At 43.1% G+C, this 72,089-nt stretch overlaps 6 gene segments (V, D, J or C); all 6 read left to right on the top strand.

Moving 5' to 3' along the window:
- Window positions 1-17,319: 17,319 nt before the first annotated feature.
- On the top strand, window positions 17,320-17,856 carry LOC115644977. The segment is given in 2 exon segments: window positions 17,320-17,374; window positions 17,486-17,856. Coding segments are annotated over 2 exon segments (414 nt in total).
- Window positions 17,857-22,771: 4,915 nt separating this feature from the next.
- LOC115645990 lies at window positions 22,772-33,672 on the top strand. The segment is given in 2 exon segments: window positions 22,772-24,436; window positions 33,212-33,672. Coding segments are annotated over 2 exon segments (492 nt in total).
- Window positions 33,673-40,638: 6,966 nt separating this feature from the next.
- LOC115644976 lies at window positions 40,639-41,485 on the top strand. The segment is given in 2 exon segments: window positions 40,639-40,934; window positions 41,043-41,485. Coding segments are annotated over 2 exon segments (486 nt in total).
- Window positions 41,486-46,584: 5,099 nt separating this feature from the next.
- Window positions 46,585-47,300, top strand: LOC115644975. The segment is given in 2 exon segments: window positions 46,585-46,630; window positions 46,750-47,300. Coding segments are annotated over 2 exon segments (597 nt in total).
- A 7,896-nt stretch (window positions 47,301-55,196) lies between these two features.
- LOC115645989 lies at window positions 55,197-56,458 on the top strand. The segment is given in 2 exon segments: window positions 55,197-55,460; window positions 55,926-56,458. Coding segments are annotated over 2 exon segments (510 nt in total).
- A 2,666-nt stretch (window positions 56,459-59,124) lies between these two features.
- On the top strand, window positions 59,125-60,500 carry LOC115645991. The segment is given in 2 exon segments: window positions 59,125-59,326; window positions 59,840-60,500. Coding segments are annotated over 2 exon segments (459 nt in total).
- Window positions 60,501-72,089: the final 11,589 nt, after the last annotated feature.

Here is a 72,089-nt window from a genome sequence, read left to right as displayed (position 1 = left end):
GAATGTGCCGCACCTGCCATCAGTGATGGGCAACACCAAGAGACCTCAGCCACCCCACCCCTCAACCATTGCTAATGGCCTTGGCTCTTCAAGGCAAGGAATGGAAACTTTCTCTTGCTTGTTCTGCCCAGTAGCCTCTCTCTCTTGTTGACCTTGCAATCTTTAAATAGCATCGGGCTTTGCATGCAGCTAGGCTTGCATTGTGAGAGATACACACCTGACCAGACAAAGAGAGAGAAGCATCCCCTCTCCCCTGCCCGAACAGAATCTGGCCAAGGTTTGTCACCGCCTGGTGACCTGCTTTGAAACTTCAAGGCTTTAATTTCCAGTATAGATACATGACTTCTTAAGCATTATCCGTACATGCACACACATTTCACTAAGCTGACCAGTGCATTACTGGCTGCTAGTAGAGCCCTCACATGTCACCCTTTGGTGCATTGTTATGTGGACATCATACCCAGGGGATTCCTATAACCCCCTGTGCTCTCTGCCAGGTAGCATCAAGAGGTTCCTGGGTCAAGCAGGATGTCACCAAGAGTTGTTTAAAGTCTCTGGTCTGATATTCAAATCCCTGCATGGGATTTACTTTGCCTACTTCAGAACTTGCCTCTCTTTCTGCAAAAGTGACCCGTCATGATAGCTGCATTCCACCAGAACAAGAGGAGGCTTGTACGAGATAAAGACATTTCACAGGAGCTGGACCTAGACTTTGGGACTCACTACGGCAAGAGTAAAGGATGACCAGAGGTCTTACTGTGCTTAGAACTAATTGCAAAAAACTCTTGATGTCCCTTTCACACATTAAACGCTCCCAACCTCTCTCACTTCCACATGCCCAAAAAACCACCCACCAACACAGCAGATCAGGGAGTCACAGGCCTGGTCTACATGACATGTTTATACCAAATTTAGCAGCATTAAACCGAATTAACCCTGCACCTGTCCACTCAACGAAGCCCTTTATTTCGATATAAAGGGCTCTTAATACCGATATCTGTACTCCTCCCCGACGAGGGGAGTAGCGCTGAAATCGGTATTGCCATGTCGGATTAGGGTTAGTGTGGCCGCAATCTGACGGAATTGGCCTCTGGGCGCTATCCCACAGTGCACCATTGTGACTGCTCTGGACAGCAATCTGAACTCGGATGCACTGGCTAGGTAGACAGGAAAAGCCCCGCGAACTTTTGAATTTCATTTCCTGTTTGCCCAGCGTGGAGCACTGATCAGCATGGACTGTACAGGAGATACTGGATCTGACCACTTTATGGGGAGACAAATCTGTTCTAGGAGAGCTCCATTCCAGAAGACGAAATGCCAAAGCATTTGAAAAAATCTCCAGAGGCCACAGCAGGGACTCAGCACAGTGCTGCGTGACAAGCATAATGAAAAGGCAAAGAATCAAATGGATGCTCATGGAGGGAGGCAGAGGGGACTGAGGACTCCAGCTATCCTACAGTCCCCGCAGTCTCCGAAAAGCATTTGCATTCTTGGCTGAGCTCCCAATGCCTGAAGGGTCAAAAACATTATCCCAGATGGTTCAGGATATATGTCGTCAATTTACCCCCCCTCCTCCCCGTGAAAGAAAAGGGAAAAAAATCGTTTCTCACCTTTTTTCAATGTCACTGTATGTCTACTGCATGCTGATGGTAGACGCAGTGCTGCGGCGCTGAACAGCAGCATCCCCTCCCCTTCCTTTCCTGATGGCAGACAGCACAAAATGGTTGAAAATCATCCTCATCATCCCGTGAGTGCTCCTGGCTGGCCTCAGTGAGGTCGGCCGGGGGCGCCTGGGCAAAAATGGGAATGACTTCCGATCATTCCCTTCTTTATGCCTCTCCAGGAGAAGCTGACGGTACAAAAGGCTTGGTAACTGTCCTCATCATAGCAGCTGGAGGCTGAGCTCCTCTCCCCCTGCTTTCATGTCTAATGAAGATTCTGTACTTCCTGGACTATCATAGCAGCTGGAAGCTGCCTCCCCCTCATTTTATCTCACTAAAACATCAGTGTTTCTTATTCCTGCATTCTTTATTACTTCATCACACAAATGGAGGGACACTGCCATGGTAGCTCAGGAGGGGTGTGAGAGGAGGGAAGCAATGGGTGGGGTTGTTGCAGGGGCACCCCCTAGAATGGCATGGAGCTCATCATTTCTGCAGGATATCTGGGGTTCTGACCCGGACCGGCTGTGCTCTCTGTTGTCTAGTAGACTTGCGCCATATTCTAGGCAGGACTGACTATTTTTAGACAAAAAACTTAAAGAAGGGAATGACCCGGGGAGTCATTCCCATTTTTGTCCATGCGCCCCCAGTCGACCTCAGTGAGGCCAGCCAGGAGCACCCATGACAGCAGCAGATGGCACAAAAGGACTGGTAACCATCATTGCCAATTTCTAGCAGCAGATGGTACAAAAGGACTGGTAACCGTCTCTGCTACCTTAAAAAGGCAAATGAATGCTGCTGTGTAGCACTGCTGTACCGCATCTGTCAGCAGCATCCAGTACACATACGGTGACAGTGACAAAAGGCAAAATGGGCTCCATGGTTGCCATGCTATGTCATCTGCCAAGGCAATCCAGGGAAAAAAGGTACTAAATCGTTGTCTGCCGTTGCTTTCATGGAGGAAGGATTGAGTGACGACATTTACCCAGAATCACCCGTGACACTGTTTTTGCCCCATCGTGCATTGGGATGTCAACCCAGAATTCCAATGGGTGGAGGAGACTGTGGGAACTATGGGATAGCTACCCACAGTGCAACACTCTGGAAATCGACATTAGCCTCAGTACATGGACACACGCCACCGAATTAATGTGCTTAGTGTGGCCGCGTGCACTCGACTTTATACAATCTGTTTTAAAAAACGATTTCTGTAAAATCGGAATAATCCCGTAGTGTAGACTACCCACAGGAGCAGTTCCACTCTTCCGCCAGAGCTCCACTGCTATCCCAGTATTTGAGTAAGAAGAGGATTCCTTGACCCTCACAGTGCCACAGCGCACAGCCCAGCTATTTACACAATGCACTTTGAGAAGGATTTGCTTTTCACTGGTTAAAATCATCAAAAGCTCAAGAAATCAAATCATTTGCATTTAAAAACACCAGTATCAATTTGGATTATCCAGCAATACTTGCCTGGAACAATCAAATCAATGAAGGATGACAATAAGTGGTTTCTTAAAAATTAAAGCCACATTGCTGCATGGAATAGAAAAAAACCCACAACAAACAGACCCAGGTGATTATGAGAACTGAATACAACTAAAGTTATGTTTTTCAGTCAGGCATTGACAAGATTATAACCAGCACCATTCACTGTGCAAGCTCCGCTATGCACTCTGCTGGTCACATGGGCAACCAGTTTAGCTGCTTATGGAAGTCAAAGTGATTGGAATGGACTTGATGCAAATAAGCAAGCAGCAGTGTATTATACAAAGAAAAAAACACCCCTTAGTCTATGCTCTTGCAACATACATGGTTTTGCTTTAGTTACATGGAACACTGAATTTTAAAAATCAAACTTCATTTAAAACAAAGCAGCAGGGACAGGAATTCTAGGCTGTAACAAATTCTCAACCCAAGTTCAAATGAACACAGTAAGGGTCTTCTGGGTATTTGGACTCTGTCTTCCCCAAAGTACAGATCTTGAATAGTTACCCATATCCAGACCCCATGCAAACACACCCTGTATTCTTGCTGTGTGCACCGGCTGGTCAGCAGCATTTAAAATAAGCCAGTCTCTTTTCAGTTTGTCAAGAAGCCAACAATCACTGAAAGGGAAGAATGGGTCTCTCATCTCACACACACACGCACGATCTCTCTCTCTAAGATTTTCTGTGATTAACGGGGACACAGTTCCAATGAATGCAAATTCTACAAAGCTGAAGTCATTCTGGAAGGAAATACTGTATGTCTGGATTCTCAGCATGAGAAATCCTGATAAAACATGGTTCCCAGGCAGTTCTAACAGCACCGAACTGAAACTGTGTGTATTTCTACCTGTTAACCCTTTCATCCACAAACACCAAGAACTAGCGATGCAGAGAACTACTGAGGGTTTGGAGACCATGGACAGTGGAACCTTCAGAGGTTGGAGAGAGCCATATTGCCCAGGTGGAAATGAATAATTCTGTCACAGAGGAGTGAGGCTCTGAGGGCCGATGAGGTCATTAGAGCTGTGGCACCAGCTCTGCTCCCCCAGCCCCTGAAATACATTGAGTTTGCCTGAAAAATAGTAATAATGCTGGGCCAGCAATCCCCAGCTGTTGGAAGATCCCTGGGGGATATGGAAGAGTGGGCCAAATTCTGCTCAACATTACACCATTTTCTTGAACATGTGTTGTAATGAAGGGCAGAATCTGGCCTAGAGAATCATGTCAGCTACAGGAATATCACTGTTGGATGTATAGTAGAATCACCAGCTTGTTAGAATTATGCCGAATTCTGACACCAGTTACATACAGGCAATGCCAGAGCCAGCAGTGGTCTCGCACCTCTGTAAATGCAATCAGCATATAGCCTATAGTGGTCTGTGCATATTTCACAATGGGATCTCCTCTATCCTGGTACAGCACTTTCACAGACAGGGTGTATATAGCAATATAATTCAAAAACAGCTTATGGAACTCCTTATGAAACAATAGCAAACTATTAATTTAGGTGAAAACAGAGTTAATCCTTGAGGCAACTCTGAGTTTGGATGACACAAGAGCCAGATTTTAGCGAAAGGAAAATGTGTTCTAAGAGATTTTTTTTTTCCTTGACAACAATTCTATCAGATCTAGAAAGTTGATGGGACTCCAAGTTAAGACAGAATGAAAAAATCCTGAATAAGTTCTCCCTAGGAAGTGGGGTTTAGTCCAAAGCTCATTGAAATCAATTGTAGAACTTCCTATTTACTTTACATCAGACTCTTAGCCCTGGTCTACACACAAGATTAGGTCAAATTTAGCCACGTTAGGTCGATTTTATAATTAATGCATCTACACAAGCAGCCCCATTCTCTCAACCTAAAGGGCTCTTAAAATAGACTGTATTCCTTGCCAACAAGAGGAATAGTGCTAAAAATTGACCTGAGTCAAAATCGGAGTAGTGCGGATGCAAATCAATGTTATTGGCCTCCAGGAGCTATCCCAGAGTACTCCACTGTGACCGCTCTGGACAGCACTTTGAACTCCTATGCACTAGCCAGGTACACAGGAAAAGCCCCAGGAACTTTTGAATTTCATTTCCTGTTTGGTCAGCATGGCGAACTCAGAAGCACAGGTGACCATGCAGTCCCCCCAGAATTGTAGAGTGTAGAATGTTTCTATGCTCCCTGTATCATCTCCGTCCCTGAGGTTATCGCAGATTAGAAGGTGAAAAAAAACGCATTCATGATGACATGTTTTCCAAACTCATGCAGTCCTCCCACACCTATAGGGCACAGCTTAATGTGTGGAGGCATTCAGTGGCAGAGGCCAGGAAAGAATTAAGTGAGCACAAAGAGCGGAGGCAGGACACGATGCTGAGGCTAATGGGGGAGCAAATGGACATGATGAAGTGTCTGTTGGGGGAGCAAATGGACATGAAGAGTCTGTTGGAGCTGCAGGAAAGCCAGCAAAAGCACATCCTGCTGCATCCCATCTGAGCTAACTTGTCCATTATCTCTTTTTTTAAAATGATGAAATAATGCATGGTTTCAAAATAATAGTTACTTTATTTCGAAGGGGGAAGGTGGTTGTCTTATGAGGAATTAATCAGCAAAGGAGGCAGGTTTGCAAAGTCCCTGCCCCACAGAGCTGATACCCTAAACTGAGAGGAGTTACTAGAGAAATACATATTAAATCTTGGATGGATAACGAAGGAAGGAAAACAAGGAATACAGTGAGGTGACATGCATCTGGACACATCTTCAGACTCACACTTTTTTTAATGTAGTTACTTCTTTTCTACTCTCTGACATATGGTCAGGTGCGCAACACACATACACACACACTCTGCAAGAGGAATTAGGTTTTGAAGGCCCCTGGGACGAATGTATTTTGACCACAATTTGAAGGAGGGGAGATGGTAAAAGCATGACAGTCTGGATCAGGGTCTAACGGTATAAATGTAAACTAATAGTGAAGAACGTTAAAAGCAATTGTCGTATGCTTTATTGAACTGGAGGCTGTTTAGGTGTGTGCGTGTGTTAATGCACATGAACCTCTAGTGAATGGTTCCAGATTTGCTCAACTATGTGACATTTATCTGTATAGGGCCTATGTGTGGGATTATGCTGATTTATTCTGTGTTTAACAGAGAAATGAGTTGTCTGTTTATAAAAAAAGGCTCTCGAAATATACAGAACATCACCTTCTTGGTGGCTTTTTGATCAGAAAAGGAGAGCGAAACAGAGTTCTTCTTTAGTGCAAGTAGATGGAGTTCTCTGCACTGGATTAGTCCCCACTGAAAGTTAACAAAAACTAATAATGAAAAATTAATGAAGTTGCTTGTAAATTAAGAGTTGGGGTAAAACTAAGGTCTTGTCTGCATTTACTGAGATGCAGTGGCACAGCTGCACTACTGTAGCGCTTTCTGAAGACACTATCTATGTTAACAAGAAAGCTTCTTCTGTCAGCGTAGGTACTCCACCTTCCCAAGAGATGGTAGCTATCTCAATGGGAGAAGCCTCTCCTCCCTCGCACTCAATCAACATAGTGCTGTCTACACTAGGAGTTAGGTCAGTATAACTGTTGCTCAGGATCATGGATTTTTTACACCTGAGTGCTGTAGTTATTCTACCATAAGTTTGTACTGTAGACCAGGGCTAACTGTACATAAGCAGGCCATCCCATTTGAAGAGGACATTAGCACAAAGATATTAGCTCTGTTATGAGCAATGAGATGTGAAACAGCCACACTATCACAATTAACTGGGGAGTGTGACAGGTTCGGTCACAGAGATCACCTTGGGACTGTCACCTGATGTGCTGAAATCACCTCTGAGCAAATTTTCCACTGCCAACTTGGGACTTCAGAAACCTGCCTTGTTGATCCAGACACACTAGTCTGCTGCAACACAGGCCCCGGTCTGGTCCATGCCCAAAGTTGCAGACTTTAACCAAAAACTGCTCAGCAAGTCACCTATCTCCAGCACCCAGTTCCCAATGGGATCCAAACCCCAAATAAATCTGTTTTACTCTGTATAAACTTTTACAAGGTAAACTCATAAATTGTCCACCCTCCATAACACTGATAGAGAGATACGCACAGCTGTTTGCTCCCACAGGTATTAATCACTAACTCTGGGTTAACAAATAAACACAAGTATAAAAAGTAGGATTTAAATGGTTTCAAGTAGTAACAGACAGAACAAAGTAAGTTATCAAGCAAAATAAAACAAAATATGCAAGCCTAAGCCTAATACATTAGTAGACTCAATACAGGTAAACCTCACTCTCAGAGATGTCCCAATAAGCTTCTTTCACAGACTAGACTAGTCTGGGCACAATTCTTTCCCCTGGTACAGTTCTTGTTAGTTGCAGCTCAGGTGGTAACTAGGGGATTTCTCATGATTGGCCGCCTCCTTTGTTCTATTCCACCTCCTTTTAGAGCTTTGGCACAAGGTGGGAATATTTTCTCTCTCTGGGTCCCCACCCCTCCTTCTAAATGGAAAAGCACTAGGTTTAAGATGGATTCCAGCACCAGGTGACCTGTGAGACCCCATTCTTTCCAGCCTGACTCACAGGAACACAGGAAGACTTGCAAATAAACAGAGCCATTTACAACCAATTGTCCTAGTTAATGGGAGCCATCAGAATTCCAAGCCACCATTAATGGCCCACACTTTGCATAATTACAACAGGACTTCAGAGTAATACTTCATATTTCTAGCTTCAGACGCAAGAATAATATTTGTATGAATGTAAGATGAACACATTCAGTAGATTATAAGATTTGTAATACCAACTTACAAGAGACCTTTTGCATAAAGCATATTCCAGTTACATTATATTCACACTCAAACATATGGAGTATAACATCACAAGGAGAAACACTGAAGAATCTAAAACTGAAAAATACACTACAGCTCAATTCTGCCAGATGCTCAGTGTCTCCGGAAATATTGTGAATACTATCAACTTCCACTGGCATCCGTGGGATCTGAGGTATCTCTCTTTTTGTGGTGGCTCAGCAGCTTCCCAGGGAAAGCAATGAGTGAATGACTTAAAGACAACAGTTTTAACTGCACCATCAACAGCATTTCCATCTCCCTACTCTTTTTCCAAACTGTCCACTCTGGTCAACTATCTATCTAGCCAGTTCTCCAACAAATGAAATCATGTTTTCTTCCATGCCATCACATACACATAGACTAGCCCCTGACTGGTTTCATACGGAACACCATTATCTTGCAGAGGAGAAAGTTTCTAGTCCACAGAGCGTACAAGAAATCTGCTAACACACAATGACTGAGCTTTGAGAATGAGCGAGGAGAAAACAAAAACCAATATATTTGTGCATAAACAAGGACATGGGGGGAAAAAGTTGTTTGTTTTGACTTTTCCCTTTCCCCACAAGCTTGGAAGGTCACTCCTTTTTTTAGGCTGTCAGCAATCTGAGGCAGAACTTTGCCTCTTTGTTTTCACCCCAGGCCCCAGATCCTGCGTAGTACCTCAGGGTGTAATAAACAACAGAAAAACCCAAAGATCCAAAGCCCAAGATTTGGTGGTGATGGGGGACTTCAACTATCCAGATATATGTTGGGAAAATAACACCGCGAGGCACAGACTATCCAATAAGTTCCTGGACTGCATTGCAGACAACTTTTTATTTCAGAAAGTTGAAAAAGCTACTAGGGGGGAAGCTGTTCTAGACTTGATTTTAACAAATAGGGAGCAACTTGTTGAGAATTTGAAAGTAGAAGGAAGCTTGGGTGAAAATGATCATGAAATCATAGAGTTTGCAATTCTAAGGAAGGGTAGAAGGGAGTACAGCAGAATAGAGACAATGGATTTCAGGAAGGCGGATTTTGGTAAGCTCAGAGAGCTGATAGGCAAGGTCCCATGGGAATCAAGACTGAGGGGAAAAACAACTGAGGAGAGTTGGCAGTTTTTCAAAGGGACACTATTAAGGGCCCAAAAGCAAGCTATTCCGATGGTTAGGAAAGATAGAAAATGTGGCAAAAGACCACCTTGGCTTAACCATGAGATCTTGCGTGACCTACAAAATAAAAAGGCGTCATATAAAAAATGGAAACTAGGTCAGATTACAAAGGACGAATATAGGCAAATAACGCAGGAATGCAGAGGCAAGATTAGAAAGGCAAAGGCACAAAATGAACTTAAACTACATATGGGAATAAAGGGAAACAAGAAGACTTTATCAATACATTAGAAGCAAGAGGAAGACCAAGGACAGGGTAGGTCCACTGCTCAATAAGGAGGGGGAAACAGTAACGGGAGACTTGGAAATGGCAGAGATGCTTAATGACTTCTTTGTTTCGGTCTTCACTGAGAAGTCTGAAGGAATGTCTAATATAGTGAATGCTTACGGGAAAAGGGCAGGTTTAGAAGAGAAAATAAGAAAAGAGCAAGTAAAAAATCACTTAGAAAAGTTAGATAACTGCCAGTCACCAGGGCCTGATGAAATGCATCCTAGAATACTCAAGGAGTTAATAGAAGAGGTATCTGAGCCTCTAGCTATTATCTTTGGGAAATCATGGCAGACAGGAGAGATTCCAGGAGACTGGAAGGGGGCAAATATAGTGCCCAGCTATAAAAAGGGAAATAAAAATAACCCAGGAAACTACAGACCAGTTAATTTAACTTCTGTGCCAGGGAAGATAATGGAGCAGGTAATCAAAGAAATCATCTGCAAACACTTGGAAGGTGGTAAGGTGATAGGGAATAGCCAGCATGGATTTGTAAAGAACAAATTGTGTCAAACTAATCTGATAGCATTCTTTGATAGGATAACGAGCCTTGTGGATAAGGGAGAAGCGGTGGATGTGATATACCTAGACTTTAGTAAGGCATTTGATACGGTCTCGCATGATATTCTTATAGATAAACTAGGAAAGTACAATTTAGATGGGGCTACTATAAGGTGGGTGCGTAACTGGCTGGATAGCCATACTCAGAGAGTAGTTGTTAATGGCTCCCAATCCTGCTGGAAAGGTATAACAAGTGGGGTTCCACAGGTGTCTGTTTTGGGACCGGTTCTGTTCAATATCTTCATCAACGATTTAGATGTAGGCATAGAAAGTACACTTAAGTTTGCGGACGATACCAAACTGGGAGGGATTGCAACTGCTCTGGAGGACAGGGTCAAAATTCAAAATGATCTGGACAAATTGGAGAAATGGTCTGAGGTAAACAGGATGAAGTTCAATAAAGATAAATGCAAAGTGCTCCACTTAGGAAGGAACAATCAGTTTCACACATACAGAATGGGAAGAGACTGTCTAGGAAGGAGTATGGCAGAAAGAGATCTAGGGGTCATAGTGGACCACAAGCTTAATATGAGTCAACAGTGTGATACTGTTGCAAAAAAAGCAAACGTGATTCTGGGATGCATTAACAGGTGTGTTGTAAACAAGACACGAGAAGTCATTCTTCCGCTTTACTCTGCGCTGGTCAGGCCTCAGCTGGAGTATTGTGTCCAGTTCTGGGCACCGCATTTCAAGAAAGATGTGGAGAAATTGGAGAGGGTCCAGAGAAGAGCAACAAGAATGATTAAAGGTCTTGAGAACATGACCTATGAAGGAAGGCTGAAGGAATTGGGTTTGTTTAGTTTGGAAAAGAGAAGACTGAGAGGGGACATGATAGCAGTTTTCAGGTATCTAAAAGGGTGTCATCAGGAGGAGGGAGAAAGCTTGTTCACCTTAGCCTCCAATGATAGAACAAGAAGCAATGGGCTTAAACTGCAGCAAGGGAGATTTAGGTTGGACATTAGGAAAAAGTTCCTAACTGTCAGGGTAGTTAAACACTGGAATAGATTGCCTAGGGAAGTTGTGAAATCTCCATCTCTGGAGATATTTAAGAGTAGGTTAGATAAATGTCTATTAGGGATGGTCTAGACAGTATTTGGTCCTGCCATGAGGGCAGGGGACTGGACTCGATGACCTCTCAAGGTCCCTTACAGTCCTGGAGTCTATGTGTCTATGAGAAATAATCATCAACACTGATCCTTCATTATTCATTAAAAGATCATGAAACACACCCGAGGAATCTGTTTCATGCCAGTGCTACGGTTGAAACTCATCCAAGGTCAAAGTTATTATACTGAGCAGCAGTAACTCTACTCACTTTGAAATAAAACTTCTGTAGCCGGTACCACTTAGCTGGAGGTTACCTAAATGGGTCACTTCCTCTCCCCACCTACCACGTCTGTCTCCATTCAAAATCATCATTTTCATTGTCTGGCTGGAGTCTAAGAAGAGCAGCAAAAATGTTGCTGCTGAAGACTTTTGTTCTGGCTACAGTTTGCTTCTGTGTGTTGCTCAGACTGCTCTCCTCATATGTAGACCCATAACATAAGCAGCTGCAGAGCCTTCACATTATTTCAGTTTTATGTTGATTTTTTTCATTTCCCGCCCTCCCCACAGATGGCTTCTCACAAGTGCGTCTGACTCAACCTCAACCGTCCATTACCAGGGAAGAAAGTAACGCCATACGAATTGACTGCCGTGTTTCTGTATCTGGGGATTTTGACAAGGCTTATATATTGTCATAAACAGACAGTCCAAGGTTGATTCCTTTTTTACCTGTAAAGGGTTAAAAAGCTCACATAGCCTAGCTGACACCTGACCAGAGGAACCAATGGGGGGACAAGATGTTTTCAAAGAGGGAGGAAGGAAATCAGTCTTTGGTCTGTTCAGAAAAGTTTGTGCTGGAGTGAAGGATCCAGGAATCAGCCACCTAACATTTCTTAAAAGTAGTTAGTATTTAGAGAGGAATGTATTAGATTATTTTTATTTTCTTTTGTGACTTCTTTTGCATAAGAGGGAGAATCAAATTGGGTTTCTTTTGTGTAACTTTAAGGTTTTGCCCAGAGGAACATCCTCTGTGTTTTGAATCTGTTGTTTGTGAGAGTAGCTTGCATGCTAATCAAACAGAGGTATTCCTTTCACCCTTTTTCCTTTAATTAAAAATCTTCTTTTAAGAACCTGATTGATTTTCCTTGTTTTAAGATCCAAGGGTTTTTTGGATCTGGGCTCACCAGGAATTGGTGGGAGGTGCATCCGTCTCAATCCTGCCAGAAAAAGGGGGCTATAGACTGGGGAATATTTTTTTGGGGGGAAAGGCAGAGTTTCCAAATGACTCTCCCGTAAACATTTGTTTAAACTATTTGGTGGTGGCAGCTACTAGATCTAAGCTAGCAAATAAGCTTAGGGGTTATCTCATGCAGATCCCCACATCTGTACCCTAAAGTTCAGAGTGGGGGGGTGACACCTTGACATATACACTGGTATATACAGAGACCCAGTACAGCTCCAGAGTGGATTCTGTTCATCAACACAATCTATCCTTGACAGAGACTCAGATAAAGGAAAATTTCATAATGAAAGGACTGTCCAGTCTACCAGTACCCCGACCAGAAATAAAATAAAATCCATTGACATTGCTACTTATTATTGTGCCTATTGGGGGGGGTCCTGCAGCATTAGTAAATTGTAGACAGTCTATACAAAAACCCACTCTGCATTCTGAGCCACAGTCTTTTGAATGTAAATAACACTTCCAAATTTACTTTCTTCAAACCAGTCGTGTTCTTTAGACCTCTATTATATCCCACGTTAGTTGTCTCTTTTCCAAGCTGAAAAGTTCCAGTGTTATTAATTGTTCCTCATATGGAAGCTGTTCTATACCCCTAATCATTTTTGTTGCCCTTTTCTGTACCTTTTCCAATTCCAACATATATTTTTTGTTATGGGGTAATCATATCTGCAAACAGTATTCAAGAGGTGGGCATACAATGGATTTCTATGGAGGCAATGATATTTTCCATCTATTATCTATCCCTTTCCTAATGATTCCCAACATTTGTTAGCCTTTTTTGCCTGCTGCTACACATTGAGTGGATGTTTTCAAAGAACTATCCATAATGACTCCCAGATCTCTCTCTCAAGTGGTAACTGCTAATTCAGAGTCCATGGTTTTACATGTATAGTTGGGATTGTGTTTTCCAATGTGCATTACTTTTCATTTATTTATCAAAATTGAATTTCATCTCATGTTGTTGCTCAGTCATCCAGTTTTGTGAGATCCCTTAGTAACTCTTTGCAGTCTGCTTTGGATTTTACTATCTTGAATACTTTTGCATTGTCTGCAAATTTTGCCATGTCACTGTTTACCTCTTTTTCAGATCATTTATGAATAGGGCTGGTCCCAATACAGAACCCTGAGAGACACCACTACTTACCTCTCTCTATTCTGAAAACTGACCAATTATTCCTACTCTTGGTTTCCTATCTTTTAGCCAATTACCGATTCATGAGAGGACCTTCCCTCTTATCCCATGACAGCCTACTTCGTTTAAGAACCTTTGGTGAAGGACCTTGTCAAAGGCTTTCTGAACATCTAAATACATGATATCCACAGGATCACCCTTGTTTACATGCTTGTTGCCCCCGCCCCTTGCTTCAAAGATTCTAGTAGATTGGCAAGGCATGATTTCCCTTTACAAAAAACATGTTGACTCTTCCCCCAACAAATCTTGTTCGTCTAGCTGTCTGATAATTCTGTTCTTTACTATAGTTTCAACCAGTTTGCCTGGTACTGAAGTTAGGCTTACCGGCCTGTAATTGCCAGGATTGCCTCTGAAGCCTTTTTAAGAAAATTGGCGTCACATTAGCTATCCTCCAGTTATCTGATACAGAAGCGGATGTAAATGATAGGTTACATACCACAGTTAAATATAAAATTGCAGAACTACCGAGTTCCTTTAGAACTCTTCAGTGAATACCATCTGTTCCTGGTGACCTACTGTTTGTCTAGTTTATCAATATGTTCCAAAACCTCCTCTCATGACTCCTCAATCTGGGACAGTTCCTCAGATTTGTCATCTAAAAAGAAGAGCTCAGACTGGGGAATCTCCCTAACATCCTCAGCCAAGAAGACTGATGCAAAGAATTCATTTAGTTTCTCTGCAATGGCTTTATCTTCCTTGAGTTCTACTTTAGCACCTCGATTGTCCAGTAGTCCTACTGGTTGATTAGCAGATCCTGTTTCTGATGTACTTAGAGGCTTTTGCTGTTACTTTGAGTTTTTGGCTAGCTGTTCTTCAAATTCTTTTGTCCTTCCTAATTATATTTTTTATACTTCACTTGCCAGAGTTTATGCTCCTTTCTATTTTTCTCTCAACAGGATTTAACATCCATTTTTTAAAGGATGCCTTTTTGCCTCTGCTTCCTTGACTTTGTTGTTTAGCTATGGTGGCACTTCTTTGGTCTTATTATGTTTTTTAATTTGGGGTATTCATTTAAATTGAGCTTCTATGATGATGTTCTTACAAACTTTCCATGCAGCTTACAGGGATTTCACTTTTGGCATGATACTTTTTAACTTCCTCGTTTTTGTGTAATACTCCTTCCTGAAATTAAATACTATCTTGGTGGGCTGCTTTGGTGTTTTCCCCTGCACAGGGATGTTAAATTTCATTTTGGTATGGTCACTGTTACCAAGCAGTCCAGGTATATTCATCTTTTGGACAAGATCCTCTGCACCGTTTAGGACTAAATCAGGAATTGCCTCTCCTCTTGTGGGTTCCAGAACTACCTGCTCCAAGAAGCAGTCATTTAAGGTGTCAAGAAACTATCTCTGCATCCTGTCCTGAGGTGACATGTGCCCAGTCAATATGGGGATAGCTGAAATCCCCAATTATTATTATTATTATTGAGTTTTTTATTTTTATAGCCACTCTAATCTCCTGGATCATTTCAGTCAGTATCACCATCCTGGTCAGTAGAATATCCCTAGTGTTATATCCTTATTATTGAAGCATGGAATTACTATCCATAGAGATTCTAGGGTACAGAGTCTATGGTTTATTTAAGATTTTTACTTCATTTGACTCTACACTTGCTTTCACATATCCTGCCACTCCCCCACCAGCATGACCTATTCTGTCCTTCCAATACATTTTGTACCCTAATATTACTGTGTCGTATTGATGATCCTCATTCCACCAGGTTTCTATGATGCCCATTATATCAATATCCTTATTTAATATGAGGCACTGGGGTATACCAACCTTAGTATTTAGACTTCTAACATTTGTATACAAGTACTTTTTAAAATTGTCACTTTTTAGCTGTCTTCCATTATGTGATGTAATTGAATTAGACTTTCATTTGGCTATTTCTCATCAGATCCTCCCTGTTTTTATCATCTTCAATCCTCTCCTCCTTACTAAGATAGAGAATCTCGATTAACAGATCCTCCCCTAAGACAGTTTGATGCCAGTTCAGAAAAAAAAAATACAAAACCACAATGTGACAGCAGATTACACTCTGCTTGAACTGATATTATGCTGTATATTTTCAATCTTAGCATGAAGGTCAAGGGAACATCAAAGAATAAGAGATCAAGTTTGTGTCAGTGTTACATAGGTTAACCTGAGACGCTAGAGCAATGAGAATAAATGGAGTCAGATTCTTAGTACCCGTGGTAAAAGAATGTGATTGCAGGTAACTGAAAGAAGGGCAGAGACAGAAGTACTGCTTATTGAATAAAGCTAGAAAGATAGAAGAAAATGAATGGAGCTACAATATACAAAAGACATCACGGATTGGATTAGCTCTGATCACAAGGAAACAAAGAAGTGTTTAAGAACAAATGAGGTTACTCGTAAATTAATTCAACATCTTAGTGTACAATTGGCCCTTTTTCAGAACTAGGACAAAACTGACTGCAAATATACAAGAGCAGGTCCATCCTATCTCAGTAGAGTTCATTAACACACAGATACATTAGCCACTTTACAAGACTCAATTAATGTAACAGAGGTAAAGTATCACACTGAAGAAGGAAGACATATTCCACTACTTCATATCTGGGAAATTCAGCAAGAGCAGGATCCTGTGAAGATATTAAGCACTTCCCAGGAAAATGAGTGCTGTGCTGGCCAGGTGTCCCAATTTTATAGGGACAGTCCTGATAGTCAGAGCTCTCTGTTATATTGGTGATTATTACCCTTGACCTGTCCTGACTTTTCACACTTGCAATCTGGTCACCCTAACTGGCAACAGCACCACTCAGGGCAGCACCTCCTACATTAAATAGGTAAAGAAAATAACTCCCAAGAAAATTAGTCTTCATTGTGCCATCACCATGGCTCTGCCTGTCCCTTCATCTTTGTATTAGTTACAGTCATAGCTAGGAATTCCAGTCCCAGATCTGGTCCACACTGCAAAGGGCACTGTACAAACTAGCAAAAAGACTGCACCCCGACCACAAACAGCTTGGTACTTTCTTCCACCATGTGGTGAATGCCCCACCTCCTACACACACCTAAACCACTAGCCTCTTCTCTTTCAAATCCCTCTCAAGACCCACTCCTGCTGCAACTCCTACAAGAAATCTGCCAGGAAATGATGACTGTGGCTGAGGAGGGAAGAGGGAAATAGTTTATATTTGAACATTAAGTACCAAATTCTCTGCTGGTGCAAATGGTTGAAACCCCATTAAAATCAATGGAGTTTGTGCCAGTTGATACCACCAGAGAAACTGGCTTTGAACATTGTATATGCAGTGGATATGTTAGTGTTTCTTTTTCCCCAACCCAATGAGTATGTCTACAGTGTAACCGGTAGAGACTCCGAGCTCTGGGTAGACAGACTTGTGCAACTGGAGCTTAAGCCAGCATGCTAAAAATAGCAGCATGGATGTTATGACTCCAATGGAGACTCAGCTAGCCACCGAGCTCAGACCAAACACCTCTATTTTCAGTGTTCAAGCTCGAGCCCAGCTGCAGTGTAGGCATCCCTGTTTAGAGTGAAGATCTTTGGGACAGTCACTTCGTATATTTCTATGTATATGTAACTCACACAAAGAGGACACCATCCATACAGAGGCCTATGGGAACCACTGTGCTATAAACAAGAAAAAAAAATGTACGATACAATCTAGGCTGGTCTAAAGACAGCCGAAGAATTTTCTTCTTGCCAGATTATGCTCTGTGATAAAAGTAAAGTCTGGTGAATTTCAGCCATAACTCTACCTTACTTTAAGTTAGCATATGCAGCTAACAAAACCTCATCACATGTTAATTAAATGAGTCACTTCCAGTCCCCAAATGCAACTCTCCTTCCACCTCAGCACAAGTCACATTTCTCATAGATGCAGGTCCAAGCAAAACCTGTAAAATGTTGCTGCTCCACCTCATTATTCTGGCTTTGGTTTTGTCTTGTAAGTTTATTTTTTAATCCTTTTCTACACCATTGTATATTACTGAGTAACAAATCACCATGCTCCAGATTCATGTTAATTTCATGTTTTCTTTTCTTGCTCTCTTCCTAGATGGATGTGCACAAATATATCTGAGACAAGCTCAGTTGTCCATTACCAGGGCAAAAGATAAAACAGCACATACAGTCTGTGAGGCTTCTGGCATTCAGAACTTCGGGAGTGCTGTTATACACTGGTATCGACACAGACCTGGTGAAGCTCTGGAGCAGATTCTGTACATCTCTTCCGCACAACCTGTCTTTGACAAAGACTCCGATAAGAAGAAGTTTGATTGTGAAAAGAAGCCTGGCCAGCCCATCTCTACCCTAAGAGTAAATGGATTAAACCCCAACGACAGCGCAATCTATTATTATGCTTATTGGGACAGCACAGTGTTAGAAAGCCATAGACAGCCTGTACAAAAACCTCACTCTGTATTCTGAGCCACAGACTTTCACAAGTGTATAAAAATTACAGCTGTCTCCTGGCCTCAGCTCAGCGGCAAGATTAAAAAGTAGATTCTCCTTTCTGTTTTCTTTCAGCTAGACATAAAAACCATCAGCTATTGTATGCGGTGGTCTTAAGTGTGTAGTAAAAGCAGACTTTTATATATACAATGCAGCATGTGACTGACCATGTCCTGCAGAAATGTATAGTATAATTCAGATATCCAGTTCCTCCTTTATTTCTGGTTAATAATCTTTGGAAAGTCATACCTATCAAATCTGTCCTGGAATGTGGTTTTATATGCTTGTTACCTTTTGTTGGGCCTCTTACCAATATTGGTTTCAGCACTATTACTGGCAGATACAACCGTTGGAGGATGTCAGTTTGCTGGAGACGACTGAATAGAAGAGGAAGCAAATTTTCCAGGCCTATGGCAGAAGATCAGTTTATCAGCGAGAAGACATTTTGTCCATGGCTGCCTGAACAGCACATCAAATGAATGGAGAGAGCTAAGATACAGAGCTGGAAGATTTCCCTGCCAGTAATATCATTCACTGTCTTCATTTTCTCCCCTATGAAAAATTCTTAAGCATCACTAGCTAGAAGTGTGAAAAAATTCTAATGAACATTATCAGGATTCTGAAGTAGGATGCAGAAACCTGATGATGACAAAACTGCCTCCATGTTCCCACCCCCCAGATATTGTGTCATGCATGGACAACATAAGAATGCCATTGTCACTGAGGGACTTTCACGTGGTACAGCACTGGATTTATAATGAAGTCTTCCTGCCACAGTGCTGTAATACTAGGACTGGAATAACTGTACTACAGTGTGACAGGTATAGGAAGAGAAGAAACATGTACTTAAGCTTCCTAAGCCTGTACTATGAGATCAGATTCCCTCTGACCATCCATGCAACAGTTGGTAGAACAAATCAATAGTTGCACACTTAAATCCTCCCCCCCTCCTTGGATCCCTTGGATCACACATGGTGGGGAGGATGGGGGAGCAGGGAACTGGTATAGCTTCGACCCACAACTGAAGCTAAGGCCACCCTATAGCACATAAATATCCTCCATAACAATGATATAATGATAACAGTGATGGGCAGCACCCAGGGACTTCAGCCACCCTACCCCCCAACCAGTGCTTTTGGCCTTGGCTCTTCAAGGGAAGGGATGCTGGGCATAAATGGGGAGCACTGCCTTTTGGGAAGAGGGGTGGCATCTGCCCTCAGGGTGCAGCACTGAAGGGCCAGGATTGGTAGAAGAGAGGAAAGATGGCTCCTTCTTGGTACATAGAGTTTATATGTATGTAATTAAAGTTAATAATTTTCCTCAAGAAATATTAATATAGTGGGCCACCCTGCAAATTGCAGTTGCACACGTCGGCCACAGGGAAAACAGTTTGGGAATCCCAGTGTTAGAAGACCTGCACACTGCTTCTTGTGTGGTACTGATGGCTTAGTACCAGGCTCAGATGGAGCCTCAGCTGAACCCCTTGAGGGACATGAGGTCTCCTTAGAATGGGATTTTTGGGGCCATTTACCTCTCCTTCTAGGCTCTCTGGAAGGAGAAAGTGGTTTCCAAGCCTCTGAAGGTGCTGCTGCCACTGTGGCAGGCTGGGACGTTGAGGCTGGTGTCTGGGGCTGGGGGAAGTAGACTCCATTAGAAGGCACATCAGTCTAGGCTCTGCCTTTCCCCAACCTGCCTTTAAATCCTGTACAGACCTTACCACTCTGATAGGACATGGGCGTCTTCAAGGCAACAAAGACAGCTTGAATGCCCATCACTACAGGGAGGAGACCTCTGGTAGGGCTTAAAGCCTGCAGTCTTCAGCATAACCCAGCGAGTGTTAGTGGACATGAGGGGCACACACCCCATCTCTCTAAATAAAACTGTATGAAACTAAAAAATAAAGACAAATAATTAAGAGGAAAATTAAGAAAGGCGAGAGACTGAGAATCAGATATGCCATTGCTCTGTCTCAAGCTGCAGGCAGCTGAAAAGGAACCATATGGCAGCATATCTTGCACATCTTTCTACGGCCTCCAAATCAGGATAATTTGCTTCCACTGGACACTCGCAGAATTCACAGATCTGCTACTGCCAAAGGAATAGCACAGTTATTGTCAGTTACACCTCAGGATCATCACTCTGCTCAACACACAGCTCTGAGATATAAACTTTTTGTTCTTCTTCTAGCTAGAAGAAAGAACCGGAGATTGAGAAGTAAGTAGAATGAATGGAAACCAATAATTCCATACAAAATAAAATCATAAACACACATTCTAGGAGTTATTGTCATGAGTAAAAAGAGGATTCCTTGGCCTCACACTACCACAGTGCACAACCCAGCTATTTACACCATGCACTTTGAGATGGGTTTGCTTTTTACTGGTTAAATTCATCAAATGCTCAAGAACCATATCATTTGTATTTAACACCAGTATCAATTTTGACTGCTCAGAGCAAATATTGTTTGATAATTCAATCAATCAAGGATGACAATAAATTGTTGCTTAATAAATAAAGCAATATTGTTGAATGGAATAGAAAAAAAAATGACACAACAAACAGACCCATGTGATTATGAGAATTGAATACAACTAAAGTTATGTTCGTCAAATCAGTATAAACAAGATTACAACCAGCACCATTCACTATGCAAGCTCCGCTATGCACTCTGCTGGTCACATGGGCAACCAGTTTAGCTGCTTATGGAAGTCAAAGTGATTGGAATGGACTTGATGCAAAAAAGCAAGCAGCAGTGTATTATACAAAATGAACACCTCTTAGTCCGTGTTCTTGCAAAATATGAAGTTTTGCTTTAGTTACATAGAACACTGATTTTTAAAAATCAAACTTCATTTAAAATGAAGCAGCAGGGACAGGAATTGTACGCTGTAACAAATTCTGAACCCAGATTCAAATGAACACAGTAAAGGTCTTCTGGGTATTTGGACTCTGTCTTCCCAAAAGTACAGATCTTGAATAGTTACCCATAACCAAACAAACCAGTTACCCATATCGAGACCCATGCAAACACACCCTGTATTCTTGCTGTGTGCACCAGTTGGTCAGCAGCATTTAAAATAAGCCAGTCTCTCCTCAGTTTGTCAAGAAGCCAACATTTTAAATCACTGAAAGGGAAGAATGAGTGAGAAAAGCACACACACACACACACACACTGTATGGAAGATTTTCTGTGATTAAAGGGGATGCAGTTCCAATGAATGCAAATTGTACAAAGCTGAAGTCATTCCAGAAGGAAATACTGTATGTTTGGATTCTCAGCATGAGAAATCCTGGTGAAACAAAGTTCCCAGGCAGTTCTAACAGCACCGATGAAAGGGTTAACCGATAGAAGTACACACGGTTTCAGTCCATCTACAAACACCAAGAACTAGTGATGCAGAGAACTACAGAGGGGTTTGGAGACCATGGAAAGTGGAACCTTCAGAGGTTGGAGAGAGCCGTATTGCCCAGGTGGAAATGAATAATTCTGTCACAGAGGAGTGAGGCTCTGAGGGCTGGTGAGGTAGTTAGAGCTCGGCACCGGTTTTGCTTCCCCCTACTCCTGAAATACATTGAGTTTGCTTGAAAATAGTAATAATGTGAAAAATCTGCTGTTTCTTCAAAGCAGAGCTGTGATCCCTGAATAAGGCGACAGTCTTGCCTTGGCTTCACAGCTCACAGGAGCATTGACTACAAAAGCTGATGATCAGCAATTCCACACACAAGAGGACCCACTGCATCACTTCACACCATTCGGGTGCCATAGCTGGCTGTGAGGATTCCCCTTGTGTAAGAACTACCCCTGGGTTGCAAAGCGCCGCGCTGCTACCACCACCTCCTCCCCACTTTGGCTGACGAGGAAGCTCCTGGGAGAAAGTAGGCATGGCAGGAGCACCCTGGGCCCAGCAATCCCCAGAGCTGGAAGTCCCCTGGGGGCTATGGAACAGTGGGCCAAATTCTGCTCAACATTACATCAGTCTCTTGAACATGTGGTGTAATGAAGGGCAGAATCTGGCCTAGAGAGTAAATGTCAGCTACAGGAATATCACTGTATATATCACTGGATGTATAGTAGAATCACCAGCTCATTAGAATTATGCCAAATTCTGACACCGGTTACATACAGGCAATGCCTGTGCCAGCAAAGGCCTGGCACCTCTGTAAATGTGATCAGCATATGGCCTATAGTGTCCTGTGCATATTTCACAATAGGATCTCTTCTATCCTGGTACAGCACTTTCACAACACTGGAATTACAAACTTCATTCTTTGTGTACTTTCCTGGCATCAACTGTGCACTAAAAAAAAACAAACAAACCCTCCCCCTTTTAAAAAAAAAGCACGTAACACATTGAAGAGACTGATTGATACAATGTAATGTCACAGAAAATTGTCAGCTACAGTTTGAGAAACCACCATTCTTCATATTTCAGTACTAGCCTATTCAAAGTGATACCCAAGAGTTTTAAGAACAGGAGTACTTTTGGCATCTTAGACTAACAAATTTATTTGAGCATAAACTTTCATGGGCTACAGCCCACTTCATTAGATGCATAGAGTGGAATATATAGTGAGGAGATTGAGTGTGTGTGTGTGTGTGTGTGTGTGTGTGTGTGAGAGAAAAGGTGGGAGTTGCCCTACTAACTCTAACAGGCTAATTAATTAAGATGAGCTATTGTCAGCAGGAGGAAAAAAAACTTTTGTAGTGATAATCAAGATGGCTCATTTCAGACAGTTTGACAAGAGGTGTGAGGATACTTAAGATGGGGAAATAGATTCAAAGTGTGTAATGGCTCAGCCATTCCCAGTCTCTATTCAAGCCTAAATTGATGGTATCTGCTTTGCATATTAATTCAAGTTCAGCCATTTCTCCTTGGAGTCTGTTTTTGAAGCTTTTCTGTTGCAAAATTGCCACATTTAAGTCTGTCACTGAGTGACCAGAGAGGTTAAAGTGATCTTCTCCTGGTTTTTGAATTTTATGATTCCTGATGTCAGGTTTGTGTCCATTTATTCTTTTGCATAGAGACTCTCCTGTTTGGCCACAAGGGGGTACCAGAAGCTTGAATTTGTATTTAGCTAACCTGAGCTGTTACTTTGTTCAGTCTTCAAGCAGGAATTGGGTTCAATGTTTAGCATGGAGGAAGGGGTCATCTATGCAGATACACAGAGCAAATTAAGTGAAATGATAGAAGCAAAACCAGTGTTGCATGTACAGTAATTGGCTATTGAGACCTGCAGACAAATATAAAGTAGATTACTCAATGCACAGTGTCACACATTATAGCAAACGACCTTGGAAAACAAACATGCATGTTAATACATACGATAGAAATCAAATCATACTCTCTCCCCTTAGCAGTTCTACAATGAATAGCTACGAGCATACAGCAGATTTGGTTTAAAAGAGGAACTGTCAGGGTAAAATAATAATAATAATAATAATAATAATAATAATAAAAAAAATCCTGCTTATTTTTGACTGTTTCAAATAAATCCCTCAAATCATAATTTTATAATAATGATAGAAATGTTTATATCCACAGCCTGATTCATTGTGCTGCTTAGAGTGCTTCACACTACTTTGGCAATGCATAACAGCCAGAAACCCACTTCATGCTCCCAGTCTTTCACTTTCAGGTTTTCACGCCCTGACCCAAAGCTGCAACGTTTGAGATGCAAGCACTACAAAAGATTGTTTTTAATCCCCAAAATGGATAACGTACAAGAAAGCAGGTGTCTCGGTGAAATGTAATGAGCCTACACAACAGCCTGGAGAGGAAGCAAGGATTACAACATATCCAACTGAAACTCCAGGGGCAAGTTTAGGTGAGAGGAATGGAAGTACTCAAATTGGAATCTGACAAGGGCACTAGGGCCCACATCTTCCAGGTTTATGGGTGTCTAACATCAATGGAAATTATTGGAGTTAGGCACAGAAATACTTTCAGCATGGGGCATAGGTTCCTATTCTTATAAAAGGTTCCATGGGATCTTTAATGATAGGAAGTTAACATGACCTATGTCTTACATTTCATTACAAAAAGGAAGGAGGAAGCATGTGAGCAGGCAGTGATCTTCCCAAGAAGGGATGAGTTTGTGTTTTATTTCCAATGACTGCACCTCCTGCCTGTTGCGATTGAGGGCTCTGGTATGGAATTTTTGAGAGTCAGACATGGTTTGAACTGACTAAATTATTTAGTTTGTATGTTTCAACTAATCAAGACGTATGACTGTGTAGCTCTCTAGTGCAGGATGAAGAGAATGCAGTGAGCAGTTTGGTTTCGGTTAGTGGCTCACACACTGGGCTAACACGTGTCCCCTCTCACATTCTTAAATAAAATTGGAAACTCTTTGACACAGTGAGCACAACAGCACTTCATCTCTTCTGCTCCGGACTGGGAGCCTGCTCCCACCTTTTTCTTTCAGCATTTGAGTATTTGTCACTCAAGACTGAGCAGCATTGACTTCTTGTGCTTTTATTTCTCCTCAGGAGCCAGAGCAATTCCAAGAGACATGGTAGCATTTCTGGAATTTCTCTTCACTTGCCTCTTGCCACGTAAGTTTGTTGAACTCAGTTCTGTTTGTTATTTGTGGTTATTTATGCAGCATTGTGGGCTTGGATCCCCAGAATTACAACAGTTTTATTCCAGGGCAACACTAGTGAAAGCAATGGAGTAAGACTGGAGTCTCAGCACCCTGAGTATGTATGGAGCTTTACAGATAATCCACAGACAATGGGCCAAATTCTCCACTACTCTTCCCCTTGTGCAGTCATTGACATCTGTGCCTGGAAGAGAACAAACCCTGAGATCAGAATTGTCCTCTCACTCTCACCCATGGCAGAAATTACACACTTCTCCCTCACTATGCACACTTCTAAATGAACATGCGAGGTGAAAGGCAGCAGAAAAGCAACCCCAGTGTCCCTTCAGTCTAAGCAGCATGGACTCTGCATAGAGCAACATGGCTGCTAGAAATAATCCATCTACATGGAGCAGTAATTTCCTCATTGCTCCTTATCCTCCTTTTGCCTTCCAGCTGTGTTGTGGGCCATTCACCTGGACCAGGTCCCAATCTCCATCACAAAGGAGCCATATGAGGAGAGCACTGCTGAATTCACCTGCAAATTGTCTGGTGGGTCGGACTCTACCTATATCCATTGGTACCGAGCCCCAGCTGGAGGGGCACTGCAGAGGCTGCTCTACCTTTCTTACTACAAGCCTGACCCCAGCTGGGACGCCGGCTTGTCCAGCAAGAAACTCACCGCCCATTTTCAAGGCCGTAGCATCTGCAAACTGTTGTTGCACAAGCTGGAGAAGGCAGACAGCGGCCACTATTACTGTGCTGCATGGGATTATACACAGTGCCACAAACTTCCTGCAGCCCTGCACAAAAAAACCCTCAACAACAACAAAACCACACACAGCACAGCCTGGGGGGCTGGGCTCAGCTCTCACTTTATGGCAGCAATTCGGCGGCAGGTCCTTCCCTCTGAGAGGGACTGAGGGACCGGCCACCGAATTGCTGCCAAAGAGCCGGACGTGCCACCCCTTTCCGTTGGCCACCCCAAGCACCTGCTTTCTGCGCTGGTGCCTGGAGCCAGCCCTGACCACATTGTTTAACCCTATTCAAACCATGTCTAAATTATGCAATTTAAAAACACCTGCATCCACTGTGCTCCTGCTATCAATTCCTGCTTCCAAAACCCCACTCAGGGACATGGCATTACACTAACACTGACAAGGCCTTAGAACCAGTTTTGCCCCAGTTTCACACTCAGCAAATGCAGCAAAGAATCCTGTGGCACCTTATAGACTAACAGACGTTTTGGAGCATGAGCTTTCGTGGGTGAATACCCACTTCCTCAAATACCCACTTCTTTCACACTCAGCAAATGGTGGATGCACTAGTAGGATGCAGGAATTCTGTGGCCATGACAGCAGCAGTTGAGGGTAGACAACAAAACAAAGCTAACTTCACTGTATATTTTAAACACCCAGAGAAGCCATCAATGGATTAATGCAAGAGAAGCAGTACAATTCCTGACAACTTTCAAGCTCTTCAAAACAAATGAGAGAAAGACATGTGGAGCTTCCTTGCTACTTATCAAATCCTTAATGAGCAGGTTGGCTGCACATCCATTTTATGTTACATTGGTAATTCACTGATCTTATTCTATTCTCTATATTGTAGCTATTTTTGATCTAATCTATGTAAGTAGCAAACTGCCCGAGTAAGGCATTCCTAAAATGTCCATCACCAGGGTATCTGAGCACTGAACACAGTAATGTGGACTCTGACAGCACTAAGAGGACATTAAAGTTGGTTCTGCTTTTTGCATCTCCCAGTTTCTATGAAGCTTTATTTGCTTCTCTCTCCTCACTGTTGTCTCCAACTCAACCCAATTTTAAATCATATGCAAGTTTTCAAGTGTATTTATTGTTCACATCATCCTTTGCATCAGTAATGAAGATGTTCTCCATCTTTTTTCTTGCATTAAAGATTGATTAAAGCACTTACAAATCTCCAAATGAAAGGTGCTCTATCCCGCAAGATACTGAGCTATTTCTAAGAGATAGGGGGTGCGCTCATCATCATCTGTAGGCACTAGTGAGAGGTGAGATACCTCAGCACTTCCAGGGTCACTTAGTGCTTTACAGGATAAGCTCTGAATGAGCTAGAGTGCTCAGTTTATTTTTAATAGTTCTGACTTAGGTACAGAATTCAATCATGTCATGAGAAGATTCGATACTTGAGTTGGGTGACTATTTTCCTTCTAGTCTCTTGATCATTACAGGTCTTTTGCATCTTAGATGCATTTAACATGTGCAATTTCAGCTTTACGCAGTTGGCAAAAAAACAAAAAACAAAAAAAAGAGAAAAACCAATTTTAATATTGTACCTGTAGTGCGGGCGATTCCGCCTGCCATTACACTCAGTGTCATTTTGACTATACGCGATTTTTGCTTTATGCGCTGACTGTGGAACGTAACCCCAGCGTAAGATGCAACAGACCTGTACTGGCAATTATATAATGTATATTTAAAAAAGTTATGACCCAGTCCTCAATGCAAACCTATCCTTCTGTGTTCCTCAAAAAAAAGAAAAACAGAATTTTCAAAGGGTTGAAGCAAGATCTGGAACATGGACCTGGGCATTAACAACTGAGATGTCTCAAGTCTACCCTTTTCAGAATGTACTGCTTTCTGTAACATGGAAGAAATGGTGAAGAGAGAAAATGACACAAAATTTTTAATTGAATTAATATTGAACTATTAACATGTTATTTTGTGAAGCTACAAGATGTCTTGAGAATAAAAAGTATATACAGCAAATTTCCACCACTTCCTCCCTCCCCATACCACAAACATCCTTTTAACAAAACAGGATGTGTCGCTTTTCAGCTGCTTCATCATCAAGACAGGAAACCAACAAATTGCTGTTTAAACATATAGCAGGTTTGGACTCCAATTACTTCACTATTATTGTAATGAGTTTTTCCGTAAACAACAACAAAAAACAAAAGAAACCACCCTAAGTACACTCTAAAGCAGCTTTCCCCACATTTTAGTATTAGGAGTGGGATTTTCATTTTACTGTTAGTGGGATTTAAAGCCATAAGGCCCTGACCTTGTGAGTTCCTGTTGCCTGTAAAGGGAGATGAAGGTGCTCAGCACCTTACAGGATAGGCCTTTTCAAGTTTCATCCAGAGCCCAGTGAAGTCAGGGGAAGAACTCCCAGTCACTTCAATGAGCTTTGGATCTGGCCTCCAGACATCCACAACATACCCGCTGTAGACTTTCACGCACCCTTTTGCAGTGGAACTACTGAACTACTACTTCTGTAAAGGGTATCTCTTCAGATGCCAAGAAGAGGGCTGATATTGATTCTTCAGAGGCGAGATTGTTTGGTTGGAAATATTGTATATTTACAGCATTCATTACAGTGTTTCCATCCTACAACTGCATGTTTCTATATAAACTGAACTGTAAAAATAAAAATCAGAGAACCCTATTGATTTTTATCATGAAGACCATTTAACAGGATATAAATGTGCATGAAAATAAGTGCACAGCAAATGAATTACTATAATTGAATTTTCTAGTTTCAATATAACTGAGCTAGAGGAAGACTGAGTATTATCAGACTACCTGAGGAGTCAATTTTGAAGACAACCGTTTATCCTGAATAAATTCATTTCAGGCAATGAGATTATTGTGAGTCAATTTACTCAAGAGGTTCCTCTCCTTTGTACATCCCCATAAGAGTCACAGGTAAGTTAGCGCTTAATTAACGAGGCAGGGCTCAGACAATTCATCATCATCATCATCAAGAATTCCACAAGGAGACTCTCAGTCTTATTTAAACATCTGCACTCATCCAAGTCCAGTACAATCCTCTTTGCGAAATCATTCCTGGTCTCATGATTAGAAAATGGCTGCCTATGTACACAATATGATTTCTAAGTTTCACCAGGTGACTAAGTTCTGGCTCCTAAATTCATTTAGGGATCTGGCCCTAACTCCCTTTCCCCAGCTATCTCTGTTCAAAGAAAGGTTATAAGAAGTTTGTGTTGATTGAAAAAAGTCTATTCACAGCCCGACACACACACAAAAAACAGGGACAATGCAGGTAGCACTCCACCTATATATTTAATCATTATGCTTTTGAAATATGGTATATTTTTTGCTATGTTTCTTTGGATAGCGTGCAAAGTATATTCACAATGTTACAGATTTTAAGGAGTTCTCAGAATAGTTTATTGTAAAGTTTAACGGATTAAATCCAGCCCTTTGTAGAGGGGCAAGGACGAGGCTTATGTTGTACTTACTTCTTTCTCACTTAAACCCGCAAAATAGGGTTAAAACAGAGTAAGGACCTTGTTCTGGCTCTGCACAGAGATGAAGGTCACCCGATAAAAGTTACATGCTCTTGTGGAGTGTGGGGAATAGACACTAACAGATACCCAAAGAGAAACTCACAGACAGGGTGTAGATAACAACAGAATTCATGAACAGCATATGAAACCCCTTATGAAACAATGGGAATCTATTGATGTAGGTGAAAACAAATAGGTCACCTTTGAGTCAACTCTGAGTTTGCATGACACGAGAGCCAGATTTTAGTGCAAGGAAAATGTGTTTTAAGAGATTACTGATTTGTTTTCCTTGACAACAGTTCTAGCCGATCTATAAACTTGGTGGGACTCTGAATTAAGACAGGATGAAAAATTCCTGAAATAGTTCTCCCTAGAAATTGGGGCCTATTCCAAAGCTCATTGAAATCAATTGAAGAACTTCCCATTGACTTCAATGGATTTGGCATCAGACCCTTAGTGATCTGTTTTCATCACTGCTTGAAAAAGCATGAAAAAGCCAACTAATAAACTGAGAACATTGTTCCTTGATCAAATCTGCTGATGTTTATGTTGAGGGGAAAAAAGAAGAGTGCAGAGAACCTCAATAATTGTAACTATAGTTATAAAAAAGACTCATACTCTTTCTGAAAAAGTTCTAAACAAGGGAGCAGTCAGAAGAGTTGCTGGATAGCATGAGGGAAGGTTAGTAGATGTTCAGATCTCAAGGTTTAGCCTTATGAACTTTTATGTAAGGCAAACACAAATCTCTATTGCCTTGAAATAGCTAATCTGCAGATGAGAAATATCCACTGTTGATTTGTCTATCAGTCACTTACTCTACTCAAGTGACTCCATCCTGTTTCTGAGATCAGAATTCACATTCCTTTCTTTCTCAGTAGCAGGTTCATCATAACCTAGTGAGAATGTTACTATTGCAAGTTTTTCTTGTTGCTTCAGTAGTTTGGTCTTAAAGTTGATTTTTTTCCACCCTAGTTTCTACACACAGGCACATTTCTGAGCAATAGGTGGAGATTCTCCATGTTCATTCAATTTCAGATTAAATGGTATTTGTCCCTTTTTTCTGTAGATAGAGGCAAAAGTATGGTACAATCTCAACTATCCATCACCAAAGCAGAAGATAGAACTGTACGAATTGACTGTCATGTTTCCGGCATAACCCTGAGTAGTGCTTATATACACTGGTATCGACAGACACCTGATGCGGCTCTGGAACAGATTCTCTATTTTTCCATCAGGATTCTGAGAAGGGAAAGATTGAGGCAGAGAAGCAGCTCTCCAAGTCGATCTGTGCACTGACAGTAAAAAACAAAACAAAACAAAACAACAAAAAAAACCAAGAGTGATGTGGCTACCTATCATGTTCCACTTGGGATCATACAGTATTACTAAACCACTCACTTTCTGTAAAATAAACCTACTTTGTATTCTCAACAACAATCTTTCAAATGTATGAAACTGCAGCTACCTTCTAATCCTGCCCCTCAAGATGGAACCAGAGATAAAAGCAACAGAATTGTTGCTCTCACAAGTTTTGCAAACAGTAAGAGCTCACCTGTCTCTGCCAAACAACAAGACCAAGTAGTTGCACAGGGCAGCTAAATTTTCAGTTGCTCTCTGGAGGTGACTATGTTTTGATACGTATCCACATTTACTAGTTTGTATAAGGGAGCTGACAGGACAATTGAATTAGGGCAGGACTGGACATTCATTGAAACAGGAAAGACAATCCAGGGTGTTCAATCCAATATACAGTTCTAATGAAAAAATCACCTGGTTCATAAACTCATTTTAATACTGTCTATCTATTCCAGTAATCTTTGTGCAGTTGGCTACTCAAGTGCACTGGAAACTAGACTGCTAATGTATTAAATATATGTTGTAACAGAAACAGGAAAATATTCAAGCTCTTTAATTAGCATTTGACCTGGGAAGAGCTTGCTAGTCCAGCAGATGCATGCTCATAAAACCACAAAATTCAGTTCTAAAGAACAGTTTCATATTTAGTCTGTGATACCAATTTGTTAGATGAGATGTAATATAAAAGTTACAGTCTCCTGGAGCAGATATTTCTATCTAGCCATACATGTGAATGCACCTTACAAGCAAATAGATGATCCCTGCCCCTCGGAGCTGATACCCTAAATTGAGAGAAGTTACTAGAGAAATGTTAATTAAAGCTTGGATGGATAATGAAGGAAGGAAAACAGGGACTGCAGTGAGGTGACATCCCCTTCAAAAAACAAAACAAAACACCAAGAGGAATTAGGTTCTGAAGGCCCATGGGAAGAGTGCATTTTGACAGAAATTTGAAGGGGACATGATGAAAACATGAGAGACTGGATCAGGGTATAATGATATAAATGTAAACTAGTAGTGCTATAGTGTAGAATATGTCACATGCTTTAATGAACTGGATAGTGTGTGTGTGTGTGTGTGTGTGTGTGTGTGTGTGTGTGTGTTCGTTCTCATGCACACTACCCTCTAGTACAGGGGTCGGCAACCTTTCAGCAGTGGTGTGCCGAGTCTTCATTTATTCACTCTAATTTAAGATTTCAAGTGCCGGTAATACATTTTAACATTTTTAGAAGGTCTCTCTCTAAGCCTATAATATATAACTAAATTATTGTTGTATGTAAAGTAAATTAGGTTTTTAAAATGTTTAAGAAGCTTCATTTAAAATTAAATTAAAATGCAGAGCCCTCCGTACCAGTGGCCAGGACCTGGGCAATGTGAGTGCCACTGAAAATCAGCTTCGGTGTCACCTTTGGCAAGCGTGCCATAGGTTGCCTACTCCTGTCTAATAGATGGTTCCAGATTTGCTCAAATATGTGACATAGTCCCTATACAGCTAAACAAATTTCTTTGTGCGAGATTATGCTGTTTTATTCTGTGTTAAGAGAGAAATGAATTGTCTGTTTACAAAAATGGCCCTTAAATATACAGAACATCACCTTTTTGGTGGCCCTTTGATCACTAAATGGGAGCTGAACAGAGTTCTTCTCTAGTTCAAATAGAGGTTCTCTGCAGTGGATTAGTCCTCACTACAAGACAATAAAAACAAATATTGAAAAAAAAAGAAGGAAGAAGTTGCTTGTAAATTATTTGTACAAGACACCTGCAAATATAAATTCTCCCGTTTTTAGAGCTGGGATGAAACTAACCATCCATGAACAGGACCATCCTATTTCAGTAGAGGACATTAGCACACAGATGTATTAGCACTGTTATGAGTAGTGAGATGTAAAATGACCCAGTATCACAATGAAGTAGGAGAAAAACTGAAGAATTTAAAGACTGAAAAACACACTACAGCTCAATTCTGCCAGATGCTCAACGTCTCCGAAAACATTGTGAACAACATCCATTTCCACTGGTATCCATGAGATCCAAGGGCACCGACTCATTCTCTCCAGCAGGAAAGGTTCAGCAGCTTCCCTTGGCAAGTGACAAGTGAATGACAGAAAGACAACTACAGTGTTAACTGCACTGTCAGCAGCTCTTGTCCACCATCTGCCTATTCAATTCTTACAAATTCATTCATGCTTTCTTCCATAGTGTCACATACTCATGGAACAGGCCCCTCGTCTCATGGATCATCACTAGCTTCTCCTCTGCAAGATTTCTATTCCACAGGATGTACAAGAAATCTGCTAACACACAATGACTGAGATTTAGGGGTGAGCGAGGAGAAAAGAAAAACCAGTGTGCTTGTGCATAAACAATGGCATGATAAAAAAAAATAAAAACGTTTTGACATTTCCCTTTCCCACAAGCTTGAGCAGTCACTCCTTTTTTTAGATGGGTCAGCAGTGTGAGGCAGGACTTTGCCTCTGTTTTCAACCTGGGGCCCAGATCCAGCACAGTATCTCAGGTTGGTGCTCTAATACAAGTAATAAACAACAGCAGCAATCATTATCAACACCGATCCTGAAACACGCCTAAGGAATCTATTTGACCCCAGTGCTAGGGTTGACACTCACCCAAGCTCAAAGTTGACATACTGAGCAGCAGTAACTCTACCTCACCGTGCAATAAGTCTTCTACAGCCAGTAACCACTTAACTGAAGGTTACCTAAATGAGTCACTTGCTCTCCCCATCTACACAGCTCTCTCCATTCAAGACCACCATTTACATTTCTTGGCTGGAGTCTAACAACAGAAGCAAGAATGTTATTGTTAGAGACTTCTGTTCTGGCTATGGTTTGCTCCTGTAAGTGTGTTGCTCACACTTAGGGTGACAACATAGCAAGTGTGAAAAGTTTGGACAGTGGGGAAAAGGGGGTAAATAGGCATCTATGTAAGACAAAGCCCTGAATATCAGGACCGTCCTTGTAAAATCAGGTCACCCTATTCACACTGCTCTCCGCATACATTGGCGCATGACAGCAGCAGCTGAAGAGCCTTCACATTATTTCAGTTTTATGTTGATATTTTTTCTTTGTTTCTTCACAGATGGCTCCTCACAAGTGTATCTGACCCAAGCTCAAGTGTCCATCACCAGGGAAGAAAATAAAGCCATACGAATTGACTGTCATGTTTCTCTATTGGAGGATTTTGGCAAGGCTCCTATACACTGGTATAGACAGAGACCCAGTGCAGCTCCAGAACACATTCTGTTCATCTCAACACACTCTGTCTTGAACAGAGACTCGGATAAAGGAACGTTTAATGCTGAAAAGAAGATTGGCCAGTCTACCTGTACCCTGACCATAAACAAAATAATGTCCAGTGACATTGCTACTTACTATTGTGCCTATGGGGATCACACAGTGTTGGAAAACTGTAGACAGCCTGTACAAAAACCCACTCTGCATTCTGAGCCACAGCCACTGTCACCTCTCGAAAAATTCCTCTTAGCCTGGAGCCAGCAGCAAAAACTCTTTATTGGCTTCTGCAGCTAGATATGAACAGCAACTTCTGATTTAGTGTGTATTTTCCACATAAATCAGTAAGACCAGGTCAGGTCTAACAGAACAGGAGGTCACCTAGGGCACAAAGGTTAGGCACCCAATCCCATTACAAGTCAATGGGAGTTGTGTGTTTAACTTCCCCTGGGCTTTAAAAACAAAAAAAATCTGCTCGCTGAACATTAGGTGAAGCCAACAGTCGGTAGTTGGCTGTATGGTTTATCATGGGCTGACTGGGTGGAGATTTGTCATCATCAGTCTAAAGGATCATAAGACTTGAGGTGAAAAATCTGGCTCTAGAGAAGGAAATGGAGCCAGGATCTCACCCCCATAACTGCCTGACACTACAGTCTCCCAGTCCAGACATCATTTATCTGCTGAAACAGGAAGCAAGTGAAAGTAAAACAGGAGCGTTGGACCCAGTGTGCAAGTGCAATAATCTACCTCCTTATAACTCCCCAGTAATTGGGGCTCATCCTCCATAGTATCTTCCTCAGGTACAGAGCCTCAAGGTTATCATCAGTGGTGTGCTGGAGCTGGCTGTTAAATTTAGAAGTCCTTTTAGGACCATTTGTTCTAAGAGCTTTATATAACAAAAGCTCCGGAACTCCGCCCCAGCCCCAGCTCACTTCCCCCTCCTCTCCTGAATGCTCTGCCCCCTTCTCCTCCCCCTCCCCATCTCCCTCCCCTGCTTTCTGCGAATCAGATGTTCGCAGGAAGCCTGAAACAAGCAGTGGGCAGGGAAGCTGGGCCGCAGGGGGAGGGAAGGTGCGGCCAGCTTAGTGGCTCCCTCCAGCCTGGCACCCCCGACTGACTACCCCCAGCACCAGCCCAGTCCTGGCCCCAGCTGAGTGCCCCTGGTTCGGCTGCATGGCTACCTCAGGCCCGGCTCCTGGTCCCAGCCGAGTAGCTCCAGCCCAGGCCAGGCTGAGCGCCCCTAGCCCCGCCTTGTTCCGGCCCCGGCCAAGCAGCCCCAGCTTCGGCCCCACGGCTCTGGCCTGGTCCCTGCGGCAGCACAGGCACTGGTCCCGGCCCAGCGGTTCCAGGCAGCGCGGTAAGGGGGCAGGGAGGAGGGAGGGGGTGTTGGAAGAGTGCAGGGGAGTTTGGGGATTGTGGGGGGGTGGATAGGGGTGGGGTGGTCAGAAGGCAGGGAACAGAGGGATTGAATAGTGGCAAGGGTCCTGGGGAGGCAGTCAGGAAGGAGCAGGGGTTGGATGAGGTGGCGGTGGGCAGTCAGGGGCAGGGATTCCAGGGGCGGTCAGGGGACAGGGAGAAGGGGTGGTTGGATGGGACAGGGGTCCCCAGGGGCAATCAGGAATGAGAAGAAGGGTTGGATGGGGCAGTAGGGGGTAGTCAGGGGACAGGGAAAGGGGGTGGATGGGGCAGGGGTCCCGGAGGGGACGTCAAGGAACATGGGGGGTTGGAAGGGGCAGGAGTCCCAGGGGGGTGGCCACGACCTCTTCGTGGGGTGAGGAGGAGGGAACCTGTTATATTTTGGCAGCTCGTCACTGGTTATCATGGTAATAGAATCTTGTTGCTATCAAACTGTCTGTACTAGTCTATCTTGATTATCATTTCAAAAAGTTTTTTTCCTTTTACTTAATTGGCCTCTCAGAGTTGGTAAGACAACTCCTACCTTTTCATGCTCTCTGTATGTGTATATTTATCTCCTCAATAAATGTTCCATTCTATGCATCCAAAGAAGTGGGCTGTAGCCCACGAAAGCTTATGCTCAAATAAATTTGTTAGTCTCTAAGGTGCCACAAGTACTCCTGTTCTTTTTACTGATGTTAAGGTGGAGCTCAATGAACAGGCTGCTAAATTGCCACTGTTTGTGGTGAGAGGTAATTACCCAGCCTTAATGGGTAGGTCTTGGCTTAGGAAGATTCAGCTGAACTGGGCAGAAGTGCACCGAATAACTACAGAAACCACCGGTCTGACCACTATACTGAGGAAACATGCTGCTGTTTTTGGAGAGGATTTGGGAAGTATGAAGGGAATCACTGTGACACTGAACATTAAACCTGACAGTCAATCAAAACATTGGAAAGCCAGAACTGTGCCATATGCCATCAGGCCAAAAACTGAAGCAGACCTGGAGCGCCTGGTCACAAATGGAGTCCTAAAATGGGCAACTCCTATTATTCCAATAGTGAAGAAAGATGGCTCCCTCCAGATTTGCGGTGATTTTAAAGTCACTGTCAACCCAGTGTTGTGTCTAGAGCAATACCCACTTCCCCGCATTGATGACCTCTTTGCAGGCCTGGCTGGGGGATATAAGTTCAGTAAGATTGATCTGAGTCAAGAGTACTTACAGATGCATGTTGATGAAGAGTCCCAAGAGCTGTTGACTATTGTGACAGATAAAGGGCTTTATCAATACTGTCGCCTACCCTTCGGAATAACGTCCGCTCCTGCCCTGTTCCAGAGGGCTATTGACCAGACCTTGTATGGCTTGCCTGGAGTCCAGAGCTATCTGGACAACATCCTGGTCACTGGAAGAAATGAGGAGGATCACCTCTCCTACAAAGGATGGAAGAGTATGGCCTACGAGTCTGCAAAGACAAGTGTAAATTCTTCCAGCCCTCTGTTGAATATTTGGGACACATCATCGATGCTACAGGTCTTCGTTAAAAGTTAAGGCTATTGTGGAGGGTCCCCCTCCTCAAAATGTTAGCCAGCTTTGCTTGTTTCCAGGACTATTGAACTATTTTGGAAAGTTCATCTCACAGTTAGCCACGCTGCTAAAACCACTTCACAGACTCCTTGGGCAGAACAAGGCCTGGAAGTGGACTGAAGCCTGTGATGTTGTATTAACAAAGCTAAGGGTGCATTGCTAAATTCTGAAGTTCTGACGCACTTTGATGCATCCTTATCCCTACAGCTGTCCTGCGATACCTCCCCTTATGGTGTGGGAGCAGTTTTGTCACATATTATGCCTATTGCTTTTGCTTTTCACATGCTAACCAAAGTAGAAACTAACTATGCCCAAATCGAACATGAGGCATTGGGAATTTTTTCCAGAATTCGGACGTTTCATCAGTACCTGTTCGGATGCAAGTTTACTCTTCTCACAGACCATCAACCTCCGACTTCAATTTTTGGACCCCAAACAGGCATTCCCCCATTAGCTGCTAATCGTATGCAACATTGGGCATTGTTGCTTTTCACACACATATATGAAATCAAATATTGGAAATCCACTCTGCACAGCAATGCAGATGGTCTCTCAAGGATGCCTTTGCCAGCCAAACATCAAGATATTGCCCAGAAGGAAATATTTTACTTTGAACAGGTAGAGAATACACTCATCACTGCTACTCAGGTAAAGAAGGCAACTCGCGTTGACCCAATATTGTCCCAAGTTATGAACCTGGTGATGCACTGAACATCAACGAACCTCTCCAGTCTCACCCAACCTTATTACCTACATGTCCGGGAGGATTGAGTTATCAATCCAATCAGGTTGTTTGTTGTGAGGGAGATGTGTCATTATCCCACCACCACTGAGATCACAGATGTTAGAACAGCTACATTCCGGTCACTGTGGAATAGAGCACATGAAGGAAACTGCATCAAGCTATTTTTGGTGGCCTGCATTGGACAGTGCTTTTGAAGAGAAGGCAAGAGCTTGCATGTCATTTCAGAGTGTGAGGAATGCACTCCAGTGGGCACCTCTAGCCCATGGCACTGGCCTGACAACCCATGGCAATGTATTCATGTTGACTTTGCTGGCCCACTTTAAGGAAACACATTCTTAGTGGTGGTAGATGCCCATTCTAAATGGCCAGAAGTCTCTATAATGCAGTCCACTACTACAGATAGTACAATCCAAAAAACGATGGGGACTCTTAAGTTGTTCAGGCAGACCAAAATGACTACTGAGTGACAATGAACCACAGTTCATCTCTCAGGAGTTTGAAAATTTTATGAAGGCAAATGGGGTACACCACATCACTTCAGCACCATATCATCCATTCACCAGTGGATTAGCTGAAGATCTGGCCGCCGCAGTCACTGCCGAAGAAAATGGCACCCCCCCAAATCCCAGCACCCTAGACGACCACCTAGGTCGCCTAAATGGTTGCACCAGCCCTGGTCCCTGCCCCAATGGGTTACTAGAGCAATGAGGATAAATGGGGTCAGGTTCTTCAGAATCTGTGGGAAAAGCAGATGATACTTGAAAGAAGGGCAGAAGTGGAAGCATAGCTTATTGAATGATGCTAGAAAGACACAAGAAAACTAATGGAGCTACAATATAGAAAAGACATCATCGATTGGATTAGTTCACAAGGAAACAAACAAGGGTGTAAGAAAAACTGAGGTTACTCAAATTAATTCAACAAAAATGTCAGTGTAGAGTGGGCCCTTTTTCAGAACTAGGACAAAATTGACTGCAAATATACAAATTGCAGATCCATCCTATCTCAGTAGAGGGCACTAGCACACAGATATATTAGCCACTGCACATCACTCTATTTATAGAACAGAGGGTTGGTATCACACAGAAGTAGGAAGTGATATTCCACTACTTCACATCTGGGGAACTCAGTGAGAGCAGGATCCTGGGAAGTGCTTAATATCTTCAGAAGGGTTCTGAGTGCTGTACTGGCAACAGCACCACTCAGGGCAGCACCTCCCATGTTCAACAGGTAAAGAAAATAACCCCCAAGAAAATTAGTCTTCAGTGTGCCATCAGCATGGCTCTGCCTGTCACTTATCTTTGTATTAGTTACAGTCATAGCTAGGAATCCCAGTCACAAATCTGGTCCACACTGACAGGGCACTGTACAAATGAACAAGCAAAGTTTGCATCCCTGCTGACAAACATCTTGGTGCTTTCTTCCACCACCTTTGGGGGTTTGTGTGTGTGGAGGGGGTGGGGCATTCCCCACACACCACTAGCCTCTTCTCCTTCAAATCTCTCTCAAGACCCATTCCTGCTGCGACTCCTACAAGAAATCTGCTGGCAAATAATGACTCTGGTTGGGGAGGGTGGGGGGATATGGTATATTTAAACATGAAGTACGAAAAATTCTCTGCTGGTGCAAATACTCTTTTAGAGGGAAGATCTTTGGGACAGTCACTCCATATATTGCTATGTATAGTAGCTCACACAATGGAGACACCACCCACACAGAGGTGTTAAGAAACCACTGTAATATAAATTAAAAGCTCAATCCTTTAGAATGCAGACTTCCATAATACAATCTACGCTGGTCTAAAGATAGCGGAAGAATTTGCTTCATGCCAGATAATGCTCTTTGATAAAAGTAACTTTGGATGAGTTTCAGCCATAACTCTAACTTATCTTAAATTAGCATATGGAGCCAGCAAAACCTCAAACTAAATGAGTCACTTCCTGTCCCCAAGTGTATTTCTGTCCACCCCAACACAACAGTCACATTTCTGATAGACGCAGGACCAAGCAAAATCTGTAAAATGTTCCTACTTCAGGGTGTTATTCTGCCTTTGGTTTTGTCTTGTAAGTTTCTTTTTACCTTTTTTCTACACATCTGTAGATTACTGAGTCACCTGCTCCAGATTCATGTTAATTTCTGGTTTTGTTTTCTTTTTCCTCCTTCTAGACGGATGTGCAAAAATACATCTGAGACAAGCTCAGTTGTCTGTTACCAGGGCAGAAAATAAAACTGTAGGTATAGACTGTGAGGCTTCTGGCATTCAGAACTTCAGGAGTGCTGTTATACACTGGTATTGACACAGACCTGGAGAAGTTCCACAGCAGATTCTGTACATCTCATCCTCACCACCTGTCTTTGACAAAATCTCCAATGAGAACAGAAAGAAGAAAAGAAGCCTGACCAGCCCATCTCTACCCTAGTAGTAAATGAAATAGCTTCTAATGATGGAGCTACCTATTACTGTGCCTACTGGGATCGCACAGTGTTAGAAAGCCATAGACAGCCTGTATAAAAGCCTCACTCTGAATACTGACCCATATCCCATCAAATGTATGAAACTACAGCTACCTCCTTGATTTTACCATCAGCTGTAGAAACTCCTCACTAGCTTATTTTAAAAAGGTTTTTTTTGAAAGCAACATAATTAATAAAAATATTTATTGTGAAGTAGATAAGGACACTGCACACATAACATACCTGACAAAGCCAGAAAAACCAAGTACCCATGACCACAGCTCCTGTAATGCTGCTAGTAGAGGGTGGAGGTAAGTGTAGTGTTCAGTGATCACTCAGGCCTGGTCCACCCTACGCTGTTAAACCAATTTTAACAGCGTTAAATCGATTTAACGCTGTACCCGTCCACACTACAATGCACTTTAAATCGATTTAAAGGGTTCTTAAAATCGATTTCTGTACTCCTCCCCAACGAGAGGAGTAACGCTAAAGTTGATATTAACATATCGATTTAAGGTTAGTGTGGCCGCAAATCGAAGTTATTGGCCGGATAGTTATAGTGATAGCTACCCACAGTGCAACGCTCCGGAAATTGATGCTAGTCTCGGACCATGGACGCACACCACCGAATTAATGTGCCTAGTGTGGACGCGTGCAATCGACTTTATAATATCTGTTTAATAAAACCGGTTTAAGTTAATTCGAAATTATCCTGTAGTGTAGACATAACCTCAGTGTTAAGGGGCTTGCAGAAGATCTGCTTTTCTCTGTGTCAGATTCCAACTGGCTATTCACAGCAACAAATGCTTCAATGCCGCACCCAGACTCTGTATGGGAACCTCAGCCCTTACAGGCACAGTCCTCTGTACCACACAGGGAATACTGCTGAAGGCTTTAATTCTAGGGAAAAAATCATCATTAACATAGAAACAGGCAGTGATTGCTCTTCGATGGGAAGGCAGAAAAGCACTTAAGATTATGCAAGGGCTTAATGCAGACGCTTTCCAGAATAAAGGCTTAAATAAGAAAGTTAGGATCTACTGCACCAATCAATATGAACCCTTCATTGTCCATCCTCTTAAGAAACAATGAATACGGTCCTAAATTCACTGGAGCATTTGCTTCATACTAGACTTCTTGCTGAAACTCATGCTGGCTCACTTTTGTCTTAATGACTAACAGTCAAATTAACCTCACATGGAACTGACATATCTACAACCAACAGAACTGTTCTCGGCTGCTACTTAAGTGAGTCACTTCCTCTCCCCAAAGTCACTCGGCTCTCCATCCACAATCCTAACTTGCAGTCTTCTGTTTCTGACATTCAGGCTCAACTGAAGCCAGTGAGAATGTTACTGGTGCAGGTGCTTATTGTGGCTTCAGTTTGGTCATGTAAGTTGGTTTTCATTCTAGTTTTTTACAATTATGCAGATTACTGAGCAACAACCAGAGAGCCTCCAAATTCATGCTTATGGTATTTTTTTCTTCCTTTCTTTTTAGATGGAGCTGCACAAGTACAACTGACACAAGATCAGCTATCCATCACAAGGAAACCAACTAAAACAGTAAGAATTGACTGTAAAGTTTCTGGCATCAATTTTGGTGATGCTTATATACATTGGTATCGACACAGACCTGGAGAAGCTCCAGAATGGATTCTCTACTTTAAGACACAAATTGAAAAATCAAATTTTGACATGGACAAGTTTAGCATTGACAAGACAACTGAAAAATCCACCTGTACCCTAACAGTAGACAAACTAACCTACAATGACACAGCTAGGTATTACTGTGCCTATTGGGATCACACAATGTTAGAACGCCATAGACAGGCTGTACAAAAATCTCACTCTATTCTGAGCCACAGACTTTCAAAAGTGTACAAACCAAAAAAACCAAAAAAACCAAAACCCACACACATAGTTGCTTTCTTAATCAGCTAAAAGCATGAGTAGATGGTCTGATATCTAGCTCAGAGAAAATGACTATGACATACTTAAAAACATCAGTTGTATGGCAGGTATAGATTTAAAAGGGTGTAATAAAAGCTACCTTTTATAGGTAAAGCATAGCATGTCATTGATCACATCCTGCAGATACTTATAGTAGAAGTCAGATATCCAGTTCTTCCTTCATTTCTGGTTAATAATCTTTAGAAAGTCATTCCTATCAAGTCCCTCCTTGAATGTTCTATATGCTTGCTACTATTTCTGGGCTTCATCAGGGGTTGGCACGCTCAGACCAGGGGGCTGTTAGCAATATTGGTTTTAACACTATTACAGGCAGAGACAACCTTTGGAGGATGTTATTCTGCTGAAGATCCCTGATTGGAAGAGAAAGCAAGTTTTCCAGGCCTGTGACAGAAGGCCATTTATCAGGATGATGACATTTTCCCCCTTGCTGACTGAACAGCAAATCAATGAATGGAGAGGACTAGTAAGCTACCAGAGTGGTCATAGGTGCGGGAACTAGGGATGCTGCTGCACCCCCTGGCTTGAAGTGGTTTCCATTATATGGGAGCTTTACAGTTTGGTTCAATGGTTCTCAGCATCCTGACTATATAAAAATTGTTCCAGCACCCGCGGGGGTGATAGCTGGAAATTTGCCCTGCCCAAGAATATCCCTGACTGTCTTGATGCTAAGAATTTTTTATACAGGAGAAAAATCACTAACCAGGAGTGGGAAACATTACTAGGCTTCTGAACCAGGGTGCAGAAACTTTCTGACAATGGAAATTCCTCCACGCACACACACACCAGCCCCCCAGACACTGTGCCATGCATGCACAACACCAAGATGCTATTGTCACCAGGAGATGTTTTCACATGCTACAGCCACTGGGATTATTATAATGCAGTCTTCCTGCCATAGTGCTGTAATACTAGTACTGGAATAACTGTACTACCGTGTGACATGTATAGAAAGAAGAATATGTGGAAATATGTACTTAAGCTTTCTAAGCCTGTAGTCCCAGATCAGATTCCATCCCACCATGAATGCAACAGTTGCTAGAATAAATCAATAGTTGCACATTTAAATCTCTGCCCCCACCCCAACACACACACTAGGATCACACATGGTGGGGAGGTTGGAGGAAGGGGGACCAGAGGACTGGTATGGCTTTCACCTGCAACTGAGCTAAGGCCACCCTACAGCACATAAATATCCTCCATATCAATAGTTCTATTGGTTGTAACCCAGAAATCTCTCCCACTTATGCTGCAGTTTTCCCCCAGAGTAACAACAAAGGTGGCAGCAGTGGCCACTTCCCAGCTGCAGCTCTGGCTCCACTGTTATGTTTCCAGCACATTCCCTGAGCCCAAACAGATCCTCAAAACATGGACCTAGGACATTCCCCAACCCAGCTGCCCACAGAGTCTGCTCCAGGATCTAGTCCAGGTCTTGGCTCTGTTCCTGCTCCTCTGCTCCGTCTGCCACCACAGAACCCTGTGGTGCTACCATCATCCCCTCTGCACCAGTCTTGAACTCAGACTGTCCCAGCTCAAAAAGCCTGTCATGCAAGAAGGGAAGGATCCATACTCAGGGTGGTGGTGAACATCCAGTTAATCTCCTTGGAGTAAGGGCAGATAGATGGGCCACTGCTGGACTTTTGCTTGGCATCCTTTGCATTGTGATGGGAGTGAATCAGAAACCTTCAGGTGCCTAACATTGGAGAGCCACCTGCTGGATCTCCTCCTCTACCAGCCCCTTGGAGATGCTCTCACACAGATGCTGGCTTCAGGTGCACCTCCCAAAATCATGTTCTTTGTCATGCTCACACCAGAGACCAACAAGAACCCTAACGGTTTGACCAGCTAGGACATGCTGGGACAACATCTTCTCAAGCTGTTGGAATGAGCTGAGTAGAGCAAAGATGGAGCAGGCTGGATGAAAAGAAGGGTTAAATGCTGACTGGGTATATAAGCCAGGGGAGGCAAATGGGACGTTAGCACTGTAGGCTAAAACCAGGGTAAGAGCCAAGGTAAATCTAGAGTGACAACACACCCTGAAAGACATAAATCTGCTAGCAGCCACAGGCACCTTTCTACAGCAGCATTCCCATATTTGTTTCCACCAGTGGAACTGACCCAGGGGTAGCAACTGAGAGAAATTTTAGGGGGAAAAAAAAGTCTAGTGTAGACAGATGAGGCTAATTGACATTTGGAAAGTGTCCCAGGCAGAGCCGAGTGGAAGTTCCATTCCATCATTTCATGAAAAATAAGAAATCCGTGACCTCTGAAATTTTCACTATGCTACTCACCATGGCCTTTGAACTCCCTGGTAGCAGCAGGGATACATTTCAGTCCTTCTACCGCAAAGAAGAGTCCCACTCCAAAAAGCACAGCCCTCTCCACTCAGGCTGAAAAAGCACCAGTCAATAATTTGTGCAAGTGCAATCAAGCTGAATTAAAGGTCAAGTGGATCCAGAGATGACACTTTCCAAAACAGGCTGTTTAAATACAGAAACTGCTACCCAGTCCCTGCACAGTTTTTTTTTGTAACTCATTCGTAGATAAAGGAGTTTCTTGGAGGAAAGTTATTGTGCATTTTGAGTTTTATAAGAGAGGGTGTATGGATTTGAGGGTGGGTTTGAGGTGGTTAGGAGAACAGTGAGAGTAAAATAATTCATTATATATTAGCCACCCTGCCCAGGAGGAATAGGTTCCCTTACCAGCTCCAAACCTAGCCCCACAGTCCCCTCAACTATCAACTCTGATCAGTTCTATACACAGTCTCTAGAACCACCTTCCCAACACCTCTTTGTGGGGTAGGGTAAGAAGCTCATATTGGTTTTTCAGCTACAAAGGCTGAAAAGAGTATATAGTGACTCTTCAGATGATCTCTGGCCACTGTATTACAATAATTTACACATTCTCCAAAGTGTAACATGTATGTCTTAACATTAATAACAATTAAATATGCTGTCAAAGGGAAACTTACCATCAAAATGCCCCCACCTGTCTGGCAAAGTCTTCTCCTCTGCTGCCCTGTTGTGGTCTACTTCTTGTGCCTCAGCCCCCCACCAGGTCACATTCACTCCCACCCCTTCCAGGGTTACAGAGAGTCACACAAAACAACAATCCAATGACTTTTTTACAGATCTTCAACCCAAGTTGGGGCTCAGTAACCCTTATACCCCTTATCTCAGGGAGCTTTTATGCCACTTTCCTTGGTTGCCAGCAGGGGCAAATGGGAAAGCAGGCAAGCCTGCCTTCTACCCTGGGTTTTAATCCAGGAACCTTGTAGCAAGCAGCTATAGACAGTCTGTTCCTTCCAGCCAGCATTCATCCTTAATTCAGCCACCCGGTCCTACCCAGATGAGCATAATTCTAAATTAGGCCTGGCCCATGCTCCAGATGCAACTGAATGCAGTAATTGCTGTTTGGCAATGGCTCAGGTTAACTCTTTCTTTGCCAATGTGTGGTATACACTCCATCACATATGCTCTCTAATATCTCATAGTTATGTGCTTATATTGTATCTTTAAAATGAAACCTTGTGGCAACATTTTACCTACACATTTGAAGCAAAATTACATACCAGTAATTAAGGATACAAATGGCCTTTTTTGGAAGACAGGATAAAGTCAGTTTTTAATGTACACAAGCATGTGTTATATCTCAGTAGAGGGCAGCAATAGCACACAGTTGCACTGACAATGACCTGTTTGCATCCGCTCAACATTACATCATTTTCTTGAACACGGGCTGTAATGAAGGGCAGAATCTGGCCTAGAGAATAATGTCAGCTATAGGAATATCACTTTTGGAGGTACAGTAGAATCAATAGCTCATTAGAATTATGCCAAAATCTAATATTAGTTACATACAGGCAACACCAGTGACATTAGTGGTCTTGCACCTCTGTAAATGCAATCAGCATTTGGCCTATTGTGAATATTTCACAATAGGATCTCCTCTATCCTGTTACAGAACTTTCACAGACAGAGTGTGTATAGCAATATAATTCAAAACCAGCTAATGAAACAATAGCAAACTATTAATTTAGGTGAAAACAGTGTTAATCCTTGAGGCAACTCTGACTTTGGATGACACAAGAGTCAAATTAAGTACAAGAAAATGTGTTTAATAGATTATTGATTTGTTTTCCTTGACAACAATTCTATCAGATCTATAAACTTGGTGGGATTCCGAGTTACGACAGGATGAAAAATTCGTGAATAAATTCTCCCTAGGAATTGGGGCTTATTCCAAAGTTCTTTTAAATCAATTGATGAATTTCCCATTGACTTCAATGGACTTTGCATCAGACCCTTAGTGTTCTATTTTCATCACTGCTTGAAAAAGTTAGATCAGTTGCCTTTTTCATGCTGAGAGCATTATTCCTTAATCAAATCTGCTAATGTTTATGTTGAAAAACAAAAGAATCCAGAGAACCTCAGTACCTTTAACTCAGGGGTAGACAACCTACGGAATGTGTGCCAAAGGCGGCACACAAGCTGATTTTCAGTGGCACTCACACTGCCCGGGTTGTAGCCACTGGTCCAGGCGGCTCTGCATTTTGATTTAATTTTAAATGAAGCTTCTTAAACGTTTTAAAAACCTTATTTAATTTACACACAACAATAGTTATGTATTATAGACTTATAGAAAGAGACCTTCTAAAAATGTTAAATGTATTACTGGCACCTGAAACCTTAAATTAGAGTGAATAAATGAAGACTCGGCACACCACTTCTGAAAGGTTGCTTACCCCTGCTTTAACTATTGTTATAAAAATCTCATATTCTTTTTGAAAAAGTTCCAAAGAAGGAAGCAGTCAGAGAAGAGTTGTAGAATAGCATGAGGGAAACCAGGGCAGCTTAGGAGATGTTCCTATCTTAAAGTCCAGCCTTATGAACTTTTATACAGGGAAAACACAAATCTATATTGCTATGAAATAACTCATTGTCACTAGACATTTCTCACCCTCAGATCTGCCTATCAGTTGCTTCCTCTGCTCAAGTGACTCCTCCCTTCTTCTGAGATCTCATTCATATTCCTTTGTTTTTCAGCAGCAGGTTCATAATAACTTGGTGAGAATGTTACTATTGCAAGTTTTTCTTCTTGCTTCAGTACTTTGGTCTTGTAAGTTGCTTTTTTCCACCCTAAAATTCTACTCACAGGCACATTACTAAGCAATAATTGGAGATCCTCCATGTTTGTTCAATTTCAGATTAAATGGTATTTGTCTCTTTTCTCTGTAGATGGAGAGGCCCAAGTACTGGTACAATCTCAACTATCCATCACCAAAGCAGAAGATAGAACTGCACGAATTGACTGTCATGTTTCTGGCATAACCCTGAGTAATGCTTATATACACTGGTATCGACAGAGACCTGATGCAGCTCTGGAACGGATTCTCTATTTTTCATCAGGAACACCTGTCTTTGACCAGGATTCTGGGAAGGAAAAGTTTGAGGCAGATAAGCAGCTCTCCAAGTCGACATGTACCCTGACAGTAAAGAAAACAACAACGAGTGATTCAGCTACCTATTACTGTGCCGCTTGGGATCACACAGCATTAAAAGACCATTCACATTCTGTACAAAAACTTACTTTGTATTCTCAACTACAGTCTTTCAAATATATGAAACCACAGCTACCTCCTAATCCTGCTTCTTATGATAGAACCAGATGGAGAAACCCCTTACTGGTTTCTGCAACCAGAGATAAAAAGCAACAGAACTGTTGCTCTCACAAATTTTGCAAACAAGATCCCACCTGTGTCTGCCAAACAAACAATAAGATCACATAGTTGCACAGGACAGCTACATATTCCAGAGCACACAAAACTAGACTAGCAATGTTACAACACATGTTGACATTAGCAGAGCAGAAAGAGAGCAAAGATATGAACTATTTAATTAGCATTTGACCTGTGAAGAGCTTGTTAGTCCAGGAGATGCCTGCTCATAAAACCACAAAGTTCAGTTCTAAAGAACCATTTCATATTTAGTCTGTGATACCAGTTTGTTAGATGAGATTTAATATAAAAGTTACACTCTCCTGGAGCAGATATTTCTATTTAGCCATACATGTGAATCACCGCCCTGCACTTTGGGCAAGGAGGTCAGGAGGTTGTCTGGCTGACTGGGAATGGAGGGCAATGCTTTCTGGCTTGGGGAGGAGGGGAGATGTAAAACTGCTGGAAGAGCAGTCAGCCTGGTGGATGACTCACCACCTAGGAATGAGGGGTTTAAAAAGGTCTGCCTGGGCCTGGTCTCTCCCCAGGGCCGGCTCCAGGCATCAACTCAGCAGGCAGCTGCTTGGGGCGGCCAAGGGGAAGGGGCAGCACATCAGGCTCTTCGGCGGCAATTTGACCGTGGGTCCCTCAGTCCCTCTCAGAGGGAAGGACTTGCTGCCGAAGAAGAAAGTGGCGCGGTGGAGCTGCTGTCTATCGTGGGTTGGTTTTTTTTTTTGCTGCTTGGGACGGCAAAAACCCTGGAGCAGGCCCTGCTTCTCCCTTCATTCACTCGGAACAGGCTGGGCAGCGGGCACGAAGGCTTTGGTGCCTGGCTTGCTGCAGGACCCCTTCCCCATTTCAGGACATAAAAATGGCAGGAATTGCACACAGTGGTAGCAGGGAGTGGGCACAGGTTTCCTGCTCCATAGAACTCCCCACGTGGAATCAGTCTGGATAGTGAACAAGAACAGCAAGGGGGGGAGCAGCTCCTTCCCCGATTCAGACCATAGAAACAGGGTGGAGCTGGGACATAGTGGCAAGGGGCAGGAGAAACACCATGTGAGGCAGCCAGGAGGGAGCAAACAAAACAAAGAAAACCCTCCTACTCTCTGGGAAAGCAGTGGTTGGACTGCACTGGGGGATAGAAAGTGCATAGAGGACTGTTTCAGTCAAGGAGGCAGAAGGGGCAGAAGCTGGTAAGCAGTCTCAGAGTGGTTCCAGGAGGGACACAAAAAGAGGAAAGGAAGGGGTGCACAAAAGGGAAGGCTTAATTTTCCTTTTCCTCTGACACCAGTGGAACAGGGTAGCTAGAGGAGAACAGATTCACAAAGGGAGGTAGAGTTCTTTACAAGTGGTATAGGTACAGGAAGGAGAAGGAGCGGGGGAGCGGGCCCCTGCCATAGCAGGTGCAGTGTACATGAATGTTTAGGGAATCATGGTGCAGTTTTTCCCTGCTGTAGCCAGAACAGAACAGGACGGGAGGAATTTGCATCACCCTCCCTCCAGTTAGTTTCATTGCCACAGGAACCCAGAAAGCAATCAAATCACACACAAGGCGGATCCAGTGCAGTTGGTTGGCCCCAGGGCACCAGAGGCAGAGTCCATACAGCAGGGCAAGTGTCTGCGGGAGCGTGGGATAGTGCGCCAAAGTATCAAAGTCAGCCTATCAGGCTTGGGGAAAAGGGGGCACCAGATGCAGTTTTTGTTCACTCAACTGAGCTAGTGGTGTCTGACGGGGGGCCAGTTAGCATGCAGCTGATACAGTTAATTAAATGTATTGGGTATGAGGTTGTTTCCACAGCACTGCAGGCTATACAAAGAGGAAGAGGTCACGCAGATCCAGGACATCCCACTCAGGTGATTTCAGGAGCAACGGTAGCCGCACAGGGCAGGGATCACCATCCACAAACCCAGACAAATGCTGTTCATGGTAGGAAAACTTGGTGTAGGACAGTTGTCAGTGTGGTCCAGAGATCAGTGGCACCACGCACGTGGCACAGCTGTGAGAAAAGTTTTAATGAATTCATACAATTCCAGGAGCAGAAGGCCAGTCAGCAATGTGGCCCATTACAGAGGAACAGGTGCTGTGGCACGTGCTGTCATTGGCAACCCATCAACTGGCGTCCTCCACAATTTTGAATTGTCTTTCAGCCACTACATTTGTCAGTAGGCTAAATGGCTACCAGATCCCTGCAAGGGGTTTCTTAGTTCGAAGGTTTTTGGCAGGATGGTTGCATAGCGGTGGACTCAGGGAGGATTCCCGTCATCCTATCAGGGTTTCCATGCTCAGGGACCTCCTTCACATCCTCGGTGTCATATGTAATAGCACACAGGAGGTGATCCTATTCAGCGCAGCATTCTTGACAGCATTTTTTGGTGCTTTCAGAATCAGCTAGTGCCTGGGTCCAACAGGGATTCTACGGAAAAGGCTTTGGAATTTCGTGACACAAGCTGGCACAAGCATGCAGTGATATTGCACTTGCGAAGGTCAAAGACTGATCAAGTCTGCTAGGGTGCATTCATTGCCCTCTGGCAGGGTGGTGAGCCTTGGGTCTGCCCCTTTCAGGTGCTGAGGGCCTACATGGCAATACAGAGTAAGGGAGAAGGCCCCCTTTTTGTACATTGAGCCGGTAGTCCCCTCACGGCATATTAGTTGATTATCATGTCGAGATGGGGCTAATGAGGTTGGGGCTACCAGCTTATGAATTTGGTTCCCACTCATTCAGAATAGGGGTGACTACGGCAGCAGCACAGACAGGTATGGAAGCAGAGGCTATTCAGACAATCGGACTCTAGCAGTCTAATGCATATTGAACGTATGTAAGACCGCAGGTTGAAAAATCAACATTAATCGATTGTGTTCTCCATTCAGATACGGGACAGCCGGCTGTGCACACGAGGGTGTGGATCTGTGGGCACAGCATTGTGTTTTGGGTGCATAGGCACACGTCAAGGTTGCCCAAGGGCTCCCAGCTGGCATTTGGTGGCAAAGTATTACTCAGCTGGCACGCACGGAGGGGCATATTATGGAATCAACTGATACCACTGTTGTATGCTGTGCAGGCGCATCAGCGACCGCTGGATATATTGGTGATACATCTGGGAGAAAATGATCTAGGAACACTTAAAGGGGTAGAGTTAATGCTTCAAACTAGGAGGGGTAGAGTTAATGCTTCAAACTAGTTAATGCACATCCTAGCAATTTTTCCATGCGTTAACATTGTCTGGTTGTCCAGGGTGGACAAAACTAGGAAGTACGTGAACAGGGAAGTGGCCAAATTCTTGTTGCCCTTGGAGATGGGAGACAGACATATTCTATGAGGCATCGGAGTTATTTCAGAAGGTGGGGTGCACCTGTCTGACTCAGGTGCTGCCATATTTTTGGCTGATATAAAAGAGGTCATTGGGAGATGTCTGGGAACCCGGCTGGGTGTCAGGCAGAGGCACCCAACTTAATGGTCCATCTACTCTCTTCTTGGGCTCTCTAAAAGGAGAAAGAGGTTTCCAAGCCTCTCAAGGTGCTGCTGCCACTGTGGCAAGCTGGGATGCTGAGGCTGGTGTCTGGGGCTGGGGGAAGCAGACTCCACTGGGACTAGCAGACACAACAGTAGAAGGAGCATCAGTCTAGCCTCTGCCTTTCCCCGACCTGCCTTTAAAATCCCATACAGACCTTACACTTTGATAGGACGTGGGTGTCTCCAAGGCAGCAAAGACAGCTTGAATGCCCATCACTACAGGGAGGAGACCTCTAGTAGGGCTTAAAGCCTGCGGTTTTTGGCATAACCCAGTGAGTGTTAGTGGATATTAGGGGAACACACTCCATCCCTCTGAATACAACTGTATGAAACTAAAAAATAAAATAAGAATAATAAAGAGGAAAATTAAGAAAGGCGAGAGGCTGAGAATCAGATGACAAGCAATTGCTCTGTCTCGAGCTGCAGGCATCTGAGAAGGAACCATAGGGCAGCAGATCTTGCACCTCTTTATATGGCCTCCAAATCAGGACAATTTGCTTCTCTTCACAGGCCTGTGGGCACTGCTTTGCATTAACCGCTCAAGAGCGTGCAGGTGTGCAGACATCCTAAGATGCAACACCTCTGTGGACACATACGGCAGTGTTGGAGGGAAGGAGCATGGAGCGGGAGCTAGAGGTTTAAGAGAAGCTGCTAAGAGGTGGGGTTTTAGCATTTAGATTAGAGCACGGTGGGTGGTTTCAGCTGGGAGACAACAGTTGCAGCACTGAGTGGGTGGGGATGGAGGGGATGTTGCCGCAGAAGAAAGGGGAAATGAAGAGGGTGGTTTTTGCACTGGCTCTCTATTGACCACAGAGGGTGTAATCCCAGCTGCACGGAAGTCCATGGCAAAATGGCCATAGACTTGAATAGGGGCAGGTGTGATGCTTCCCAGGGGTACCCAGAGTTGTGAGGCACCTAACTACCCCTGCTCTGAGTCTGAGAAAGTCTTCTCTGTGCCTGCCATGGGCCATTTCCCCTACACCCCCAGCACTGCCTTCCAGACCTCCGCAGCACTCCCGCTCTCTTAACAGGTTAATGACAGGCACACCCCAACCCAGTCCCTTGGAGTGTCCAGCCACTGTTCCACTTAGGGTGACCAGATGTCCCTATAAAAATCAAGATAGTCCTGATTTTTGAGTCTTTTTCTTATATAAGTTCCTATTACCCCCCACCCCATCCCGATTTTTCACACTTGCTGTCTGGTCACCCTACTTCCTCTGGACACTCACAGAATTCACAGATCTGCTACTGCCAAAGGAATAGCACAGTTATTGTCAGTTACACCTCAGGATCACCACTCTGCTCAACACACAGCTCTGAGATATAAACTTTTTGTTCTTCTTGTAACCAGAAGAAAGAACAGAGATTGAGAAGCAAGTAGAATTGATGGGAACAAATAATTTCATACAAAATAAAATCATTCTAGGACCCAGACTGACGTAACTAGTTATTGTCATGAGTAAAAAGAGGATTCCTTGGCCCTCACACTGCCGCAGCGCACAACCCAGCTATTTACATCATGCACTTCGAGATGGGTTTGCTTTTCACTGGTTAAATTCATCAAAAGCTCAAGAACCAAATCATTTGCATTTAAAAACACCAGTATCAATTCTGACTGCTCAAGGCAAGCTTTTGCTGGATAATCCAATCAATCAAGGATGACAATAAATTGTTGCTTAACAAATAAAGCAACATTGTTGCATGGAATAGAAAAAAAACACAACAACAACAGATGCATGTGATTATGAGAACTGAATACAACTAAAGTTATGTTTGTCAGTCAGACATTAACAAAATTATAACCAGCACCATCCTCTGTGCAAGCTCCGCTATGCTCTCTGCTGGTCACATGGGCAACCAGTTTAGCTGCTTATGGGAGTCAAAGTGATTGGAATGGACTTGATGCAAATAAGCAAGCAGCAGTGTATTATACAAAACAAACACCTCTTAGTCTGTATTCTTGCAAAATATAAAGTTTTGCTCTAGTCACATGGAACACTGAATTTTAAAAATCAAACTTCATTTAAAACAAAGCAGCAGGGACAGGAATTCTAGGCTGTAACAAATTCTCAACTCAAGTTCAAATGAACACAGTAAAGCTTTTCTGGGTATTTGGACTCTGTCTCCCCAAAAGTACAGATCTTGAATAATTACCCATATCCAGACCCCATGCAGACACACCCTGTATTCTTGTTGTGTGCACCTGTTGGTCAGCAGCATTTAAAACAAGCCAGTCTCTCCTCAGTTTGTCAAGAAGCCAACATTTTAAATCACTGAAAGGGAAGAATGAGTGAGAAACACACACACAATATGGACAGTTTTCTGTGATTAAAGGGGATGCAGTTGCAATGAATGCAAATTCTACAAAGCTGAAATCATTCCGGAACGAAATACTGTATGTTTGGATTCTCAGCATGAGAAATCCTGATGAAACAAAGTTCCTAGGCAGTTTTAACAGTATCAATGAAAGGGTTAACAGATAGAAGTACACACAGTTTCAGTCCATCCACAGACACCAAGAACTAGCGATGCAGAGAACTACAGAGGGGTTTGGAGACCATGGAAAGTGGAACCTTCAGAGGTTGGATTGCCCAATTGAATAATTCTGTCACAAGGAGTGAGGCTCTGAGGGCTGATGAGGTAGTCAGAGCTGTGGCACCAGTTTTGCTTTCCCAGGCCCCTGAAATACATTGAGTTTGCCTGAAAATAGTAATAATGCGAAAGATCCACTGTTCCTTCAAAGCAGAGCTGTGATCCCTGAATAAGGCGATAGCCTTGCCTTGGCTTCACATCTCACAGGAGCATTGACTACAAAAGTTGATGATCAGCAATTCCACACACAAGAGGATCCACTCCATCAATTCGCACCATTCTGGTGCCATAGCTGGCTCTGAGGATTCCCCTTGTGTAAGAACTACCCCTGGGTGGCAAAGCACCAACATGGCAGGTCTGCACTGCCACCACCACCACCTCCTCCCCACTTTGCCTGATGAGGAAGCTCCTGGGAGAAAGTAGGCATGGCAGGGGCACCCTGGGCCCAGCTATCCCCAGCAGCTGGAAGACCCTTGGGGGCCATGGAACAGTGGGCCAAATTCTGGTCAACATAATATAATTTTCTTGAACATGTGGTGTAATGAAGGGCAGAATCTGGCCTCAAGAATAATGTCAGCTGCAGGAATCTCACTGTTGGATGTATACTAGAATCATCAGCTCATTAGAATTATGTCAAATTCTGACACCAGTTACATACAGGCAATGCCAGAGCCAGCAGTGGCCTCACACCTCTGTAAATGTGATCAGCATATAGCCTATAGTGGTCTGTGCATATTTCGCAGTATGATCTCCTCTATCCTGGTACAGCACTTTCACAACACTGGAATTACAAACTTCATTCTTTGTGTACTTTCCTGGCATCAACTGTGCACTGAAAAAAAAAATCACCTCTTTTATGGTTTTTAAAAAAACAATCACTGAAGAGTGATTGATACAATGTAACGTCACAGAAAATTGTCACCTACAGCTATCGAAACCACTGTTCTTCCAGCTTCAGTACTAGACTATTCATACTGATACCCAAGAGTTTTACTTGTTTATCACCACGAGGGGGTACCAGAAGCTTGAATTTCTATTTAGATAACCTGAGCTGTTACTTTGTTCCATCTTCAAGCTTGAATTAGGTGCAACATTTATCATCATGGAGGCAGGGGTCATCTATGCAGACACATAGAGCTAATTAAGTTAAATGATAGAAGCAAATACAGTGTTGATATACAGTAAATGGCTATTGAGACCTGCAGGCAAAAAAGTATATTACTCAGTGCACAGTACCACACATTATAGCAAGCCACCTTGGAAAACAGATATGCATATTAAAACATACACCAGAAATCAAATCATACTGTTTTCCCTTAGCAATTTTGCAGTGAATAGCTACCAGCAAACAGCTGATTTGGTTTAAAAGAGGAACTGTCAAGGTGAAAAAGAAATATCTCAAATCACCATTTTATAATAATGGAAGTACTCAAATTGGAATCGGACAAGGACACTAGGGTCCCCATCTTCCAGGTTTATGGGTGTCTAACATGAATTTAAATTAATTGGAGTTAGGCACAGAAATACTTTCTGCATAGGACATAGGCTCCTATTCTTATGGGATCTTTAATGATGGGAAGTTAACATGACTTTTGTCTTACACTTACAAAAAAAGGAAGCAGTTGAGCAGCTAGTGATCTTCCCAAGAAGGGATGAGTTTGTGTTTTATTTCCAATGACAGCACCTCCTGCCTGTTTTGATGGAGGGATCTGGTGCGGAGTTTGAGAGTTGGACATGGTTTCACCCTTCCCCAGTTTTACTGACTAAGAATTATTTTAACATTATGATCAAGACATATGACTGTGTAGTTCTCTAGTGCAGGGTGAAGAGAATGCAGAGGGGAGTTTGCTTTGGTTAGTGGCTCACACATTGGGCTGACACGTGTCTCCTCTCACACTCTTAAATAAATTGTAAACTCTTTGATATGGTGAGAACAGCAGCACTTCATCTCTTCTGCTCAGGACTGGGCAGCCTGCTCCCACCTTTTTCTTTCAGCATTTGAGTATTTGTCATTCAAGACTGAGCAGCATTGACTTCTTGTGTTTTTATTTCTCCTCAGGAGCCAGAGCAATTCCAGGAGACATGGTGGGGTTTCTGGAATTTCTCGTCGCTTGCCTCTTGCCAGGTAAGTTTGTTGAAATCAGTTCTGTTTATTATTTGTGGTTATTTATGCAGAATTGTGGGATTGGATCTCCAGAGTTACAACAGTTTTATTCCAGGGCAACTCTAGTGAAAGCAATGGAGTAAGACTGGAGTCTCAGAATCCCTGAGTGTGTATGGAACTTTACAGATAATCCACAGACCAGAGGCCCAGTTCTTGTGCAGTCACTGACACCTTTGCCTGGGAGACAAAAAACCTTGAGATCAGAATTGTCCTCTCACTCACACCTCTGGCAGAAATTACACATTTCCCTCACTATGCATACTTCTAAATGAACATGCAAGGTGAAAGGCAGCAGAGAAGCAACCCCAGTGTCCCTTCAGTCTAAGCAGCATGGACTCTGCATAGAGCAACATTACTCCTCCGTGTAGATGGATTATTTCTAGTAGCCGTTTCCTCATTGCTCCTTATCCTCCTTTTGCCTTCCAGCTGTGCTGTGGGCCATTCACCTGGAGCAGCTACCAATCTCCATCACAAAGAAGTCACATGTGGGCAGCAGTGCTGAATTCACCTGCAAAGTGACTGGCGGATCAGACTCTACCTATATCCACTGGTACCGAGCCCCAACTGGAGGGGCACTGCAGAGGCTGCTCTATCTTTCCTACTCCAAGCCTGACCCCAGCTGGGAGGCTGGCTTCTCCAGCAAGAAACTCACCGCCCATTTTCAAGACCGTAGCATCTGCAAACTGTTGGTGCACAAGCTGGAAAATGCAGACACCGGCCACTATTACTGTGCCACATGGGATTATACACAGTGCAGCAAACCTCCTGGAGCCCTGCACAAAAAAACCCAACAACAACAAAACCACACATACCACAGCCTGGGGGCTGGGCTCCGCTTTCATGTTACTGGTGCAGCAGAGCTGAGTGAGCATCACCCTCAGCCCACTCTATAGATCAGAAAGTTGGCCACCCTAACACCACTTTCTTGCCCCTTCTGAGGCCCTGCCCCCACTCACTCCATTCCCCTTCCCTTCCTGGTTCGCTGTCCCCCACTCTCACTCACTTTCATCAGGCTGCAGCAGGGGATTGGGTTGCAGGAGGGAGTGAGGGTTGCATCTGTGGGTGCAGGCTCTGGGTTGGGCCATGGATGAGGTGTTTGGGGTGCAGGAGGGGGCTCAGGCCTGGGGCAGAGGTTCAGGAGAGAGATCAGGGTTTAGGCTCTGGCTGGGTGAGGCTTACCTCAGGTGGTTCCAGGCCAGCAAGGCTAAAGCAGGTTCCCTGCCTACCTTGGATCAGCATGGCTCTTGGAAGAGGCCAGCAAGTCTGGCTACTAGGCAGAGAAGGGCTTCTGGTCAATGGGAGCTGGAGAGCTGGCGCTCAGGACAGAGGTAGCACACAGAGCCCCCGTGGCTGTCCCTGCGCCTAGGAGCTGCAGGGAGATGCTGGCCGCTGCCGGGAGCTGCGTGGGTCCAGGGTATGCAGGGACCTGCCTTAGCCCTTCTGCGCTGCTGACCAGACTTTTAATGGCCCGGTCAGCATTGCTGACCAGAGCCGCTGGGGTCCCTTTTCAACAGGGTGTTCCAGTTGAAAACCGAATGCCTGGCAACCTTATCTATAGGGCAGACAGCCTCTCAAACACACACCCTAGCCAATAGAGTAGACTGATTCCTGCCCCAACTCCACCCACCCATGCTGATGCCCCTTCATCCCAGGAAGTGGGAGAAGGAGCTTTCCTAGTGCATGGCACTGGACCCACTTCCCCAGCATCTGCCTAGCAATACTGGCTCCATCTTTAAAGGCAGGACAAGCAATTGCCTTGTGATGAATTTTTAGCAATGACTGGAGCACTAACCAGGGTGCAGGAGTTTTTGTACCACACTGTTTAACCCTGTTCAAACCAGCTCTAAATCATGCAGTGTAAAAACACCTGCATCCACTGTGTTCTAGCTCTGCTATCGCTGTCACCATCCCTGGATCTGCAACATAGCTAGCCACATGAACAATGGTAGAGAAAGGTACAGAAAGGTGCTGATTGAACCCTCTCAGTATAATGCTCTTATCTCCCTCTAGCCATGGTTGGGCAACGGAGAGAGGTTGAATAGCCTGCTACAGCCTTGGCTAACACTGCTGGCTCTTTGAGCTCATGCTTTCAATCCCTGCTTCCGACAACCCACTCAGGGACATGGCATTACACTAACACAGACAAGGCCTTAGAACCAGTTTTGCCCCAGCTTCACACTCAGCAGTGGTGGGTGCACTAGTACACACAGGATGCAGGAATTCTCTCGCCATGGCAGCAGCAGTCAAGTGTAGACAACAAAACATAACAGAACTAACTTTACTGCACATTATACACACCCAGAGAAACTCTCAATGGATTAATGCAAGAGAAGCAGTACAATTCCTGACAACTTTCAAGCTCTTCAAACCAAACAAGAGAAGCGCATTGACATTTCCAGGAAGTCACAGGGAGCTTCCTTGCCACTTATCAAATCCCTAATGAGCAGGTTGGCTGCACATCCATTTTATATTACATTGGTAATTCACTGATCTTACTCTATTCTCTATATTGTAGCTATTTTTGATCTAATCTGTGTAAGTAGCAAACTATCTGAATAAGGCATTCCTAAAATGTCCATCACCAGGGTATCTGAGCACTGAACCAGTAATGTGGACTCTGACAGCACTAAGAGGACATCAAAGTGAGGTCTGCTTTTTACATCTCCCAGTTTCTATGAAGCTTTATTTGCTTCTCTTTCTTTGCATTTGTATCTGTTGAATGCCCAGGTGCTTGCCATTGTTTCTTTCTCAGGAAACTTTTTTATCTAGTTACATTTTTAAAATGTAAACATAGTAATATTATCTCTATTGAGGTAGCACCCAAACTGAAGGAGACCTCTTTGTGCTAGGAACTGTACAATCATGTGATAAAAATACCCCCTGCTCTAAGAGATTAACAAATGATGTATTCATGTTTATTTGATTCCATATGAAGGATGAAGAGGGATATAACATTCTTATTAGACAGTAATTGAATTGTTTGGGGGCAGGAACCAGGCCATTTTGCACATCTGAACCCCACCTAGGACAGTGGGACCCTAATCCTGATTAGGAACTTCGGTTTCCACTATAATAGTAAAATGATTATTTGCATGGATTTAGGGCCTACAGGCCCCAACTGAGAGGGGTCCCACTGTGCTAGATGTTCTAGACCACACAGAGATGGTCCCCGCCTCTAAGAGGTTATATCTAACTAGACAAGACATAAAAAGAAATGATAGTTCTCATTTTACAGATTGAGGACAGGAGATTATGGGCCAGATTTTCAAGAAGAGCTGAGCACTTCTCCCTCCAGCAAAAATCGACACAAGCAGAGGGTTCTCTGCACCTCTGAAAGTCAAGCTCTTGGTAACTTGCCTATGGTCATGCATGGCATTTGTGGCATTGCTGTGAATTCAGTTCAGACCTTCCAAATCCTAGTTTAGTGCCTTAACACAGGGCATTAATGGTGGGAAAGTGCATTACAATTTGCTACATGGATCTCAGAGGTATTTAGTCTCCTAACTTCCACTGAAATCATCCTAATCACTGAATTAGGATCTGGACCTAAGAGCCTAAAGTGGTTAGTGGCTCTCTCGCACGCACAAACAAACGCACACAGTCTCCCTACTCCCCCCACCCCCAACCCAACAGGAAACCAGCCAGTACAGCAAGAACAGCAGCAATATCCTCATTTCTTGCTTTCTTCAGTCAGGACTGGGTAACAGTTTTTCTTTTGACAAAATTCAGCACCTTTAACTTCAATAACTTTCCTTCCTGAAAAGGTGCAGCAAGTTAAGGAGACATGGTGGGATGTCTGGAAGCTCTCTTTGCTTGTTTCTTCCCTGGTAAGTTTACTGGACACATTAACTGTAGTTAATGATTTTATTCTGTATTTATTGTTAACAAAAAAAATACAACATTTGCCTGAATCCCAAGTCCAATGTAACAACTTGATGGTGGTGCAATCCCAGTGAAGCCAATGGCATTGCACTGAAATAAAACTGGGGTTCTGAAATGGAGAAATCAGAATCCATAATCCTGGATGATTCCTCACAGATAAAGGGTCTGATTGTTCACTGCCCTGTATCTTGTGTAATTGTTTGCACCATCCTTGCCCAGGTGTAAACAGAAATTGATCATTCACTCACACTAGAGATAGGGACTTTACCCATTTTCCCCTCACATTTACAGAGACATAAATGGCTACACAAGCTGCAAGGCAATGGATAATTGAACCCGTATACCTTCCTCAAGAACTTCCAGCTTGCAAGGCCATGCACATGTTACTGCTCTCTGAAAAGGGGAATGTATTTAGGTGCTGTCTCCTCATGGATGCTTTCTCTCTTTTTGCCTTCCAGCTGTTCTATGGGCCATTCACCTGGAGCAGGAGCAGATCTCTGTCACAAAGCAGCCACTTCAAGGCAGCTTTGCAAAAGTCACTTGCAAAGTGTTTGGTGGATCAGACTCTACCTACATCCACTGGTACCGAGCCCGAGCTGGAGAGGCCCCACAGAGGCTGCTATACCTCATTCTCTCTGGGTCAGACTTAAAGCGAGAGGCAGGCTTCTCCAGTGACAAATTCTCAGCCTATGCAACACAAAGCATCTCTAACTTGTTGGTGCACAAACTGGAAGAGACAGATAGCGGCTGCTATTACTGTGCCACATGGGATTTTACACAGTGCCACAAGCTTCCTGCAACCCTGAACAAAAACCACCACAGCTCGGTGTGTGGGGCTCAACTCTCATATTACTGCTGCAGCAGAGCAGGCTGAGCCCTAGGTCCTACCCAGGCACGGCAGCCTACAGAACAGGCATAGCCTCAATTCCACAAACCACGGCCAGTGTGAACTCCTGTTCGGCCAGCCCAAGTTGTGCAGGGATTTGCCTCAGCCAGGGAAGTGGGAGTTTACCTACTGGGTGGCGCAAAGGTGACATCCAGTGACTGCCTATCAGTGCTAGCTCCATCTCTAAAGGCAGAACAAGGCCTGGTCTACACTAGAGTTTATGTAGATTTTAGCAGTGTTAAATCAAATTAACCCTGCACCAGTCCACACAACGAAGCCATTTTTGCCGACATAAAGAGCTCTTAAAATCAATTTCTGTACTCTTCCCTGATAAGGGGAGTAGCGCTGAAATCGACATTGCCATTTCGAATTAGGGTTAGTGTGGCAGCAATTCAACACTATTGGCCTCTGGGAGCTATTCCACAGTGCACCATTGTGACCGCAATCTGAACTTGGATGCACTGGCCAGGTAGACAGGAAAAGCCCCGCAAACTTTTCAATTTTATTTCCTGTTTGCCCAGTGTGGAGTGCTTATCAGCACAGGTGACCATGCAGTCCCAGAATCAAAAAAGAGGTCCAGCATGGACCATACGGGAGTTACTGAATCTGATCTCTGTATGGGGAGATGAATTTGTTCTATCAGAACTCCATTCCAAAAGACGAAATGCCAAAACATTTGAAAAAATCTTCAAGGCTATGATGGACAGAGGCCACAACAGGGACTCAACACAGTGCTGCGTGAAATTTAAGGAGCTGAGACAAGCATACCAGAAAGCCAAAGAATCAAATGGACACTCACAGAGGGAGGGGCGACTGACGACTGTAGCTATCCCACAGTTCCCACACTCTCCAAAAACTATTTGAATACTGGATTGAGCTCCCAATGCCTGAAGGGTCAAAGACATTGTCGTGGGTGATTTAGGGTATATGTCATCATTCCTCCCCCTCGCCCCCGTGAAAGCAAAGGCAAAAAAATAGTTTCTTGCCTTTTCCTTTTTTCACTGTCACCATATGTCTACTGGATGCTGCTGGCAGAAGCAGTGCTGCAGCGCTACACAGCAGCATCCCCTTTGCCTTGGCTTGCAGATGGTGCAGTATGACTAGTATCTGTCATCGTCATCCCATGGGTGCGTCTGGCTGGCCTTGGTGAGTTCAGTCACGGGCACCTGGACAAAAATGGGAATGACTCCAGGTCATTCTCTTCTTTAAATTTTGTGTAATGGAGATTCAGTTATCCCTGGAATATCATGCCAGCTGGAGGCTTCTGCCTCAGGCTGCTCTCCCAGTAGGCAGCACTGCACAGTCACATCTACCCCAGCCTACCCCTTGCTCCCATGGCTCACAATCAGATACTTAGACCTCTACATTTTGCTGCAAATAAAAAAATTAAGCTCCTGTTTAGAACTGTCCCCTAACATACATTTCCTGGGACATTTTGTATTTTACCAGTGTCAACCAAAGGCCCGCACACAAATAGAGATTCAGTCCTGCCTGTGCTTCTATCCTAGTGCTTGTCACAGATACCTATTTTCAGCTATAGGCTGAGCAAGTGCAGAATGGTGGTTTACTTTACTTCGCTGTACCCAACTGCCCTCCCCTCCCCGCTTTGATCTCTGCTTGCAGAGGCAATAAGTCAGTGTTGTTTCAAATTCATGCATTCTTTATTACTTCATCACACAAATGGGGAGATAACTGCCACTGTAGCTTGGGAGGGGTGGGGGAGGAGAGAAGCAATGGGTGGAGTTGTTGTAGGGGCACTCCCTAGAATGGCATGCAGCTCATCATTTATGTGGGATGCTGGGACTCTGACCCGGAGCGGCCGTTTGCCTCTCTGGTTCTTTAGTAGGCTTGCCTGATTGTCTAATGGAGAGTCAGTCCTGCCTAGACTAAACTTACAGAAGAGAACGACCTGGGGAGTCATTCCCATTTTTGTCCAGGCACCCCCGGATGACCTCATCGAGGCCAGCCAGGAGCACCCATGACAGCAGCAAATGGTACAATATGACTGGTAACCGTCATTGTCAACTTGCAAAGCAGCAGATGGTACAATAGGGCTGGTAACCATCTTTGCTAACTTGCAAAGGTAAGGGGATGCTGCTGTGTAGTGTGGTAGTATCACATCTGTTGGCAGCATCCAGTAGACATACGGTGACAGTGAAAAAAGGCTGAATGGGCTCCATGGCTGCTGTGCTATGGCGTCTGCCCAGACAATCCAGAGAAAAGGGAGCGAAATAATTGTCTACCGTTGCATTCATGGAGGGAGGATTGACTGACGACATTTACCCATAACCATCGGCAACAAATTTTTGGCCCCATCACACATTGGGATCTCAACCCAGAATTCCTAGGGGCGGGGGAGATTGCAGGAACTATGAGATAGCTATGGGATAGCTACCCACAGTGCAACGCTCTGGAAGTCAATGCTAGCCTCGGAACATGGACGCACACCGCCAAATTAATGTGCTTAGTGTGGCCGTGTGCACTCGACTTTATACAATCAGTTGCCAAAAATCGAAATCTGTAAATTAGGAGTAATACCGTAGTGTAGACATACACCAAGTGATTGAACAGTTGCTGCCCATTTGACTTCACAAAGCAAATGAGTGACCAGAGACTCTGGGGAGTCAGAGAATGAGGGAGAATGGGGTGGGGACAATAAATAACTGGGGACAGATGTACGTGTGTGTGTGTAAAAAAGTGAATAGAGAAGGTGAGGGGAAGACATTTTCTAGGTGGGAACAAACAGCAGTTTGTATCTCCAGTGGGAATTTTCAGCACATATCCATGGCTGGAGCTGTAGTGTACACAGAATACAGGAGTTTTCTATTCAGTTTCAGTGGCCATACATAAAATAACTAACCTAGTTCCTCGGAGTGCACATGTGTCATGCTCGAGGAGTTAAGACAAGAACAGCAGCAAATTTTATAGCTTACAAGCTCTTCATTCTAAATGTGAGAAGGGAACAAGGAAATCTTGGAATGTTTCCTTCCCATGGGAAAGGGCCCAATCCTCACATGCATCGGCACTGCACTCGGTGTGTGACTGAGCTTGGTGACAAAGGTGGCTGGATGCCATCTCTGTGCCTCCATAATGCTGGGGTCAGCTAGTGGCTTGTTTTGCTCCAACTACACCTTAGTGCATTTAGTTGTGTCCTGCTAGGAATGGCCTTGAGGAGCCATTGTGGGAGTTAGGGACCACAGTAATGCAGTACCTCCCTCTAGCCATGTCTATTACAGCAGAGAGGAAATGGAATACCTTATCCTAGGTTCCAGGAATTCCAGCCCTTCCTGAGAATGGGTAACACATTTCATCATCAATCAGCTTTGACTGAGAACTTTTAATCATCATTACAAATGAGCAAATGAAATTGGTTATTGTATTCTTGATCGATGTGTGGGGCTCCTCTTAATATCAGTGGATTGTAAATGGTAGTCAATCACCACATATTAGTTTAGAGAGCCATACATGTGCATGTTACTTACAGACACTGTTCAGAATGTCCAATATAGATTAACATCCATTCAAATTGTTGGCATGCATGTTAAGGAAACCATTTTATCCACAACAAATCATGAACATGGGACATTTAAAGAAGTATGATACTTACAGATATATTTCCAAAGAATCCATTAACATGTAGTTAAGGTTCATGAAATCACAAAGGTTTGAAATAGAAAAAGACCTATTACAGCATCCAGTCCATCATCCTGCCAATGCAGAACTATTCCTTACAAAGTATTTTCTAGTGTTTTCCCTAGTCTAGTTTTAAAGGTCTCCAAAATAGGGCTTCCATCACCTCCTCTGAGAGATGATTCTGTGCCTGATTGCGATCAATGTCAGTAAATTTTCTTGACATTCTAAGTTTTCCATATTTTCTGTCTCCTCACTGGTGTCTGCAACTCAACCCAGTTTTGAATCCTATGCAAGCTTTCTAAGTGTATTGTTCACTCCATCCTCTGCATCAGTAAGGAAAATGTTTGGCGTTTCTTTTTTCCTGCATTAAAGATTGATTAAACACTTAGAACTCTCCAAAGGAAAGGTGCACTATCCTGCAAGATAATGAACTATTTCTAAAAGATAGTGGGTGCTCTCATCATCAGCTGTAGACACTAATGAAAGGTGAGATACCTCAGCACTTCCAGGGTCACTTAGTGCTTTACAGGATAAGCTCTGAATGAGCGAAGTGCTCAGTTTATTTTTAATAGAATTCTTTACCTAAGTCAGAACTATCAAGTCATAATAAGATTCCATACTTGAGTTGGGTGACTGTTTTCCTTCTAGTCTCTTGACCATTATACCAGCAATTATATAATGTATATTTTGAAAAGTTATGACTCAGTCCTCAATGCAAACCTATCCCTCTGTGTTCCTAAAAAACCAAAACCCCAGAATTTTCAAAGGGCTGTAGCAAGCTCTGGAACATGGACCTGGGAATTAACAGCTGAGATGTCTCAAGTCTACCATTTTCAGAATGTGCTGCTTTCTGTAACATGGAGCAAATGGTGAAGGGAGAAAACGATATAGTGACACAAAATTTTTAACTGAATTAATATTGAACCATTAATACAGTATTTTGTGAAGCTACAAGATGTCTTGAAAATAAAAAGTTTATACAGCAAATTTCCACCACTTCTTCCCTCCCCCTACCACAAACATCCTTTTAACAAAACAGGATGTGTCACTTTTCAGCTGCTTCATCATCAAGACAGGAAACCAACAAATTGCTGTTTAAACATCTAGCAGGTTTGGACTCCAATTACTTCACCATTATTGTCATGAGTTTTTCTGTAAACAACAAAAAACAAAAGAAACCACCCTAAGTACACTCCAAAGCATATTTCCCCACATTTTAGTATTAGGAATGGGATTTTCATTTTACTGTTGATGGGATTTAAAGCCATAAGGCCCTGGCCTTGTGAGTTCCTGTTGCCTTTAATGGGAGATGAAGGTGATCAGCACCTTATAAAATAAGCCTTTTCAAGTTTCATCCAGAGCCCAGTGAAGTTAGTGGAAGCAGGGCCGGATCCAGGCACCAGAGAAGGAATCAGGTGCCTGGGGCGGCCAATAGAAAGGAGCAGCAGTCCATCCGTTGTTGGGGTTGCACGTCCGGATCTGCTGCAGAAATTCGGCGGCAGGTCCTTGACTCCTTCTCTTCCGCTTCAGCGACACTTTGGTGGCAAATCAGTCGGGGTTTTCTTTGTTTTCCTTTGCCGTTTGGGGTGGCAAAAAAGCTGGAGCTGGCCCTGAGTTGAAAAACTCCCAGCCACTTCAATGAGCTTTGGATCAGGCCCCCAGACATTCACAACACACCCCACACTCACACTTTTGCTGTGGAACTGCAACTTCTGTAAAGGTTCTCTCTCCAGATGCCAAGAAAAGGGCTGATGTTGATTCTTCAGAGGCAAGATTGTTTGGCTGGGAATATTGTATATTTACAGCATTCATTACAGTGTTTCCATCCTACAACTGCATGTTTCTATATAAACGAAACAGGTAAAATATAAAATCAGAGCCCCCTATAAAAATCTAGAGTTCTCTATTTTATTTTTACCAAAAGGCCATTTAATGAAATATAAATGTGTATGAAAATAAGTGCACAGCAAATGAATTACTATAATTGAATTTTCTTGTTTCAATATAACTGAGCTAGAAGAAGCTGGAGGATTATTAGACTACCTGAGGAGTTGATTCTGAAAACAAACATCTATCCTGAATAAACCGAGTTCAGACAATGAGACTGTCAAGGTTCCTTCCCCACTCTGAGCTCTAGGGTACAGATGTGGGGACCCGCATGAAAGCCCCCTAAGATTATTTCTACCAGCTTAGGTTAAAACCTAGTACTCTGCCACCACCAAGTGCTTTAACAAGAAACTGGGAAAGGACCACTTGGAGTTCCCTCTTCCCCCAAAATATCCCCCCAAGCCTTTACACCCCTTTTCCTGAGTAGGCTTGAGAAATATCCCCCCAAGCCCCTACACCCCTTTCCTGGGAAGGCTTGGTAATCCCCTCACCAATTAGTTCTGGTGAACACAGATCCAAACCCTTGGATCTTAAAACACTGAAAAATCAATGAGGTTCTTAAAAGAAGAATTTTATTAAAAGAAAAGGTAAAATTCATCTCCGCAAAATCAAGATAGAAATAACTTCACAGGGTAATCAGATTCAAAGAGCCCAGAGGAACCCCATTTAGCCTTAGGTTCAAAGTTACAGCAAAGAGAGGTAAACCCTCTAGCAAAAGGAACATTTGCAAGTTGAGAAAACAAAGATAAAACTAACACGCCTTGCCTGTAACTGTACTTACAAGTTTGAAATATGAAAGACTTGTGCAGAAAGATTTGGAGAACATGGATTGATGTCCGGTCCCTCTTAGTCCCAAGAATGAACACACCCCAAAACAGAGCACACAAACAAAAGCCCCCCTCACCAAAAACTAAAAGTATCTTGTCCCCTTATTGGTTCCTTGGGTCAGGCGTCAGCCAGGTTACCTGAGCTTCTTAACCCTTTCCAAGTAAAAGGATTTTGGTGCCTCTGGCCAGGAGAGATTTTATAGTAGTGTCTACAGGAGGGTTCTTACCCTTCCCTTTCTAGTTAAGACAGAGACTATTAATGTGAGTCAACTTACTCAAAACCTTCCTCTCCCTTGTACATCCCCATAAGAGTCAGAGGTAAGTTAGCCCTTCATTAATGAGGCAGGGCTCAGACAATTATCATCATCATCAAGAATTCCACGGGGAGACATTCATTCTCATTTAAATGTCCACATTCATCCACATCCAGTACAGCCCTCTTCATGAGATCGTTCCTGGTCTCATGATTAGAAAATGTCTGCCTGTGTACAAACTATGATTTTTAAATCCTTGGAATTTAGACCAAGTTTCTCTGGGTGACCAAGTTCAGGCTTCTAAATACCTTTAGGGATCTGGCCCTCACTCCCTTTCCCCAACTAGGTCTGTTCAAAGAAAGGTTATAAGAAGTTTGTGTTGATGGAAAAAAGTATATTCCCCCCAACATACACACTTAAAAAACAGGGACAGCGCAGGTAGCATTCCAAGTATATACTTAATTGCTATGCTTTTGAAATATGGTATATTTGTTGCTATGTTTCTTTGGATAGGGTGCAAAGTATATTCACAAAGTTACAGATTTTAAGGAGTTCTCAGAATAGTTTATTGTAAAGTTTAATGGGTTAAATTCAGCCCTTTGCAGAGGGGCAAGGACAAGGTTTATACAGCACTTAATTCTCACTTAAACTCTCAAAATAGGGCTTAAGTGGGGTTAAAACAGTGTAAGGACCTTGTTCTGGGTCTCTGCACAGAGATGAAGGTCACCCAATAAAAGTTACATGCTCTTGTGGAGTGGGGGGAATAGACATCAACAGATACCCAAAGGGAAACTCACAGACAGGGTGTAGATAGCAACAGAATTCACAAACAGCATACGAAACTCCCTACGAAAGAATGGGAATCTACTGATGAGGTGAAAACAAAGAGATTATCCTTGAGGCATCTCTGAGTTTAAATGAGGCAAGGGTCAAATTAAGTGCAAGGACAATGTGTTTATTTAACAGATTACTGATTTGTTTTCCTTGACAGATCTGTAAACTCGAGGAGTGTCTGAGTTAAGACACGATGAAAAATTCCTGAATAAATTCTCCCTAGGAATTGGGGCTTATTCCAAAGCTCATTGAAATCAGTTGAAGAACTTCCCATTGACTTCAATGGACTTGGCATCAGACCCTTAGTGATCTATTTTCATCACTGCTTGAAAAAGTTCTATTAGTTCCTTTTTTTCATTCTGAGAGCATAATTCCTTGATCAAATCTGCTGATGTTTATCGGGTTTTTTTTTAAAGGGAGCGCAGAGAACCTCAATACCTACAACTATTGTTATAAAAATCTGATACTCTTTCTCAAAAGTTCTAAACAAGGCAGCAGTCAGAAGAATTGCTGGATAGCATGAGGGAAGGTTAGTAGATATTCATATCTCAAAGTGTAGCCTTATGAACTTTTATCTAAGGCAAATGCAAATTTGTATTGCCTTGAAATAGTTCATCAGTCACTTCCTCTACTGAAGTGACCGCTCCCTTTTTCTGAGATCAGAATTCTTTTTCCTTTCTTTCTCAGTAGCCGGTGCATCATAGCCTAGTGAGAATGTTACTATTGCAAGTTTATCTTGTTGCTTCAGTAGTTTGGTCTTGTAAGTTGCTTTTTACACTCCAGGCTTCTCCACGTAGACATGTTATTGAGCAATGATTGAAGATTCACTATGTTTATTCAATTTCAGATTAAATGGTATTTGTCTCTTTTCTCTGAAAATGGAGAGGCCCAAGTACACTTCTACCCCAATATAACGCTGTCCTTGGGAGGCAAAAAATCTTACCGTGTTATAGGTGAAACTGCATTATATAGAACTTGCTTTGATCCGCCAGAGCACACAGCCCCGCCCCCCCCGAGCGCTGCTTTACCGCTTTATGTCCAAATTCATGTTATATCAGGTCATGTTATATCGGGGTAGAGGTGTACTGGTAAAATCTCAACTATCCATCACCAGAGCAGAAAATAAAACTGTACAAATTGACTGTCATGTTTCTGGCATAAACCTTCGTAGTGCTTATATACACTGGTATCAACAAAGACCTGATGCAGCTCTGGAACGAATTCTCTGTTTTTCATCAGGAAAGTTGGACTTTGACCAGGATTATGAGAAGGGAAAGTTTGAGGCAGAGAAGCAGCTCTCCAAGTTGATCTGTGTCCTGTCTCAGCAACAGCCTTTCGAAAGCAAGAAACCACAGTTACCTCCTAATCCTGCTTTTCATGATGGAACCAGGTGCAAAAACAACTTACAGCTTTCTGCAACAAGAGATAAAAGCAACAGAGCTGTTGCTCACACACGTTTTGCAGAAAGTAAGATCCCACCTGTCTCTGCCAAACACCAAGACCAAGTAGTTGCACAGGACAGCTAAATAGTCAGGGCAGCAAAATTTTCAGTTGGTCTCTAGGGGTGACTAAGGTTTGATATGGGTGCACATTTACAAGTTTGCATGAAGGAGCTGACATGACAATTGAATTAGGTCAAGATTGGACATTCTTTGAAACAGGAAGGACAGGAAAGTCAGTCCAGGGTGTTCAATCCAATATGCAGATCTAATGAAAAGTCTTCTGGCTAATGACTGTATATATACTCCTGGTCCATAAACTCATTTTAATACTGCCTATATATTCCAGTAATCTTTGTGCAGTTAGTTACTTAAGTGCACTGGAAACTAGACTGCTAATGAAAAATATGTTGTAACATTGCTAGAGTAAATAGCCTGAAACTTTTTCCTATTTCTAATTAGCATTTTACCTGGGAAGAGCTTGTTAGTCCAGCAGATGCCTGCTCATAAAACCACAAAATTCAGTTCTAAAGAATAGTTTCATATTTAATATGCAATACCAGTTTGTTAGATGAGATGTAATATAAAAGTTACCTTCTCCTGGAGCAGATATTTCTATCTAGGCATACACATGAATGCATCTAGTGAGCAAATAGATAATCAAAGTCCCTGCCCCACAAAGCTGATACAATAAACTGAGAGGAGTTACTAGATGAATGTGGATTAATGCTTGGATGAATAATGAAGGAGGAAAACAAGGACTGAATGGATGTGACATTTCTCTTTAAAAACAAACAAACAAACAAAAAACACACTGAGAGGAATTAAGTTTGGAAAGCATTCTGACAGAAATTTGAAGGAGGGCAATATGGTGAAAAAATGACAGATGGATCAGGGTATAATGGTATAAATGTAAACTAGTAGTGCTATAGCGTAGAACCTTAAAAGCAATTTCCATATACTTTAATGAACTGGAGGCTATGGAGGGCAGTATGCATGCACACTACCCTCTAGTGGATGGTTCCAGATTTGCTCAACTATGTGACTTAGGCCCTATACAGCTAAAAGAATTCCTTTGCAGGGAATCATGTTGTTTTATTCTGTGTTTAATAGAGAAATGAATTGTCTGTTCACAAAAATGGCTTTTGAAATATACAGAACATTACCTTCTTGGTGGCCCTTTGATCACTAAATGAGAGCTGAACAGAGTTCTTCTCTAGTTCGAGTAGAGTTCTCTGCAGTGAATTAATCCTCACTTCAAGACAATAAAAACAAATACTGAAAAAAGAAAGAGGTTGCTTGTAAATTAATTGTACAAAACACCTTCAGGAATAAATCAGCCCTTTTTCAGAGCTGAGATGAAACTATGTCCATGAACACGGTCATCTATTTCAGGAGAGGGCATTAGCACACAAATGTACTAGCACTGTTATGAGTAGTGAGATGGAAAATGGCCAAGTATCACAATTAAGCAGGAAAAAAACTAAAGAATTTAAGAATGAAAAATACACAACAGCTCAATTCTGCCAGATGCTCAGTGTCTCCAGAAATGTTGTGAACGCCATCAACTTCCACTGGTTTTCATGCTGTCTGAGGGCACTGACTCATTCTCTTTAGCAGGAAAGGGTCAGCAGCTTCCCTGGGAAAGTGATAAGTGAATGACAGAAAGACAACTGCAGTTTTAACTGTACTGTCAGCAGCTCTTGTCCTCCCCACTCTTGTCTACCACCTGCCTATTCAATTCTCCATCAAATTCATTCATGCTTTCTTCCACACTGTCACATACTCATGGAACAGGCCCCTCGTCTCATATGGAACATCACTACCATCTCCTCTGCAAGATTTCTATTCCACAGGATGTACAAGAAATCTACTAGCACACAGTGACTGAGCTTTAGGGGTGAGCAAGGAGAAAACAAAAACTAGTGTGTTTGTGCATAAACAATGACAAATATATACAAAAAATAAAAATAAAAGGGTTTTGATGTTTCCCTTTCCCCACAGGCTTGAGAGGTCATTCCTTTTTTTAGGCTGTCAGCAGCGTGAGGCAGAACTTTGCCTCTTTGTTTTCACCCCAGGGCCCAGATTCAGCACAGTATCTCAGGTTGCTGTTGTAATATAAGTAATACACATAGTAATAATAATCAACACTGATCCTGAAACACATCCAAGGAATCTATTTGACCCCAGTGCTAGGGTTGACACTCACCCAAGGTCAAAGTTTTCATACTGAGCAGCAGTAACTATCTCATCTTACAATAAATCTTCCACAGCCAGTACCACTTAACTGGAGGTTACCTAAATGAGTCACTTCCTCTCCCCATTTACATGTCTCTCTCCATTCAAGACCTTCATTTACATTTTTTGGCTGGAGTCTAACAAGAGCAGCAAGAATGTTGCTGTTGGAGACTTTTATTCTGGCTACAGTTTGCTCCTGTAAGTGTGTTGCCTGCACTTAGGGTGACAAGACAGCAAGTGTGAAAAATTGGGACGGGGATTGGGAGGGGGGTAATAGGCACCAATATAAGGCAAAGTCTTAGTATCAGGACTGTCCCTATCAAAATTAGGAAATCTGGTCATCCTACTCACATTGCTCTCTGCATACATTGGCATATGACAGAAGCAGCTGAAGAGGCTCCACATCATTTCAGTTTTATGTTGATATTTTTTCTTTGTTTCTCACAGATGGCTCCTCACAAGTGCATCTGACCCAGCCTCAACAGTCCATCACCAGGGAAGAAAATAAAACCTTACGAATTGACTGCCATGATTCTCTTTCAGAGGATTTTGGCAAAGCTACTATACACTGGTATAGACAGAGACCCGATGCAGCTCCAGAGCGGATTCTGTTCATCTCAAAGCAATCTGTCTTGGACGGAGACTCGGATAAAGGAAAGTTTAATGCTGAAAAGAAGCTTGGCCAGTCTACCTGTACCCTGACCATAAAC

This window comes from Gopherus evgoodei, chromosome 2 (assembly GCF_007399415.2).
Source record: "Gopherus evgoodei ecotype Sinaloan lineage chromosome 2, rGopEvg1_v1.p, whole genome shotgun sequence".
In the NCBI taxonomy this organism is placed as follows: Eukaryota; Metazoa; Chordata; order Testudines; family Testudinidae; genus Gopherus; species Gopherus evgoodei.
This window is presented reverse-complemented; position numbering and strand designations above follow the sequence as displayed.